At 38.0% G+C, this 72,089-nt stretch overlaps 1 protein-coding gene and 1 non-coding gene across 2 annotated transcripts; one reads left to right on the top strand and one right to left on the bottom strand.

The window, feature by feature from the left end:
- Positions 1-36,523: 36,523 nt before the first annotated feature.
- Positions 36,524-64,015, bottom strand: LOC110544456 (protein TASOR-like). Its single transcript, XM_060375462.1, has 2 exons — positions 63,713-64,015; positions 36,524-37,621 (listed from the first exon to the last, which is right to left on the bottom strand). The coding sequence occupies exons 1-2, from the start codon at positions 64,013-64,015 to the stop codon at positions 37,112-37,114; spliced, it is 813 nt and encodes a 270-aa protein (XP_060231445.1). The 3' UTR covers positions 36,524-37,111.
- On the top strand, positions 51,637-51,762 carry LOC132650277 (U6atac minor spliceosomal RNA). The gene has a single exon (XR_009588647.1). It is a non-coding gene; the product is annotated as a U6atac minor spliceosomal RNA (small nuclear RNA).
- Positions 64,016-72,089: the final 8,074 nt, after the last annotated feature.

Below are 72,089 nucleotides of genomic sequence, written 5' to 3'. Positions count from 1 at the left end.
TGATGGGAATTGCATTGAATGTGTAGCTTTTGGTAAAATGACCATTTTCACTATGTTAATCCTACTGACCCATGATCATGAGAGATCTTTCCATCTTCTGATTTCATCTTCAATTTCTCTATTTAGAGACTTGAAGATTTTTTTTTCATACAGGACTTAAAATTTCTTGGTTAGGGTCACACCAAGGTAGCTTGTGTTATTTGTGGCTATTGTGAAGGGTCTGCTTTCCCTAATGTTTTCTCAGGAGGTCCTCTGAATTTTTGAGTTAATTTTGTATCCAGCCACTTCGCTGAAGCTGCTTATCAGCTGAAGGAGTTCTCTGGTAGAAATTTGTGGTCACCATGAATATTTTCATATCATCTGCAAATATCGATACATTATCTTTTTCCTTTCCGTTTTCTATCCCCTTGATCTCCTTTAGTTGTTTTATTGCTCTAGCTAAGATTTCAAGTACTATGTTGAAGATATAGGAAGAGAGTGAGTGGCTTTGCCTTGTCCCTGATTTCAGTGGGATTGATTTAAGTTTCTCTCTATTTAGTTTGATGTTTGATAAAGGCTTGTTGTATGTTGTTTTACTATGTTTTTGTATGTGCCTTATATCCTTGATTTCTCCAAAACCTTAAATATGAATGGGTGTTATATTATTTCAAATGTTTTTTGGCATATTGGGAAATGATAATATTTTTTTTTCAGTTTGTTTGTGTGGTGGGCTACACTGATGCATTTATGTGTATTGAAACACCCTTGCATGCCTGGAATGAAGCCTATCTGGTCGTGGTGGGTGATACCCTAATTTTTTTCTTTGATTCGGTTTGAGTATTTTTGCATTTGTATTTCCATGCTTGTAAGCGAGTAAGCGAAACTGGTCTGAAGTTCTCTTCCTTTGTTGGGTCTTTGTGTGGTTTAGGTATCAGGGTGACTGTGTGTTTCATAGAATGAGGTCGGTAAGGTTCCTTCTATTTCTATTTTGTGGAATACTTTAAAGAGTATTGTTATTAGTTCTTCTTTAAGGTTTAATAGAATTCTGTGCTGAAACTGTCTGGCTCTGTACTTTTTTTTGGATAGGAGAGTTTTGATAGTATCTTCTATTTCCTTAGGGGATATAGGACTATTTACTTTATTTACCTGATCTAGATTCAGCTTTGATGAATGGAATCTATGAATAAAGTTGTCCATTTCATTAAGATTTTCAAATTTTGTTGCAGATAGGCTTTTGAAGTAGTACATAATCATTATTGGGGTTTCTTCAGTGTTTGTCGTTATTTCTCCCTTTTCATTTCAGATTTTGTTAGTTTAGATAGTGTACCTCTGTCTTTTAGTTAGTTTGGTAAAGTTTGTCTATCTTGTTGATTTTCTGAGAGAACCAGCTCTTGGTTTTGTTGATTCTTCTAATTATTCTCTTTGTTTCTAATTGATTGATATTAGCTCTGAGTGTGATTATTTCTAGCTCTCAACTCCTCATGGGTATGTCTGTTTCTTTTTCTTTCTAGTGCTTTAAGGTGTGCCATTAACTTGCTTGTATGAGGTGTCTCTATTTTTTTTAAATGATATGAATTTTCCTCTGAGAACTGTTTTCATTGTGTCCCATAAATTTTTGTAAGTTGTACCTTAATTTTCATTGAATTATAAAAGGTCTTTCATTTGTTTCTTTATTTCCTCCCTGACCCAGTTGTCACTGAATAGTGAGTTGTTCAGTTTTTGTGTGTAGGATTTTGTTATTTCTGTTATAGTTGATGTCTAGTTTAAGAGCATGGTGGTCTGATATGATACAAGGGATTATTTCAATCTTCTTGCTTCTGTTGAGGCTTGCTTTGTGTCTGACTATATGGTCAATTTTGGAGAAGGTGCCATGAGGTACAGAGAAGAACAGATACTCTCTTGTGTTTGGGTGAAATGTTCTGTGGACATCTACTAGGTCCATTCCATGTAAGACTCCTGTAAGTGTCTTTATTTCTCTGTTTAGCTTCTGTTTCAATAATCTGTTTTTTGTTGAGAGTGGAGTGTTGATGTCTCCAAATATTAAGGTGTTGGTATTAAGTTGTGACTTAAGCATTAATAATGTTTCTTTGACAAATGCATGAACCCTTGTGTTTGGTACATAGATTTTAAGGATTTTTATGTCCTCCTGTTTAATTTTTCCTTGGTATGAATGAAGTGTCCCTTTCCACCTCTTCTGATTAATTTTGGTTGAAAATATTTTTTATTAGATATTAGGATGGCTGCTCCAGCTTGCTTCCTGGGTCCTTAGCCTGACTACCATTTTTCCAGTCCTTTACTCTGAGGTAGTGTCTATCTTTGTTGCAGAGATGTGTTTCTATAAGGCAACAGATGTAGGATCCTGTTCCTACAACCATTTTGTTAGTCTGTGTCTTTTTATTGGAATTGAGTCCAATGATGTTGATAGATATTAGTTTCCAATGATTGTTAGAACCTTTATTGTGGAGTTGGTGGTGATTATGTGTTTGTGAGTTTGTTTCGTTTGCCTTTTTGTTGTGAACATGTCTTTATCCTGTGTTTTCTTGGGTGTAGTTGAGCTTGTTGAGTTGGAGTTTTTCTTCCAGTATCTTCTCTGGGCTGGGTAACTGTAAATATATACATATATATGTGTGTGTGTGTGTGTTTAATTTTTATTTTTGCATTAATGGCAGTTTATTCATTTTTAATCCCAGCTGTAGCCCCATCCCACATTCCCTTCCAACCCAACCCTCCCTCCCTCATTTCTTCCCATGCCCCTCTCCAAGTCCACTGATATGGCAGGACCTCCTCCCTTCCATCTGACCCTAGATAATCTGGTCTCCTCAGGACTGGCTGCATTGCTCCTCTATGGTCTAGCAAGATTGATCCCCCCTCAGGGGAAGGTGATAAATGAACAAGCCACTGAGTTCATGTCAGAGACAGACCCCGTTCTCCTTTCTAAGGGGGCCCATTTGGATACTGAGCTGCTATGAGCTACATCTGAGCAGAGGTTCTAGGTTATCTCCATGAATGGTTCTTGGTTGGAGTATCAGTTTCAGAAAAGACCCCTGTACCCAGAATTTTTGATCCTGTTGCTCTCCTTGTGTAGGTGCTATCCTCTCCAGGTCTTACTATCTCTCCCTTCTTTCACACTATGCCCACAGTTTGGCTATGGACCTTAGCATCTGCTTTAATACCCTGCTGGATAGAGTCTTTCAGAGGCCATCTGTGTTATGCTTCTGTCCTGTTTCTTATTTTCTCCTGTTCCAATGTCCATTACGTTTGTCTTTCTGAGTGAGGATTGATCATCTTACACAGGATCCTCCATCTTGCTTAGCTTCTTTAGGTGTACAGATTTTAGTATGTTCATCCTATATTATGTGGCTAATATCCACTTATAAGTGAATATATATCCTGTGTGTCTTTCTGCTTCTAGGATGCCTCACTCAGGATGATCTTTTCTATAGCTACACCTTTTGCCTGCAAATTTCATGATTTCCTTGTTTTTAAATATTGAGTATTCCATTGTTTAAATGCACCACAATTTCTGTACTTCTGTTGAGGGTCATATGGATTGTTTCTGGGTTCTGGCTATTATGAATATGGTTGAACAAATGTCCTTTTTGTATTGTCAAGCATATTTTACATATTTGCCTAGGAGTGGTATAACTGGATCTTGAGGATGCTCTATTCCTAATTGTCTGAGAAAGCGCCATATTTATTTCCAAATTGGTTGTACAAGTTTACATTCCCACCAGCAATGGAGGAGGGTTCTTTCTTCTCCACATCCTCTCCAGCATGCCTTTCCACTTGACTTTTTTATTTTTGCCATTGGAAAGGATGTAAGGTAGAAATCTCAGGGTCATTTTGATTTGCAATTTCCTGATGACTAAGGAGGTTGTGCAGTTCTTTACATGTTTTTCTATATTCTTCTACAGAGAATTCTCTGTTTATCACTGTATCCCATTTTTAATTGTATTACTTTATTTGTTGATTTTTAACTTATTTAGTTCTTTATATATTCTGTATATAGCTCCTCTGTCAGATATAGGGTTGGTGAAGATCATTTCCTAGTCTGTAAGGTGCCGTTTTGTTCTGATGACAGTGTCCTTTTCCATTTTCTCATATCTTCTTCAATTTCTTTCTCCAGAGACTTGAAGATTTTTTTAGAAATGTTTTTGACTTTCTAGGTTAGAGTCACACCAAGGTACTTTATATTATTAGTGGCTATTGTGAAGGTTGTTTCCCTAATTTCTTTCTTGTCCCTTTTGCCTTCGGTATAAAGGAGGGTTTCTGATTTTTTTTTTTGAGTGAATTTTGTATCCACCCAGTTTACTGAAGGTATGTATCAGCTGAAGGAGTTCTCTGGTTGAATATTTGGGGTCCCTAATGTACAGGATCATATCATCTATAAATAGTGATACTTTGACTTCTCCCTTTCTGATTTGTATCCCCTTTGATTTTCATTAGTTGTCTTATTGTTCTAGCTAGGACTTCAAGTACTATGTTGAAGATATATGGAGAGAGTGAACAGGCTTGCCTTGACCTTGATTGGGGTGGGTTTAAATTTTTTTCCATTTAGTTTGATTTTGGCTATTGACTTGTTGTATATTGTCTTTAATTTTTGTAGGAATGTGCCTTATCTCCTTGATATCTCCAAGACTGTAAACCTAAATAGGTGTTGGATTTTGTCAAATGCTTTTTGGCATCTAAGGATATGATCATTTGGTTTTTTTTTTTCTTTCAGTTTGTTTATATGGTGGATTACATTGTTGAATTTCTGTATATTGAGCCACCTTTGCATGCCTGGGATGAAGCCTACTTGGTCATGGTGGATGATATCTTTTGAGTGTTTTTGGATTTGGTTTGCCAGTATTTTATGAGTATTTTTACAGTATTTTTACATCAATGTTCATAAGAGAAGTAGGTCTGAAGTTCTCTTTTTTTCTTGGGTCATTGTGTGGTTTACATATCAAGGTGACTGTGGCTTCAAAGAGTTTGGTAATATTCCTTCTGTTTCTCTTTTATGGATTGATTAGTTTGAAAAGAATTGGAGTTAGCTCTTCTTTGAAGGTATGGTATAATTCTGTGCTGAAGCCATCTGGCCCTGGGGCTTTTTTTTTTTTTTTTTGGAAGGAAAACTACTGCTTATGTTTCTTTGTGGTATATAGGAATATTCAATCTTTCTACCTGATCTTGATTTAAGTTTGGTAAATGGAATCTACCAAGGAAAATTTCACTTTCATTTAGATTTTCAGATTTCGTGGCATATAGGCTTTTGAAGTGAGACCTAATGATTGTTTGGATATCTTTATTGTCTATTGTTATGTCCCACTTTGGTTTCTGCTATTGCTGATTGGGATAGTTTCTCTCTGCCTTTCAGTTAGTTAGGCTAAGGGTTTCTTTATCTTGTTGATTTTCTCAAAGAACCAGATCTTGGTTCCATTGATTCTCTGAATTGTTTTATTTGATTCTAACTTATTGATTTGAGCCCTGAGTTTGATTATTCCCAGCCGTCTACTTGTCTTGGGTGTGTCTGCTCCTCCCCCCCCCAAGGCTTTCAGCTGAGCTATTAAGTTGCTTCTATGAGATATTTCAAATTTCTTCTTTAAGGCACTTAGTTCTATGAACTTCCCTCTTAGCACTGCTTTCACTGTTTACCATAAGTTTGGGTCTGTTGTGACTTCATTTTTCTTGAATTCTAGGAAGTCTTCAATTTCTTTCTTTATTTCTTCATTAACCCATCTGTCACTGAGTAGTGAGTTGTTCAGTTTCCATGTGTGTGTAGGCTTTTTGCTATTTCTGTTGTTGAGTACCAGCTTTAGTCCATTGTGGTCAGATAGGCTATAAGGGATTATTTCAAACTTCTTGAATCTTTTGAGGTTTGATTTGTGACCAACTATATGGTCTGTTTTATAGAAGGTTCCATGAGGTGCTGTAAAGAAATTATAGTCTTTTGAATTTGGGTGAAAAGTTCTGTAGACATTTATTAAGTCCATTTGATTTAGCTCCTCTGCAAATGCCTTTATTTCCCTATTTTGCTTTTGTGTAGATGATCTGTTCCTTGGTGAGATGGGAGTGTTCCAGTCTACCAGTACTAAGGTGTTGTGATCGATGTGTGATTTAAGCTTTAACAATTTTTCATTTACAAATGTAGGTGTTCTTGGGTTTGGGCCATAGATGTTCAGAATTGTGATGTTCTCCTGGTGGACTTTTCCTTTGATGAGAATGAAGTGCCCCTCCTCATCATTTTTGATCAATTTTGGTTGAAAGTTTATTTTATTTTATTTTATTATTTTATTTTTCCAGCCCTTTACTCTGAGGTAGTGTTTATCTTTATTCCACAGATATATTTCTTGGATGCAGCATAATATTGGATCCTGTTTCTTCAACCATTCTGTTACTCTGTGTCTTTTTATTGGAGAATTGAGTCCATTGATGTTGATAGATAATATTGACCATTAGTTTCTTTTATTGTGGAGTTGGTGGTGTTACTGTGTTTCATTGCTTGCTTCCTTTTAATATTTTGTTGTGATGTTATCTATATCCTATGTTTTCTTGGGTGTATCTGTTTCATTGGCTTGCAGTTTTGCTTCTAATATCTTCTGTAGGGCTGGGTTGTTGTGTACATATTGTTTAAGTTTAGTTTTGTAGTCGAATATTTTGTTTTCTCCATCTATGTTGATTGAAAGCATTGCTGGCTTTAATAGTCTGGATTGGCATCTGTGGTCTCTTAGAGTCTACATCACATCTGCCCATGCCTTCATGGCTTTCACAGTTTCTGTTGAGAAGACTGGTGTGACTCTGATTACTTGGTTACTTGGTTTTTCCCCTTAATTTTTAAAATATTTTTTTTTTTGTTGTGTAGATTTAATTTTTAGACTATGATGAGACTTGAGGAGTTTCTTTTCTGGTCTAGTCTATTTGATGTTTTGGAGACTTCTTGTATGTTTATGGACTTTTCTTTCTTTAAGTTAGGAAAATTTTTTTCTATGTTTTTCTTGAAAATATTTTCTGGATCTTGGAGCCTGGAATCTTCTTTTTCATCTATTCTTGTTATTCTTAGATTTCATCTTTTCATGGCGTCCTTGATTACTTGTATGTTTGTTTGGAACTTTTCTGATTTTAATTTTTCTTTGAGAGAAATTTCAATTTCTGCAAGTGTGTCTTCAGCACCTGAGATTCTTCCATCTCTTGTATTCTGTTGATGATGTTTATGTTTGTGGTTCCTGATATTTTCTCTAAGTAATTCAGTTCCAGTTTCTCTCTCTCTCTCTCTCTCTCTCTCTCTCTCTCTCTCTCTCTGTGTGTGTGTGTGTGTGTGTGTGTTTTATGATTCTAATTCTGTTTTCATGTCTTTTACCATTTCCTTCATCTGTTTGAATGTGAATTCCTGGATTTCCTTGATGGCCTCTATTTTTTGTTTGTTTCCTTTCTTTATGCCACTACTTGTGCCTCTACTTTTGCCTTTATTTGATTGACTGTATATGCCTTTATTTCTTTGAGAGCTTTTTTCATTTCCTCTTTATTTGCCTCCACTTGTGTGGCTATTTCTTTGAGAGATTTTTTGTTTTCTCTTAATGTGCCTCTATTTTTGTGGCTATTTCTCTCAGAGATTTGTTCATTTCCCCTTCATGTGACTCTAATAACTGGATATGCATAGTTTTAAAATCATTTTCCTGTGTTTCCAGTAACTGAAATATCCATTTATTTTGGGGGTTGTTGGTGAAGCCATGATGTCCTGATTTTTGTTGGATGTGTTCTTATGCCAACCTCTGGCCATCTGCTTATCCATAACCTTCATTGTGTGTTCCTGGAGTCTGTACTTGAGACTGGGTCCATCTTTCTTTGATTTCTAAGGTATTCTTCAGGAAAATAAGAGAGGTCCACTGGTTTGAGGCTGTGTGTTGGTGCTTCAGCTGTACCTAAGGGAGGAAGATCAGCAGGTGCAGATGCCCAAGAGCTAGCATGCTTGTGTGTATGGAAATGTGCTTTAAAGGACAGGGTGCTAGAGAGTGTAGATGCTTGGAATATGGGGTGGGTGGTTGCAAGTGTAGGAGGGTGTATGGATGCTGGCACTTTTTGTAGGTGCTGTCTGAGGCATAATGAGTGTGAGCAGAATTCCTGAATACCTCAGTGTCCTACAGGCCTGTCATATTGTCCTTCTGGTATTCAGGTTGGTCTGGACTCCAGGAATTGTTTACCTGGACTCCACTGGTAGACCCACAGAACAGGGGCTTCAATGTTGAGAACTCTGTCCCTAGAATCTTTATGTTACCTACAATGGGGTTGTGCATGGTAGGGATCTGATGTCTGGCTGCTAGTGTAGAGGGATGATGGATCTGGGGTTTCTGCAGGCACTCACTTGAAAGCACACTCAGTCTCTAGAATGTCTAATCTGAAAGCACAGGGGTTCCACTGTTCTCTGCTCTCAGATTTGATCCTGCTGGGGTGAATGCAAGTGTAGACGATCCTTCAGCTCAGTGGTACTGCACCTGCAGAACTTGGAGGCTGGTGTAGTGGACCAGTGGGAGTCAAGCTACTGTGGCAGAACTGGGAGGCTGGTACAGATGCCTTCTGGAAGGCTCTGGGGAGCCGGGGACCTGGTTGTCCCAGTGGATCTGGGTGGGCCATTATACTCGGGTGGCCCATTCACCCAGCTGTCTGTCACTGAGTGACTGGGAGGCTTGCCTTCTCTATCTCAGATCCTATGCAAGGAGTTCTGTGCTAGAAGCCACCTGCATTGTGCTCTGTGCTAGGAGCTGTGGGTACTGCAGACTGCCTCTGCTGCTTCCACCAAGGAGGAAGTAGGGAGGTCCATCAAGGGGAAGTGTCAGGAGACTGAGTATTTGTCACTCTCAGTCCACGGAGGAGTCCATGGGTGCCATGAATCTAAATGGTCTGAGCTCCTGGGTTTTCTCCTCTCTCCCAGGTAGCCTCAGTGTCAATGTTCTGGGTTTAGCCTCCCCTCCATGCACTAATTTCAGAGTTTCAGATGCTCTTCCCCTCAGATATGGTGCACGCTGGTCACCACCATCTTGGTTATGTGTATTTATTTTTAAAATATAGTTGTTTCATGGAACATTTTATTTTATCTCTCTATGTTGAATGAATGTTTTGTTGGGTATGGTATTCTGGGTTGGCATATGTAGTCTCTTAATTTCTTTATGGTATCTGTCCTGGCCCTTCTGGCTTTCACAATCTCTGTTAAGAAGACTGGTGTGATTGGCCTACTCTTTGATCACCTCCCCTTGAGCGAGGGAGCAACCTGCTCAGGCCACAGAAGATGACAATGCAGCAACTCCTGATGAAACCTGATAGACTAGGATCAGAAGGAAGGGCAGGAAGACCTCCGCTATCAGTGGACTTGGGGAGGGGCATGTGTGAAGAAAGGAGAGGGAAGGTGGGATTAGGATGGGAGGTTTATGGGGGGGATACAAAGTGAATAAAGTGTAACTAATAAAAGTTAAAAAAAAAAGAAGTCTAGTGTGATTTTTGACAGGTCAGCCTTCATATATTACTTGGCCCTTTTCCTTTGTTGCATTTAATATTTTTTCTTTGTTCTGCAGATTTACTGTTTTGATTTTTTTCTATTTTTTAATTTTTTTTATTAATTACAATTCATTCACTTTGTATCCCAGCTGTAGTCCCCTTCTTCGTTCCCTCTCAATCCTGCCTTCTTTCTCTTCTCCTCCTAGAACTTTCCCCAGTCCACTAATAGGGAAGGTCCTCCTCCTCTTCCATTTCACTCTAGCCTATCAGGTCTCATTAGGACTCGTTGCATTGTCTTCCCCTGTGGCCTGGTAAGGCTCCCCCAGTCCCTGCTCAGGAGGAGGTGATCAAAGAGCCAGCCACTGAGTTCATGTCAGAGACAGCCCTTCTTCCCTTACTAAAGAGCCCATTTGGAGACTGAGCTGCCATGGGCTACATCTCTGCAGGGTTCTAGGTTATCTCCATGCATGGCCCTTGGTTGGAGTTTCATGGTGTTCTTGATTTCTTATATGTTTTATGTCTGGAGCTTTTTCAGTTTTGTTTTTTCTTTGTGATATGTATCAGTTTCTGCAATTTTATCTTCAGACCCTGAAGATACATTTTCTTGGTGATGCTTACTTTTCCAGAGTTTTCTATTTTTGTGTATCCTTTATTGATTCTAATTCTGTTTTCATGTCTTTAAAGATTTTATTCCTTCTTTCGTTTATTTGACTGTGGATTCTTGTCTTTTATATTGGCTATTTTTTATTCCCTGTTTATGTGACTGTAATAACTGCATATTTAGAGATTCAAGATAATTTTCCTGTCTTTCAAGTGCAACAGAATATCTTGATTTTTGGAGGTTCTGGTGAAGCTATGATGTCCTGGGTTGTGTTGCCTGTATTCTTAAGCAGGCCTCTTGCAGTCTGGATTTTCTGTAGCTTTGACTGATTGTTCCTAGACTATACTACAGACTTTGTCCACTTTACTCTGGAGTCTCTAGTAGTCTGCTGGATTCACTGCATCTACTGGCTCACTGTTTACAGTCCACTTATGTCAGGGAGATGGGACGCGGGTAGAAAGATCTCAAGCCCAGAGCTGCTCCAGTGCCCCCACAGGCTTCCTTAACATGGTGGATAATACTTGAGTCCTTTGCCTAGTTCAGCTCCATTGTGTTCACTGTGTTGTGCTGGCTGATTCTGACCAAAGTGAGCCGGGCAGGAGGATAGCTGGCAGAATGGAGCCAGGCCTTCCCCATTGTACCAGAAGGTATCACCTCCATAGGATGGTGAGAGTGGGCTCTAGGGTTTGGAACTAGGAGAATGTGGTATCCAAATGGTGTGGACAAGACTGTGAGAATGGGTGCACGGGTTTGGAGCCTCACCCTCAATACAGATTGTTACTCACTCTACAAGGCAGAGAGAGTGAGTACCCAAGGTCCTACTCTGAAGGGCAGGTGGCATAAGGCTGTGGGGTCAGAGACAACAGCTGCTGGTCCCAGAAGTGGGTTTTCCCTGGTGGCCCAAAGTTGCAGGTTAAGAACCCCATGCTGTTGCTGTGAGTCCCAGGAAGAGATCTATGGATGGTGGGTTTGGGTGAGTGTCCTAGCGCTGCAGGAGTGCAGGGCAAGGCAGGAGTCTGGGAATTTTTCCGAGTATTGGGGGGGGGGGTGTCCTGAAGATAGTCCTTGGAGTATCCCTGTGGATTCTCCTCTCATATGAGAAATACAGACCTCAGGGTTTTTGGTTCCACAGTAAGACCTGCTCTCACTGCTGAGCTGCTGTCAGACACCCTTTGTGGTCAACGCCGCAATTTTCTCAAGCTTGTTCTTAGAGACTTTTTTTCTTGTTGTTCTTTTTGTATTAATACAGTCTTGGATAGAAACCTGGGAAACCATGACACTCATAATATATTGTCTTTTTTTTTCTACAATCTAATTAAGATAATCAGGAAAACTCCCAAAATACATATCCACAGGCCAAGCAAATCAGCCAATTTCTTCTTGAGACTTTTCTCAGGTGATGTTAAGATTTTTGTCAAGTTGACAAAACTACCCACCATGAGGATAGATGCTTGTATAAAACATAATGTTTCTTGAGATATGTCCAATAAGTATTAGGTCAAACATGAATTAACATATGCATAAACGCATACACACATAAGTATAATAATTTTGTGTTATGTTTATTATGCAGATTAATATATGTTCAAGTGTATGTGTGCAATCACGTTTGTGATTATGTATTTGGAGGCCAGAGCACAATCTGGAGTGTCATTCCACAGGCACAGTGTGTTCTCTAAAAGGATAATGTCACAATGATTAACTTTCTATGAGTCTCTGAGATTATAACATGCTAAATCAGCTACAATAACACAACATAGGATACAGCCCAAGACTTACAATTCATTATTGATAGATTACCAGTCCTTGCAGTGATTATGTAAGGACTCCATAGCTGAATAACATCTCCATTCTTTTTTAAAATATTTTTCTTTAGACAAGATCTGAGTAAGTTGTCTAGGAATTCCCAGTTTACCCTGAATTTATTCTATTGCCCAGTAGATCTGGAATTTGTAATCTCCCTGCCTTGGCCTCCTGAGTGTGTGGGATTCAATGTAGACATCTCCATTAACTGTCCTATTTATGGACATTGGAAAAAATCTACGCAAAACATTCTAATCTTACTTTTATGGGCTCCTACACTGTGGCTTAGGCTTCAACATCTGGATCTGCTTACATCAGGCTACAGAGTACTGGAATTACAGGAATTTACTACCGCATAACATTTTCTCTGCTCTTAAGAAATTATACAGTCAGCTCTGTTGTATATAAAGTTATGTATAAATTGTAAAATTTCTTATCTTTTGCTTTAATGTTTTAATTTGAAAATGAAGTCTTGAATTGACAGTAGTAGGTTCTCCTCTAGGATTTATGATGTCTCCAACAATGAGTAGTTAGTTAAATTTACAATACCAAGCCTGGATTCCCTCTTACTGAGCAGACTTTTATTCCAATTAAACATCTTGTTTACCTCCATGACAATATTGGCACAATTGCATCATTGTATATCTTGGTAGGGAATTCATTGGTGTGGTGTATAGGCTTTACAAGTTGGTAGGACTATTTTTTTTCTCCCTTAGTAGTTTGTGTAACACATTCCAGTACTATGACAATTCATTCTCATTAAGAGGCTTCTAGGTCAATTTCATATAGACACTTACAAATCCTGTGTCGAGAGTGTGTAGTGTATTTCATAATGGGTCTTATCTTAAAGTTTTGGTAGTCTACCAAGGAAATATCAATAGCCTATATATATCTGGGATTCTCTTGAGATCCCCTGACCAAGAATTCAAAAGGAAGCTTCATATGCTATAATTATATGATTATATGTATGCATGTTCATCTATCCTACTTTATTGTTCTACACGACTGTTTTTGGCCAGTATACTATTTTTATTACTATAGCTATGTAATATAGCTTGATATCTCATAATGTAATCCTTTTCTCATTTCTATTTTTGGTCATAATTGCTTTGACTATGCAGGCATTTTTAGTGCTTCCATGTGAATTTTAGGATACATTTTTTTTTCTTTATTTTTAATTTTTTTTTCTTATCAGTTACATTTTATTAACTCTGTATCTCAGCCATGTCCCGCTCCCTCATTCCCTCCCAGTCCCTCCCTCCCTCCCTCATCTCCACCGTGCCCCTTTCCAAGTCCACTGATAGGGGGGACCTCCTCCCCATTCATCTGATCCTGTTTTATCAGGTATCTTCAGGACTGGCTGCAAAGCCCTCCTCTGTGGCCTAACAGGACTGCTCCTCCCTTCGGGGGTGGGGAGACCAAAGAGCCAGTCATTGAGTTCCTGTTAGAAATAGTCCTTGTTCCACTCACTTTGGGAAACCAATTGGTTACTGAGCTACCACAGGCTACATCTGAGTGGAGGTTCTAGGTTATATCCATACATGGTCCTTGGTTGAATGTCAGTCTCAGAAAAGACCCTGTGCCCAGATATATTTGGTCCTTGTGGAGCTCCTATCCTTTCCCCATCAGACTAACTCCCCTTCTTTCTTATGATTCTCTGTACTCTGCCAAAGGTTTGGTCATGAGTCTTTGCTTTGAAAACACTGCTAGTTAGAGTCTTTCAGATGCTCTCAGTAGACTCCTGTCATACGTTCAATGCACATCCCATCTGTCTTTCTAAACGAGGATTGCTCATCTTACCCCATGTCCGCTCTCTTGATTATCTTTTTTAGGTGTATAGATTTCATTATGTTTATCATATCTTATAGGTCTATATAAGCGAGTATATACCGTGTTTGTCTTTTTCCTTCTAGGATATTTCACTCAGAATGATCTTTTCTAGATCCCACCATTTCTATTCATGTGAATAATATAATGGGAATGTTGAATCACATGCTATTGAATCTTTAAATTGATTTTGATAAGATAAACCAAGAGTTGAATTAGTTCATGTAGTACTCTGGAGACTTCACTCAACGTTTGATCAGTGAAATGAAATTAAATCATTATTTGGGATCTTCAAGACTTAGAATCATGGGTTCTACTGAAAATTTATTAAACTGTAACTGGTATTTTAACAATACCACTTTGTAATTTTTTGTGCATTTTAAATTATAAGAAACATTGCTAGTGATGATTTTCTCAAACTGTATACCCAGGGATAAGTGGTAATTGTTCAGCATTTACAGGTACTCTGTAGTGTCAAAGTTAGTTTTACAGTCATGTCAAGGTTTTAGTTGTCTTTATTAATGTGGCAACATTATAGATAGTAGAATTGCAAAGAAAGTACTGAAAATTGTTCTACTAGTCACTATGTTCTTCACATGAAAACAGTAACAGAAAAATCAATTTAATCTGAGAATTTTTAAATAAATTACATTTTGGGGGAGTTTGAAAGATCATTTTTCACTTGAAAATATTACCAGAAAACTAGAAAATCATCTCCATCTTTGGATAAGGTGTTCCAATTTTAAAGTTAATTTTCCTAGAATAATTTTACTAGTCAAAGAATCACATAAAGACCAGAATAAATGTTCAGGCTACTTTTAATGAAACAAGAATATACAGGAAGAATAATACATTTCAGGAAATGAAAAATGTAATATTTGCTTGCTGAAATATTAGCATTTGAAAAATTTAAGTTACATGTTTGAGAATATGCCCTTCAAACATTTGATACTTTGGTATCTCAACAAAAGAACAGCAAAATTGTTCTTAGTTTTAGACATTTGTAGGCTTTTCCCCCAAATAAACTATTTGCAAGAAAAACATGGAATGTGCTTTGCCAGTGATAAAATTTGTGTTTTAATGGATGACTGAAATTTTGAAAAATGTGCATCAACTAGATGAGTGTCACAGTCTCCCAATAAGTGAACACTTTGATGAGCTTCATTGAATTGTAGAATCAAATATTTCATACCTGCAAAATTCAATGAACCAATAATATCTAAGTATCCAATGAGTGGTGTTATGAAACCTTTTACTGGTTGAAATATTCACTCAAGTACAACACAAACTAATGAATTTTAATGTGTCGATATATTAGATGTTTACTGATATGCCTTAAATGCATTTTTTAACTTACAAAACTAAAAGCAAAGCTTTTACCTTTTGCAAGGGCTTTTACCTTTTGCAAGAAGCACCATTCTTTCATTTCTAGACAACTTTCTATTTTCTCTCTTGTGATTAGCCAACACAATTTTCAACCCCCTTTATTAACTTGAACTAGAAATAATCATACCGTACTGTAATAAATTACTTAAAATGCTCCTCACTAAATCTTAATACCAACTGTACATCCTTCTACCTCAAAATTTCCTAATCTTTATAAAACTCTATTTCAATATGCTGAACTCATTCAGAATATTAGATCTAGGAAATTCTCCATATTACAAAGAATTTTAAATCAAATATTATGTAATTTCAGTTTTTGCCATTAATACAACAATTACAACCTACGTCTTGTGTAGTATTAGTACTTATCAGAGAACACTCACATTTTTTAAAAGCCTACTACACTTACTTTCTCTTTTTAAAATTTCTTATTACTTTGAACTTGGTACTTCTAGCCAAAACAACTTATCATCTGATAAACAGAATGTTAAATATATATGAAAATGCATTTGTCTTCCTCTAAGATAGAAAAATAAAGGAAATTTCAAAATGCAAAAAGTCAAGTTACTTTTCTTATAGAATAGATACTTTTAATTTCTTAATAAAATATATTGTATAATAAAATATAAAAGTATACATAAAATTTCTTGCTATTTCCAGATAAATTAATAAATTCTTGTTTTAACACATTTCTTTTTTTTATTTTATTTTTCTTTTTAGTTACATTTTGTTAACTCTGTGTCCCCGCTGTATCCTGCTTCCTCATTCCCTCCCCAACCCCACACTCCCTCCCTGGTCTCCTCCCTGCCCCTTTCCAAGTCCACTGATTGGGAAGGACTTCCCCCCCTTTCATTTGACCCTGTTTTATCAGGTATCTTCAGGGCTGGCTGTAGAGTCCTCCTCTGTGACCTAACAGGACAGCTCCTACCCTGGGGGGGGTGAGTCAAGGAGCCTGACCTTGAGATCCTGTTAGAAATAGTCTTTGTTCCCCTTACTTTGGAAAACTATTTGGTTACTGAGCTACCATAGGCCACATCCGAGCAGAAGTTCTAGGTTATATCCATAGATGGTCCTTGGTTGAGTGTCAGTCTCAGAAAAGACCCTGTGCCCAGATATATTTGGTCCTTGTAGAGCTCCTATCCTTTCCATATCTTACTAACTCCCCCTTTTTTTCATATGATTCCCTGCACTCTGCCGAGGGTTTGGCTGAGTCTTAGTATCTGCTTTGAAACACTGCTAGGTAGAGTCTTTCAAATGCCTTTTGCTGTAGATTCCTGTCATATCTTAAATGCACATCCCATTTGTCTTTCTAAATGAGGATTGATCATCTTCGACCTTGTCCACTTTCTTGATTATCTTCTTTAGGTGTGTAGATTTCATTATGTTTATCATATCTTGTAGGTCTCTATAAGCGAGTATATACCATGTTTGTCTTTCTCCTTCTGGATACTTCACTCAGAATGATCTTTTCTAGATCCCACCACTTGCCTGCAAATTTCATGATTTCCTCCTTTTTGATTGTTGAATAGTATTCCATTGTATAAAAATACCACAATTTCTGTATCCATTCCTCCGTTGATGGACAACTGGGTTGTTTCCAAGTTCTGGCTATTACAAATAAAGCTGCTACAAACATGGTTGAACAAATGTCCTTGTTGTGTACTTGAGCAAATTTTGGGTATATACCTAGCAGTGGTATAGCTGGGTCTTGAGGTAGCACTACTCCTAATTGTCTGAGAAAGTGCCAGATTGACATCCAAAGTGGTTGTACCAGTTTACATTCCCACCAGCAATGGAGGAGGGTTCTCCTTTCTCCATAACCTCTCCAGCATGTATTATCACTTGAGTTTTTGATCTTGGCCATTCTGATGCGTGTAAGGTGAAATCTCAGGGTTATTTTGATTTGCATTTCCCTAATGGCTAATGAGGTTGAGCATTTCTTTAAGTGTTTCTCAGCCATTCGATGTTCCTCTTTTGAGAATTCTCTGTTTAGCTCCGTTCCCCAATTTTTAATGGGATTACTTGGTTTGCTGCTTTTCTGCTTCTTTAGTTCTTTATATATACTGGATATGAGTCCTCTGTCAGATAAAGGGTTGGTGAAGATTCTTTCCCAATCTGTAGGCTGTCATTTTGTTTTGATGACAGTGTCTTTTGCTTTACAGAAGCTTTTCAGTTTCATGAGGTCCCATTTAATGATTGTTGCTCTTAGAGCCTGTGCTGTTGGTGTTCTGTTCAGGAAGTTGTCTCCTGTGCCAATGAGTACTAGGCTGTTCTCCACTTTTTTTCCCAACTGATTTAGAGTATCTGGTTTTATGTTGAGGTCCTTGATCCACTTTGACTTTAGTTTTGTGCAGGGTGATAAATATGGATCTATTTTCATTTTCTGCATATAGACATCCAGTCTTCCTGGCACCATTTGTTGAAGATGCTGTCTTTTTTCCATTGAAAGGATTTGGCTTCATAGGTGTGTGGGTTTATTTCTGGGTCTTCTATGCGGTTCCATTGATCCTCCTTTCTGTTTCTATGCCAATACCATGCAGTTTTTATTATTGTTGCCCTGTAGTACAGCTTGAGATCAGGGATGGAGATACCTCCAGGTGATCTGTTGTTTTACAGGATTGTTTTAGAGATTCTGGGTTTTTTGTTTCTCCATATGAAGCTGAGAATCTTTTTTTCAAGGTCTGTAAAGAATTGAGTTGGTATTTTGATGGTAATTGCATTGAATCTGTAGATTGCTTTTGGCAGGATGGCCATTTTCACAATGTTAATCCTACCAATCCATGAGCACGGGAGATCTTTCCATCTTCTGATATCTTCTTCAATTTCTTTCTTCAGAGACTTGAAGTTTTTCTCAAACAGGTCTTTCACTTGCTTGGTTAGAGTCACACCAAGGTACTTTATGTTATTAGTGGCTATTGTGAAGGGTGTTGTTTCCCTAATTTCTTTCTCAGCGTTTTTGTCTTTGGTATACAGGTGGGCTTCTGATGTTTTTTGAGTTGATTTTGTATCCTGCCGCTTTCCTGAAGGTGTTTATCAGCTGAAGAAGTTCTCTGGTTGAATTTGTGGGTCGCTCATGTATACTATCATATCATCTGCGAATAGTGACACTTTGACCTCTTTCTTTCTGATTTGTATCCCCTTGATCTCCTTTACTTGTCTTATTGCTCCGGCTAGGACTTCCAGTACTATGTTGAAGAGGTATGGAGAGAGTGGGCAGCCTTGTCTTATCCCTGATTTCAGTGGGATTGATTTAAGTTTCTCTCCATTGAGTTTGATGTTAGCTATAGCCTTGCTGTATATTGCCTTTACTATGTTTAGGTATGTGCCTTGTATCCCTGATATCTCCAAGACTTTAAACATGAATGGGTGTTAGACTTTGTCGAATGCTTTTTCTGCATCTAAGGAGATGATCATGTGATTTTTCTCCTTCAGTTTGTTTATGTGGTGGATTACATTGATGTATTTCCGTATGTTGAACCACCCTTGCATGCCTGGGATGAAGCCTACTTGGTCATGTTGGATGATATCTTTGATATGTTCTTGGATTCGGTTTGCAAGTATTTTATTGAGTATTTTTGTGTCAATGTTCATAAGAGAGATAGGTCTGAAGTTCTCTTTCTTTGTTTGGTCTTTGTGTGGTTTAGGTATCAAGGTGACTGTGGCTTCATAGAATGAGTTTGGTAGTGTTCCTTCTGTTTCTATTTTGTGGAATAGTTGGAGGAGAATTGGTGTTTGCTCTTCTTTGAAGGTCTGGTAGAATTCTGCGCTGAAGCCACCTGGTCCAGGGCTTTTTTTGGAGGGGAGACTGTTAATGAATGCTTCAATTTCCTTGGGAGATATAGGGCTATTCAGTCTTTCTACCTGATCTTGACTTAGTTTTGGTAGATGGAATCTGTCAAGAAAATTATCCATTTCATTTAGATTTTCAAATTTTGTGGCATATAGGCTTTTGTAGTATGACCTAATAATTGTTTGGATTTCCTCAGTGTCTGTGGTTATGTCTCCATTTTCATTTCTGATTTTGCTGATTTGGATAGTTTCTCTCTGCTTTTTAGTTAGTTTGGCTAAGGGTTTGTCTATCTTGTTGATTTTCTCAAAGAACCAGCTTTTTGTTTCATTGATTCTTTGGATAGTTTTATTTGTTTCTAATTGATTGATTTCAGCCCTTAGTTTGATTATTTCCAGCCATGTGCTCTTCTTGGGTGTATCTGCTTCTTTTTTTTCTAGGTTTTTCAGTTGGGCCATTAAGTTGTTTGTATGTGATGTTACGAATTTCTTCTTGCAGGCACTTTGTGCTATAAATTTTCCTCTGAGAACTGCTTTCAACGTGTCCCATAAATTTGGGTATGTCGTGCCTTCATTTTCATTGAATTCTAGGAAGTCTTTAATTTCTTTCTTTATTTCTTCCTTAACTCAGCTGTCATTGAGTAGTAAGTTGTTCAGTTTCCATGTGGGTGTTGGCTTTTTGTTGTTTCTGTTGTTGTTGAGGTCTAGCTTTAGTCCAACGGGGTCAGATAGTATACAAGGGATTATTTCAATCCTTTTGTATCGGTTGAGGCTTGCTTTGTGACCCACTATATGGTCTATTTTGGAGAAGGTTCCATGCGGTGCTGAAAAGAAGTTGTACTCTTGAGTTTGGGTGAAACGATCTCTAGACGTCTATTAGGTCCATTTGATTTAGGGATTCTGTGAGTGCTTTTATTTCCCTATTTGGTGTCTGTCTAGTTGATCTGTCCCTTGGTGAGAGTGGAGTGTTGAAGTCTCCCACTGTTAAGGTATTAGGATCAATGTATGATTTAAGCTTTAATAATGTTTCATTTACGAATGTCGGTACTCTTGTATTTGGGGCATAGATATTCAAGATTGTGATGTCCTCTTGGTGGATTTTTCCTTTGATGAGAATATAGTTGCCCTCCTTATCTTTTTTGATTAACTTGGGTTGAAAGTCTATTTTATGAGATATTAGGATGGCTACTCCAGCTTGTTTTCTGGAGCCATTTTCTTGAAAAACAGTTTTCCAGCCCTTTACTCTGAAGTAGTGTTTATCTTTGTTGCATAGGTGTGTTTCTTGGATGCAACAGAATGTTGGATCCTGTTTCCATAACCATTCTGTTAGCCTGTGTCTTTTTATTGGTGAGTTGAGTCCATTGATATTGATAGATAATAGTGACCAATGCATGTTAGTTCCTTTTGTAATGGAGTAGATGATGTAACCTGTTTCATTGCTTGTTTTCTTTTCATTTTTGTTGGGATATTATCTTATCTGTATGCCCTCTTTTCTTGGGTGAATTTGTTTTCGTTGGATTGGAGTTTTCCTTCTAGTATCTTATGTAGGGTTGGTTTGCTGTGTAGATATTGCGTAAGTTTAGTTTTGTCATGGAATATTTTGTTTTCTCCATCTATGTTGATTGAAAGCTTTGCTGGGTATAGTAGTCTGGGTTGACATTTGTGATCTCTTAGAGTCTCCATGATACTTGCCCAGGCCCTTCTGGCTTTCATAGTTTCTGATGAGAAGTCCAGTGTGATTCTGATAGGTCTACATTCATATGTTACTTGGCCTTTTTCCCTTGCTGCTTTTAATATCTTTTCTTTGTTTTGTAGATTTAGTGTTTTGACTATGATGTGATGTGATGTGTTTCTTTTCTGGTCTAGTCTATTTGGAGTTCTGTAGGCCTCTTGCATATTTATGGACATCTCTTTCTTTAAGTTGGGAAAATTTTCTTCTATGATTTTCTTGAAAATATTTTCTGGACCTTGGAGCCTGGAGTCTTCTTTTTCATCAATTCCTATTATTCTTAGATTTTGTCTTTTCATAGAATCCTTGATTTCTTGGATATTTTGTGATTGGAACTTTTCTGATTTTACTTTTTCTGTGAGAGAAGTATCCATTTCTGCAAGTGTGTCTTCAGCTCCAGAGATTCTCTCTTCCATCTCTTGTATTCTGTTGGTGATGCTTACTTTTGTGGTTCCTGATCTTTTCTCCAAGTTCTCCAGCTCAAGGGTTTTCTCATTTTGTGTTTTCTTTATTGATTCTAATTCTGTTTTCATGCCTTGCCCCATTTCTTTCATGTGTTTGAATTTGGATTCCTGTCTCTCTATGATGGCCTCTATTTCTTTGTTCATTTCCTTTTTATATGCCACTAATTTTTCCTCTACTTGTGTATCTATTTGTTTGGCTATGTTTGCCTGTGTTTCTTTAAGGATTTTGTCTATTTCTTCTTTCTTTACCTCCAATTGGCTGGTCAACTCTTTGAAAGATTTGTTCATTTCCTCCTTATGAGCCTCAAATAATTGGGCAAGCATGGCTTTAAAATAATTTTCCTGTGCTTCTGATGAATTGGAGTATCCATTGATCTTGGGATTTGCTGGTGAAGTCATGATGTCCTGATTTATATTGGGAGTGTTCTTTCGCCTACCCCTGGCCATTGGCTTATCTGAAACCTTCCCTGTTTGTTTTTGGATTCTACAGATCAGACTGGTACTGTCTCTCTCTGGTGTCTGGAGAGTTCTTCAGGAAGCTGAGAACTCTCAGCGTGTGCTGAGGACTAGCTGTACCTGTGGGAGAAAAGTACACAGGCGCAAATGGGGTAAATGCAAGCGTGCACACGCGCACGTGTGTGTGTGTGTGTGTGTGTCTGTGTGTAAGTGTCCTTGGAAGTGTGTCTCGAGGGACAGAGTGATGGCTAATGTTGAACCCTTGAGTGTGTGGGAGGGGCTCTGCACTGTATATGTCGCAGACACTAGTGATGATCGCAGCGCAATTTCTCGCATTAACTGCCTTAACTCCTCAATTAGACCCACAGAGCAGGAACTTCAATGTCCCAAGTGCCCCTCTGTTTCCCAAAGTGGGTATATGGGTGGGAGGGGGTTCGATGCCTGGCTTCTGTTTTAGAAGGACCCAGGATCTGGGGAACTGCAGATTCTCTTAAGGGTGCACTCACTTACAGGCAGGTCACTTGGCAGAGATCGGGATATCTGGGCTCTCTGCTATCTGGTTTGGCCCTGCTTCTTTGATGTGCTCTGCCATTGCCAGGTTCTGAGGTCTTGCTGCAGCTGGAGATTTCAGGGTGGTCACGTCAGTAGGGATCGAGGTAACCAGGCTCTCTGTTCTCTGGTTTGGCCCTGGTTAGTCTTAAACTGGAGGGTTGTTGTGCCCTACCAACTCAGTGCTGATCTGCAGCCAGGTTAGAAAGTCCTGCTGTAACTGAAGACTGGGTTGCTAGTCCTGATGCTTTCTGGGAAGTCCTGAGGTCTCTTCATTGTGCTCTCCAAGCTTGGGAGGCCCAAGGCCTGGTGTGTTTAGCTTGTATGACGTTTCTGCCTGGTTTTGGTGAGTATATAGCGTATTCTCTGTCACTGTGGGATTGGGCGGGCCATACCATCAGTGATCGTGATCTTGCGGAGCTTGTATGGCATCTAGCAGACTTGGGCCCTGGGATGATGGTGCAGCCGCCACGCAAATCTGGGACTTCGGGACATGTACTGCTGGCCTTTGCCTCTAAAGGGCTTGGAGCTATGCCTCAGCAGCTGTAGACCCCAGGCAGTTAGGTCTGCGCTGAGAAAGACCAGCCTGCTGTGCCGAGGAGGAGGAAGGTTTGGGGGAAGGGAATGCTGCGAGATCAAAGGATCGTTTCTCTCCTTCCCCAAACAAGTCCCTGGGTGACCCGAGACCAAAGTTTTCACTTCCTATGATGTTCCCTGTTGTTTAGAAAGCCTCACCGTTGTTTTCTTGGGTTAGAGGTCCTTCCATTCACCAACTCAGAAGTTTAGTTATTCCACCGCTCAGAAAGTGTGTGTGCTAGTCGCCATCTTGGCTCTGTCCCCCGTTTTAACACATTTCTAATGTTGATTATTTTCTGAGCATGATAAGTACTGATTGTGACCAAGATATTTGAAAATAATTTTAGTATATATTTTAGTTACTATTTAATAACTATTTTAAAACACTGCAGTAAAGTTGTTAAAGTCTGTTGCAGATTTAGCCATTATCTCTTTAATAATAGAATATGAAAAGTCCTGAGTAGTTATGAAGTAGAGTATACACAAATGAGTGAGACAGCAAAGGAGTCATTTTCTAAAGTATGATTTTATACACTAATGTATATCTATGTATTTATGATGACTATTTCATTAAAGATATAAAAAAACATCAACTATTTAATTTGGTTTGGGGCTATGCATTTAAAATGCACTTTGTGTTTGGGTGTGTGTCTGTGAGTGTATGTGTGTTATATTATATGTATATATGTATGTATGATATGTTGTTCATATATGTGTTGCGTGCATTTGTTAATGTGAGTGTACTTAGAGATATATTCATGTATACACAAATGTGTAGGAAATTCAGAAGCCATTATCATATGTATGCCTTCCTGGGTTGTTTTCTAGTTTTACTACAAGAACTAGGAGAACTCATAAAAAAGTGCAACACAGACTTGAATTATGAGTGGGCACATAAAAAAATTAGTGAGGATTTTTTAAAGTATGGAATCAAATGGAAATGGTTACCAGAACATTTGGCTTCAGAAAAATTCAGATTTGATAGGGATGATCTTAACTATAATTGACTGTATAAAAATGGGAAAAATATAAAATACCCTTCTTCAAGAAGCACCTCAAGTTCTTATAAATAATTCAAACTCTCAATACAAATTAGATGGAAAGAATTAATACAGAGCAGATAAGAAAGTAATGAAATAGAGATTAAAAGAATAAGACAATGAATGAATAAAGCAAAGTGTTTATTCTTTGAAATTATGAATAAGATTTAAGAATTGTTAGCCAAATAATTGAAAAGAAAGATAAAGAAGACCCAAATTAATGAAATTTAAAATAAAAATGATTATGTGTTTGCTAGGCTCAGTATTGCTATAATAAAACACCATGACAAAAATAAGCTGTGGAGGAAAGGACTTATTTGACTTATACTTCCACATTGTATTACCTCATTGAAGGAAGTCATGACTGGAACTCAAACAGGACAGGAACCTGGAGATGGGAGCTGATGCAGAGGTCATGGAGTGGTACTTACTGACTTGCTCCACATGGCTTGCTCAGCCTGCTTTCTTATAGAACCCAAGAAATGTTGGCACCACCCACAATAGACTGGACCCTCCCAAGGCTGTTACTAATTGAGAAAATATCCAACACATTTTCATGCATGTTGATCTTATGGAGGCATTTTCTCAACTGAGGTTTTTTTTTTTTTTTTTTTTTTTTTGTTTTTTTTGTCTCTTCAATGATTACTATAGCTTGTTTAAATTTGGCATAAAACTACTTAGCATATAGACATTATAATAGAAACTTGTGATATTCAGAAAACTATATTTCAATATATTAGAAAATGTAGAAGTAATCAGCAAATTTCTAGATAGATGTGGCCTAAATAACTTAGAGCTATAGGGAGCAAGACTGACATTCAACCAAGGACCATGTATGGATATAACCTAGAACCTCCACTCAGATGTAGCCTGTGGTAGCTCAGTAACCAATTGGTTTCCCAAAGTGAGGGGAACAAGGACTATTTCTAACAGGAACTCAATGACTGGCTCTTTGGTCTCCCCACCCTCGAAGGGAGGAGCAGTCCTGTTAGGCCACAGAGGAGGGCTTTGCAGCCAGTCCTGAAGATACCTGATAAAACAGGATCAGATGAATGGGGAGGAGGTCCCCCCTATCAGTGGACTTGGAAAGGGGCACGGTGGAGATGAGGGAGGGAGGGAGGGACTGGGAGGGAATGAGGGATCGGGACACGGCTGGGATACAGAGTTAATAAAATGTAACTGATAAAAAAATAAAAATAAATAAAAAAACAAACAAAACAAAAAACAAAAAAACCCAATATATACAATATTCCAAGATATGAGGAACAGATAGTTGTATTCTATCAGAAACTTAAAGATAAATGAACAACCAACATATGTCAAAATAGTCAATGGAAAGATATAGAATGAGTATGCAAATTTCCATAATGATCAGGCATTCAAAATTCCTCAATAAACATTTTCAAAGAGAATGAAGGAACACATTCAAAATGTATTGCTGTTGCTCTCAATTGCACCCCAGAGATGATAGGTGCCATCCTCTTCAGACACAAGGCCCAGAGCCTCTGACCTGGGACTGGCCTAAAAGCTTGTTCTCTGAGGACTAGCTTTCATAGTACCAAGTGTCATGAAAGCTTCTAAAGACGAGAGACAACCAACAATCCTACTGGCTATGGTACCTATCAGTCATAGCAACAATCAGTATAGCATTCTAAACTTAAGTGCGTTGTAGAGCACACACATCTTAGGAGTAACCAACAGCTCTCTAATTGTACTTAAGATCCACTCAATATGAAGGAAATTATATTTGATACTGGAAACTCGGACAACTATTCAGGGCTGGGAAGTAATGGATCTTAGAAGAAAATCTGTAACTACCACTATACTAAAATAGCAGAATTCTTAACTATGTTCTAAATATTTGCTCTTTACCCAGAGATAAATGTATTCCTCACTGCCCCTCAAAGAAACTTATCTTTGCACTATGTGAAATACATTATAGAAAATGGCAATCAGTAAAAATGCTGAGTTATAGAGCTCAGTCCCAAGAAACACATCTACAAAACAACCCCAACACCTAAGGCTTAAGGATCATTTGCAAGAGGTAGTGGAAAGATTATAAGAGCTAGAGGATCTTAGACAGTTCTGCTGAGTTTACCTTTCTAAGTTGGTATTTTTCTCTTTCAATTTTTTTTCTACACTCTTAACATTTTAACTATAATATAACATGGAAATGTTCTTTTTGTTCTGTTATAAACTCTAAGTTATTTCTATATTTCAGTATATATATTTATTTTAAAATTTAATTTTTATTGACATTTTCTCATTTATTTATTATTTGTTTATTATTTTTGACTGCATTTGTTCACTGTTAGTGATTCTATATCACTGCATTGTATCTATGTTCAACCTCATGTCTGGATGTTTAAATTTTGTTTATTAATTTTATTCAAAATTTAAAGTTCAGACCTTGAATGATTACTTTTTTGAATTCATTACCTAAATGCAATAACTTTGTCTTCAGTCTATATTATTCCTTCTTCTACTTGATCTAGTCTGAGATACTTTTGTCTATTTTTATTTGATTTCATTTCTAGTATTTCTGCTTCTGTTACATAGAATTTTAGTTTCCTTATGAATTTCTCCCATAAGGAATTAGTGTTGCTGAATTAGTGATGCAGGTTCTGAATTAACTTCCTCCTATATCTATCTGAGAATGTGAATATTTTTGAGGAGATTATTTCGAAAACTAGACTTTTGAATTATTTATTTGTCATTTTAACAATCTCAGTATTTTTAGATTCAACTACTGAATTATAAACTGTTTTGAGGAGTCACATTTTCTTAAATTTTCAAGTTTCTATACTTTGATTTTTCAAATTCATTGGGTTGGATACCACATTTTTAAGTGAAAATAAATTTTCTCATCAAGTATATTCTGGCTCTTTTTTTTTTTTTACCTCTCTATCTCCTTCTGTATCCTTTTTACCTTCCTACCCATCCAACTTCTCCTTCTTTCTGTTTTTCAGACACTTTTTGGGTTTTAAAATGATATCATTTTTAATATAGAACCCAAGAAATAAGGGGTCAAGATCCTCACAGCTACTAAGAGAAAGGACATCAGACAACATTAAAAATACTAAGATATGCTTAGATAAATGTAGTAAAAGAAAAATGGAAACATTGACTATTTTCTCAATAAGGTTAGATAATAAAGAATCTAGTGTACTTACAGAATTAACTTGAGGATTAAAAATATTAAAGATAACATCTTGGCAATGGGCAAAGAGATACCTTCTTGGTGGTGGTGTTATAATTAATATCAGTCGGGGGCAGTGCCTATAGCAGTCCTTTCTTCATCCTAGCCTGATGCCTGATTGTGCAGCCAAAGATGTCTTATACCTAAGACTCATAGAATCAAATCAAATCAAATCCAGGCAGTGCTGCTCAGAAGAAAGATAAGCAGAGACCTGTGTATGTCATACCACCCCACACACCTGTCCTCTGGCTCTCCACAAGGTGGCCCATAGATATCTGCTTGCAGCCACTGCTGTTAATAGCCATCCCTGCCACCTTGGGCCATGGTGACGTTTCAGCAGGAGCTGCTACTGAAGGCCATGTCTGGGTCTGTGGCTATACAGCCTAAGAGGTTGGTGTCAATGTGATTCTCACAAATAATAAATTAAAAAAAAAATTCAGTTATAAAAAGAATAATGTTGAATTAACTAAACGACACTACTTCATTTACTTAACAAACATTTGGGTATGGTGTGAGCCATACCCAATCACAATACTAAGTGTAATGTCAAACTACTGCCAGATTGGCAGTGTGCACCTTTAATCCCAACACTCAAGAAGCAGAGGTGTGAGAAAATTTGAAATTTAGGCCAGGCTGGTTTTCAGAATGAGTTCCAGGGCAACCAGCATTACAAAGAAAAACTTTGTCAAAAAGAAAGAAAGAAAGAAAGAAAGAAAGAAAGAAAGAAAGAAAGAAAGAAAGCAAAAAATATAAAGCTTTTTTATTCTAAAAAAGCAAGGTTTTAAGATGCATGTATCTGAATATTCTAATTCATTGCCCCTGGCACTTTAACAAACATGATTTTAATTTAGAAAAAAATGTCACCTGCAAACTAACCATGTGAATTATATTCTACCAAAAATATTAATGATAAATATATTATGATAATGCTAACAAAATGGATACTGAGGTAAGGGAAAAAGAAGGTAAAACACGTGATAAGAACAAAAGTAATCGTGATAAACAAAAATAAATAAACCAAAATATAGGGAAAGACAAAATAATAAAGACAAGTATCACAATCATAAATAAACAAATTCATATTTCTTCATTCTTGAGAAAAAAAGAAAATGAAGATGATACTTTTTCCCTTAGATTTGTTGTCTTGCAGTTTATTTGCCCTGGGAATTAATGGGAGTATTGAGTCACTTTTTCTATGTAAGCCAAACAGTTTAGACTAGAAAAGGCTCTTTGAAAGCTGAACTCTGTCCTGCTTTTCCTGCCAACAGGATATTGTGCCAATTTATCTGTTGAATTCTTGTCAGTGTTTTTCCACATGATGGACTGCCAATGTAGAGAGTGAAGCAACTGTCCTGAAATTGCTCCCAGCAGCTGTACAGAGGAACCTCAAGTTGGATGCCTTCTCTCAACAGAAATACTCTGCCAGTGCAGGTTTAGTGTGTAAAATTTTCAAACAGAGGCTGTGTTTTCCCTTCCCAAATCTTCCTGGCCATTTAAGAATACAGGAAACTGTCAGACAGAGGCAATCTGTACTGAATGGGACAAGGCACAGGATACTTTGTACCCTAGCCAATCAGTTTTCTGTCTTAGTATTCCTATTCATATTCACACACAGCTATCTCTTTTCTTTACAGGCATCAAACTGGATCTCTTCCCTATGTCAATTTCTATCTACACAATGACATTTAACATTCATAGAAGTAGAACCATGTTTGAAAATCCATACCAAAATCAAAACCAGATTTTTGTAAATGCACTGGTTCTCAGGATAGTTGGTCACATAGGCACTGGACAGATGGCTTTGAAATTTGATGATATAAATCTAAAGGCTGTTTTGGTCTTTGTCTAAATCCTTTCTTTGAGAGACATATCTCATGATGATTACCCACTGAAAAATTAATGTATAAGCTGAACATGTAACAAAACCCTTTTCCAAAGACTCCTCACTGTTTTAGTCTCAGATTTTATCCCTTAAATTAAAATTTGAGGCATACAAGCTTATGAATCTATAACACTTGCCAAGATACTATTTCTTTTTAGATTTGCATCTTCACTTTAATAGTCATACATGGCATGTTATCTTTAAGGGATTCGTTGTATAATTTCTCTTCATGTTTCTTGAACTTTGTGGTAATGCACCTGTGTCTACATACTGAAACAAGAAGTTCTGATAGTTTGACTTTTATAGGCATTTTAATTTCAATATGCAAACAGTCCAGAAAAGCCTTTGAAAACTGAAGTTATCACAGTGCTAAGAGACTTTCAAAATGTAACAGGTATATTCAATGTTTAAAATCATAGTGCTAAGAACACTGGACTAGAATTCTGTGTCTCCCAAGCCTGTTACAGCTCTGTGAAGTACTCAAGACAATATTCCCAATAGTCTACATGCCTCTGAGTTTGGCTTTTGCTAATATAGGCCAGAACTCTACTCCATCTCACTAGACTGTGTATGTGTTCTTACCTGGAAATGTGATATATTTGTATGTTCATTATATGCTACGTAACTGAAGACATGGGCTTATGGTTTCTGCCCAGTATTTTGTTTCACTGTGGCAGGATTAGAACAGATGTATGTGCTCTATGTTCAACTCCCAAAATACACTAGGATACCCACTATAGGTGGCAGAGTACATACAGTAATGAAACTGTCTTTTTGTCTTACGTACTTTTTCTGTTGCTGAGATAAAATACCTCCACAAAATGAACTGCAGGGAGAAAGGGTCTATTTTGATTTTTAGTGCCAAGGTATAGCTCATCATGGCATAAATGACACCGTGCCAAGAAATTGGTATGGTTGGTCACATTACATCCACAGTCAAGAATCAGACAGTGGTGAATGATGAATGTTCAGCTAATTTCCTCCTTTCGAAAAGAGAAAGAACAGAGATCATATGCTACATGCTAATGTATTTTTTCCCTAAGGTGAAGAGGGAAATAAAATAAGCAGAGAAAAGTTAGCAGTGAGGAAAGGAGATGAGAGAAGGTAGCTCTTAGGGTTAGTCCTAATGGAAAGCGTAATGAAAAAGCAAATGAAGTAAATATAGCCACCCAAATTAAAACTCACAAAACCTGGGGGGCTGAGGCAGGGACATTCATGTTTGCAAGCTAATATTTGCTTTATGTTGTCAGGGGTGGGCATAAAGCAAGATAAAGGGGGTGGACAGAATTATATATTAAGTAAATGAAGCATAGATATTAAGAAAAGAGAAGATAAGAATAAAAAAACAGTTAAAACATTTGAACTACTTTGTCTAGTTTACTCACTTTGACGCAACAGATTCATGAGAAGACCCTTGAGGATGTCTGCTCTCCAGCTATTCTGTATTTATTCCCTGGATATTTTGGTCATGGGTATGATGTGCTATCACATCTATAATCATTAAGATTGTATGATACGGAATATATTCAAGCTTTTAATGTGTGTCATATTATTCCCACCAACATGCATGAAACGAGAAGATATTATACTAAGAAAAATAACCACGTATGAGAAAGAAGAAATTACTACACAGCCTTATTTATATGTGAAATCTAAACAGATGCAATTTACAAAAACAAAAACAAAAAACAGAGACCAGAAACCATAGTTCATGTTGTTTGGATGAGTTAAGCAAATATTCATGTATTGGAATTTTTAACCCCTCTAGCAGATGTTGAGAGATGATAGAAAATTCTTGTAGTTTTTCATAATTAAATGAGGTAAAGAAATTGAGTGTACTGTTCTTATATTGGATTAATATATTCCATGTAAAAAGATCTAATTGTTTTGTACAATTCTATCATTTACAAAGCAGTGCTACTTTATGTAGAAAACTGAGTCCCTTGTTAATGTGCATCATCTATTTTATACTTCTCTGTGATATTGTGAAACAATAAAGGATGCCCTTTCCAGAGTTTGTCAAAAAGGGTTGTTCAACTTTGGCCTTTAAAAGTCTCAAAAACTTTAAACTAGGTAAATGTTTCCCATTAATATAACCATATCCAGCCATATGGTTTTGTATTATATATATCATATATATGTATGTATAATATATATGTATGCAGATACATGGATGTATTAATGTATGATATATATGTACATATATGGCAATAATAAGTGCAACTACTAATAGATTACCTAAGTTTTTTCTGTTTTGTAAAAGTCTTTATTTCTTCTTCAATTTTGAAATGTAACTGCATTGAAGTTATGTTAAATATATAACTAATTATATATATCATATATATTAAATATATAAATGTTTAGAGCTTAGTAGAAACTTTCCTCCAAGATTTTAAGTATATAATTCCATTATATTTTAGATTTTATTGTTTGGAAAGAAAAATTCCAATGTAATATATTTCCTTGTTTTGATTTCTAACAATTTCGTTTTAACCTTGAGAAAATACTGTTTTTGCTTATTCATATGTTCATGCAGCCTGGCTATATTTTCTGTTATAAATATTGTTATTTATAATAAGTATGAATTATTCAAATAATAATAACAAAATCTTTGACAGGTTGAAATTTAATTTTTACAAATTTATGTATTCTTTCTTTGGGAATTCAATACAGTATGTTTTTTTAATCATATTCTTTTCCATTTATCCAGTTCTCTGAGATGCTTACCCTTACCCAACCAATTTTATGTTCTTTCTCTTAAAAAAAAGAGAAAATTAAAAGTCACTTGTAAGAGTAATATTTGTTCTCCAGAGGTAATTGTTGTTTTGGAGACTTACTGCTGAATAAACTCACCCTTTCTAGTTCTTTCTGAACTCTTGCTGGCAAGGTGCAATTCTGCTGTTCTGACTTTTTAAAACTGGCTTCTCTCAGCTTCTGACTTATTTGCTCTGCCTGGCCTCAAACTAAATCTAACAATCAATTCTAAGTTTCTGGCTCCTTTTGATTTTCTGGCTCATTCTGTCTTTACATGTGTCTAGCTTGTTCTCTCTGCAACTTGTCTCTGCAAAACTGTCCCAGTAAAAACTGCCTCTGAACTCCAGCAGCTAAACTGCCACCAGATGAACTGCTACAAACTGAACTGTACTGTACTGCCTCTCAACTACTCCCTAATGACTGCCAACTAATTGATCTCAACTCAATTGTACTGTCTTCTCTGTTGAACTCTCTACTACATTCAATTTTACTCCTTTCTCTACTGTATTGTCTTCTCTACTCTGTCTCTCTCTACTGTATTGTTCATAAGTTGAGCATATCCTATCTCTGACTCATTCTGTCAAATCTTTCTCTGACTTGTCACTTTGTCTGCTCCTCCATTAGATGTCACTTTCAAACATCTTTGCTTACTTCTACAAATTAACCCTACCTACATAGCTTAACATTAAAGGTCTGTGCAAAGGACACGTCTGCATTCCAGCCAGGAGAATTGAAAGTGTGTTGGATTAAAATTCTTCTGAAGTGACAAAAACAACAACAACAACAACAACAAAAACTTGAAGTTTGATTTGAGTTGCCCAATTTGCAAATAGATTTGTGGCTAGGAGTGAAATTTTGTGCCTACTTTTCTTCTTGCATACTCATATTTTGTCTGGCTTGAGGTTGTGCGCAGGTGTTGTGCATGTTGTCACAGTATCTCTTACTTCCTGTGAATTAATGCATCTTCTCACTTGTGTGGGAACTTCTGTTTAATTCCACCACCACTACTGAATGTTTCAATCTTTTCTCTCTTCTTCTGCATAGATCTTTGAGTCTTGAGAACAGGTTTGTAATAAATTTATCACATTTAGGGATGAACATGCCAATGTCTTTTACTTTCTGCATATTGTACCATTGCTGGTCTCTGTGTTAATTATCATATACTGAAAGAGGAGTCTCTGCTGAGATTTGAATGATACATTGATCAATGAGTCTATGAATATGCCATTAAGAGTTTATGTTTATTATTATGTTTCCTTGGCAAAACTTTAGTCACATGACCTAGGACTCAGGTTCTTGAATACTTTATCGGTATAAGTATGAACTCCATGTCATGGAATGGACCTTAAATATTGTCAATAAGTAATTACTTACTTCCCTAACATTTATGCTACTTTTGCACTAGTAGTCATATCTTACAGGTAGCCACGGTTGTAGCTCTCAGCATCAATAGCTGGGTAAAATTAATGATCACTTTTCCTCACCAGTTGCATATATATCATCTTCTAGAACTAAGACTACTAGCCAATAGGAATGAAGTTTCCATTTGAATACCAGCTCAGTTTCTCCATGCTCTATGCCATAAAAATGTGGTGTCTTCAGCTATAGAGTCCTACCATGAAGTTGTGAGGAGTAAACAATAGTTATAGTGTTTGAGTGGTCTGAGACACCTTTGAAAATAAACTCAAAAAGATGTAATCAATTCTTTGTAATGAGGGTTTTATTTGGTAGCATATGAAATTCAGTTGGGATATTGTCTCTCCCATTACATGGTATTCCATTTATATTCCTTTTATGTGTGTATATATTTTAGGATGCTATTATAATAGCAGGTTTTCATATGGTCTTTATGAAGTTCTGTAGTGTTAGTTGGCCCTCTCATATTCACTCCTCTATCTTTCCTTTCCATCCTATATGCTCTTTAATTTTCCTGTTGTAACTTCTTTATTCCTTTATAGCTCATATTTTTATATCCTCTACATTAGAAGATTCCTTCCTTACCCATACTAGCTACCACTAACCACTATGAGTATTCTAAATGAAACATACATATCTAGTGCATAAAAGCTAAAAATCCATATTTAAGAAAAACTTTCTGCATTTGTCTTTCTGAGTCTGGGTTGCCTCATTCAGAATGATTATTTCTATTTCTATCCATTTACCTTCCAATTTCATAATTTTATTTTTTAACACTTGAATAATGATCCTTTGTATAAATTACCATTTTTCATTATCCATTCATCAGCTGATAAACATCTTGGCAAGTTCCAAATTTTGTGTATTATGAATAGAGCAGCAAGAAGACAGCTGAGCAAGTATCTCTGCAGTACAATGTATTTGGCTCTTCTTAATCATATACATTTGTTGGGGAATGCTAGATGGCGGTGACCAATGATCACTGTATTTTAGAGGCAGAGGATCTGAAACTCTGAAATTGGTGAATGGAGGGGCAGCTAAAGCCAGAAAATCAACATTGAGGCTTCCTGAAAGAGAGGGGACATCACATGAGTTGAAGCCATTTAGATTCAGGTCACCCATGGACTTCTCTGTGGATGGAGAGTAGCGAAGGTTCAAACTCCTTGCACTCCCTTTTTCAGGTCTCCCTCCTCTTTGTTGGAGCCTGCTCACAGTACCAGAGACTCTTAGCACAGAACTCACTTCCTGGGGACTGAGACAGCAGAGGTGGAGCTCCTAGCTCCTCAGCAGCAGCTGCCAGCAGTACCACCCAGCAGTACCACCCTTCTGAGTCCCAGGTCCACAGTACCATCCATCCTTCCGGGTGCTGAGTCTGTGAGTGGCTGTACAGACTCTGCAGGGCCTCCCAGCCAGTGACTGTAAGGGTCGCACAATCACTCAGTGGCAGACAGCTAGCTATACAGCCAGCAAAGTCCAGCAGATCCTCCAAACCAACCAGGTACACTAGGCTGCTGGCCCACCTAGGTCTGTGAACCACTGCTGTAGCTCCCCAGGACTTCCCAGCAGGCACCTGGACTGGCCTCCCACTTCCACAGCTGTAGCTGGACTCCCTAGTTCAGCTGCTGCAGCACCATTGAGCTGATGAAGCTCTTCTTCCCCCATTTGACCCAGGAGGAACAAACCTAGTAGTAGAGAAAAGGGGGAACTCTTGTGCTTTCCAATTTAACCTGCTAGAGATGATATGATAGTATACATGAGCAACCCCCAAAATTCAACTAGAGAACTCCTTCAGCTGATTAAACACCTTCAGCAAAGTGGATGGATACAAAATTAACTCAAAAAATAAAATAAAAAAAAACCCTGCTGTATAACCAAAGACAAAAGGGCTGAGAAAGAAATTAGAGAAACAACACCCTACACAATAGCCACTGATAACATAAAGTACCTTGGGGTCACATTAACCAAACAAGTGAAAGACCTGTTTGAGAAAAACTTCAAGTCTCTGAAGAAAGAAATCGAAGAAGATATCAAAAGATGGAAAGATCTCCCGTGCTCATGGATTGGTAGGATTAACATTGTGAAAATGGCCATCCTGCCTAAAGCAATCTACAGATTCAATGCAATTCCCATCAAAATACCAACACAATTCTTTACAGACCTTGAAAAAAAGATTCTCAGCTTCATATGGAGAAACAAAAAACCCAGAAATTCCAAAATAATCCTGTACAACAGCAGATTATCTGGAGGTATCTCCATCTTTAATCTCAAGCTGTACTACAGGGCAACAGTAATAAAAACTGCATGGTATTGGCATAGAAACAAAATGATGGATCAATGGAACCTAAGAGAAGACCCAGAAATAAACCCACACACCTATGGATACTTGATTTTTGACAAAGAAGCCAAAACCATTCAATGGAAAAAAGACAGCATCTTCAACAAATGGTGCCAAGAAGACTGGATGTCTATATGCAGAAAAATGAAAATAGATCCATATTCATCACCATGCAGAAGACTAAAGTCCAGGTGGATAGAAGACCTCAACATGAAACCAGACACACTAAATCAGTTAGAAAAAAAAGGTGGGGAAGAGCCTAGAACTCATTGCCACAGGAGATAACGTCCTGAACAGAACGGGCTCTAAGAGCAACAATCAATAAATGGGACTTCTTGAAACTAAAAAGCTTCTGTAAAGCAAAGGACACTGTCATCAGAACAAAACGGCAACCTATAGACTAGAAAAGGATCTTCACCTACCTTATATCTGACAGAAGGCTAATATCCAGAATATATAAAGAACTAAAGAAAATAAAATGCAACAAATCAAGCAATCCAATTAAAAATGGGGTACAGAGCTAAACAGAGAATTCTCTGTAGAGGAGTGTAGAATGGCAGAGAAACACTTAAAGAAATGCTCAATACCCTTAGCCATAAGGGAGATGCAAATCAAAAGGACTCTAAGATTTCAACTTATACCCATCAGAATGGCTAAGATCAAAAACTCAAGTGACAACACATACTGGAGAGCTTGTGGAGAAAGAGGAGCCCTCCTCCATTTCTAGTGGGACTGTAACCCTATACAACCACTTTTGAAATCAATCTGGCGCTTTGTCAGACACTTAGAAAGAGTGCTTCCTTAAAATCTAGCTATACCATATTAGGTGGTAAAAGTATGTTCTACTTACCATAGCAGATCTAGAGATTCCTGACCTGTCAACAGTGTTCCTTTAGACTTAACTATGTTGCTCATTTGTTCTGTGAACTTGTTTTAGGGCATTAACACACTGAAATACTCTTACTGAAACAACACAAATTCATTTTAGAATTCTGGTATACCTTTCCTACAAATTTTATTTTTATCATATTAAAATGGAGATTTCAGTTTTCACAATGTTGAAGTTAGCATTAGTAATAGGCAAGAGATATGAGTTATGAGAGGTTAAGATCTTTCTCCACCATATACTTTATATGAAGATTTAGTATAGTATTAAAGTGCCTAACTAGTTCTAATTAAGACCACCTCAACGATCTGCTCCAAATTCTCCAATACCATTGAAAACAGATGCCCAATTTTATAAAAAACAAAACAAAACAAAAAAACTAAAGGATCATACAAAACAGTATTTATCAAAGATTTCAAAAGGTTGACCAAAATTTAAGTGAAATAAATTTTTCCATAGCTAAGCCTAAAGATTAAGAAAATGCTACTTGCACTGTTAGATATAGCTTGAGGTACTGAGCCAAAATCTTATAAATATTTACACTGCTGGCATATACATACGTAAAAACACCATATAAAAGCTTTAATCAAAATAAATAGTTGACATTTCAGCAAAATTAATTATCAACTGACATTAAAGTCATTACTATTTACTGTTCTTTTAAAAACATCAAAATTTACATATAAAACACACTTTAATTTGAAGCCCAAGTACAGGTAACAAATGTGAAACTGACAGGTGCCAACATGAGATAATCTGATTACAATATGTCCAAAAATATATATTTATTTCAATTCTCAGATGCTTCAAATGTTACAGGCCATCATGATTTACATGGGAAAGGAAAAAAAAAAAAACATTTCAGAAAGGCCAAGAAACTTGTTTATAAATGATCAATTCACTTTTAAGAAACTGAAAAAAAGTCCACAACAACCTATTTTTTTGAGTTACTGTAATTTCTCTTTGAACACATCCTTAACTTAGTGGAGATTTCTCTCTCTCCAAGTTTTTGTAAGCAGATAAAAAGTAATTTTCATTTTCTTGAGACTGAGTTGGTGAAAGGGCATATGGTGTTCCCAGAAACGTCTCATGAGTGAGAACATTAAAATGACTACATTTATGGGACATTTCTGATTGATTTTGGGAAGCCTGAAAGTTGCTATACGAATCTTGTGCTGAACTGCTGTTTTCTCCTTCAGCGCATATTCTATCAATAGGAGCTTTCTCTTCACAATCAATTTGGTAAGTCTTATCTTCTAATAAACTGTTTTGCATGTCAAGAGATGACTGTAATTCAATTTGAATATTCTTTTTTTTTTGATCTGTTCCACTTGATCCTTTGGTCTCTCTCGCCAATATTTCTGAATGAAAACTGCTGAATACTTCTATATGTGAGATATCATCCCCTGAATCCAGAGACATATCCTCTTCATCCTTTTCATCGTTTTCTAAAAGAGCTACATTTAAAAAACAAAAAGCCCTCCTCTATTGAAACAATTTGTTTAGTTTTTACAATTATACACCACTCACACAATATAGTGTGTCAGGATCTGCAAAGTCCACAATCCCTTAAAGTTTGGTCTTCTGCCACAAGTTCACTTAGTCAAAACACTCACACTAGGTGTGAGTGTCCAGATAATCCGATGCTAAAAGCTTCTGCGAAATGTGTTCACGTTTAATGTTGGGAAATCCCAACTCCCAGCTCCAAAGGGGTTAATGTCAAAACAGCATCTGACTGTGACTCAAGATTCTCATTAGCACCAAGCAGCAGAAGATTTTCTTCTGTGACTGAGCTGTGATAGCCCACAAGACTTTTAAAGTTTTGCATATCTTTTTTAGGTGTATAGATTTCATTATGTTTATCATATCTTATAGGTCTATATAAGTGAGTATATCCCATGTTTGTCTTTCTCCTTCTGGGATATTTCACTCAGAATGCTCTTGCGGACATGGGGTAAGATGATCAATCCTCGTTTAGAAAGACAGATGGGATGTGCATTGAACGTATGACAGGAGTCTACTGAGCGCATCTGAAAGACTCTAACTAGCAGTGTTTTCAAAGCAAAGACTCATGACCAAACCTTTGGCAGAGTACAGGGAATCATAAGAAAGAAGGGGAGTTAGTCTGATGGGGAAAGGATAGGAGTTCCACAAGGACCAAATATATCTGGGCACAGGATCTGTTCTGAGACTGACATTCAACCAAGGACCATGTATGGATATAACCTAGAACCTCCACTCAGATGTAGCCTGTGGTAGCTCAGTAACCATTTGGTTTCCCAAAGTGAGGGGAACAAGGACTATTTCTAACAGGAACTCAATGACTGGCTCTTTGGTCTCCCCACCCCCGAAGGGAGGAGCAGTCCTGTTAGGCCACAGAGGAGGGCTTTGCAGCCAGTCCTGAAGATACCTGATAAAACAGGATCAGATGAATGGGGAGGAGGTCCCCCCTATCAGTGGACTTGGAAAGGGGCACGGTGGAGATGAGGGAGGGAGGGAGGGACTGGGAGGGAATGAGGGATCGGGACACGGCTGGGATACAGAGTTAATAAAATGTAACTGATAAAAAAAATAATAATAAAAAAAATAAAGTTTTGCATAAAGTCTTCAGCAGTTGCAACTAAAATTCCATTATCTGTATAACTGGACCTCCTGTGGAGCAGAAGGGCAAAAGCTCGCTTGATCTTGATTTTCAGTATGAATACAGACCGTGAAAGCGGGGCCTCACGATCCTTCTGACCTTTTGGGTTTTAAGCAGGAGGTGTCAGAAAAGTTACCACAGGGATAACTGGCTTGTGGCGGCCAAGCGTTCATAGCGACATCGCTTTTTGATCCTTCGATGTCGGCTCTTCCTATCATTGTGAAGCAGAATTCACCAAGCGTTGGATTGTTCACCCACTAATAGGGAACGTGAGCTGGGTTTAGACCGTCATGAGACAGGTTAGTTTTACCCTTCTGATGATGTGTTGTTGCCATGGTAATCCTGCTCAGTACAAGAGGAACCGCAGATCTGTTCTGTTCCGAACTTTAAAAACAACCAGGGACCATTCATGGAGAGAACCTAGAATCCCCGCACAGATGTAGCCCATGGTAGTTCAGTGTCCAAGTGGGTCTGGGTTCCATAGTAATGGGAACAGGGACTGTCTCTGACATGAACTGATTGGCCTGCTCTTTGACCACCTCCCCCTGAGAGGGAAGCAGCCTTACCAGGCCACAGAAGATGACGATGCAGCCACTCCTGATGAGATCTGATAGACTAGGAAGGGGAGGAGGACCTTCCCTATCAGTGGACTGGAGGAGGGGCATTGATGAAAAAGGGGGAAGGAAGGGTGAGATTGGGAGGGAGGGAGCTACAGGTGGGGTACAAAGTGAATAAACTGTAATTTAATAAAAATAAAAAATTATAAGAAAATTAAAGAATGGACCATATTGGTTAAAATTCATTAAAGCATAATTGTTTCGTTTGTTCATTTTAGCACTTTATTGTGTTTTGATGTTTAAATGTACATATTTTTAAATAAAAGTTGTCTTACTATCGGAAAAAAAAATCCAGCTATACCACTCCTAGGCATATATCCAAAATATGCTCAAGTATACAACAAGGACACTTGTTCAACCATGTTCATAGCAGCATTATTTGTAATACCCAGTACCTGGAAACAACCCAGATTAGCCTCACTTGAGGAATGTATGCAGAAATTGTGGTACATGTACACAATGGAATACTACTCAGCAATTAAAAACAATGAAATCATGAAATTTGCAGCAAATGGTGGGATCTAGAAAAGATCATTCTCAGTGAGGTATCCCAGATGCAGAAAGGCACACACAGTATATACTCACTGATAAGTTGATACTAGACCTATAAGACAGATAAACATACTAAAATCTGTACACCAAAAAAAAAAAAAAAATTAAAGAAGAAAGAGGGCCTGGGGTAAGATGATCAATCCTCACTTAAAAAGACAAATGAGATGGATATTGGAAGTGGGAGAAAACAAGAAATAGGACAGGACCCTACCGCAGAGGGCCTCTGAAAGACTCTACCTAGCAGTGTACCAAAGTAGATGCTGAGACTCATAACGAAACCTTGGATAGAATTCAGGGAATTAAATGAAATAAGGGGGAGAGGACAGGAGCTCCATAAGGTCCAAATATATCTGGGCACAGGGGTCTTTTCTGAGACTGATTCTCCAACCAAGGACCATGCATGGATATAACTTAGAATCTCTGCTCAGATGTAGCCTATGACAGCTCATCATCCAAGTGGGCACCCTAGTAGGGGGAACTGGGACTGTTTGACATAAACTCAGTGGCTGTCTCTTTTACCTCTCCACCCCTGAGGTAGGAAAAGCCTTGCTAGGCCACAGAGGAAGACATTGCAACTAGTCCTCATGAGACCTAATAAACTAAGGACAGATGGAAGAGGAGGAAGACCTCCCCTATCAGTGGACTTAGAGAGGAGCAAGGGGGAGATGAGGGAGGGTGAGATTGGGAAGGAATGGGAGAGGGTGCTACAGCTGGGATACAAAGTAAATAAACTCTAATTAATATAAAAATTAAAATTAAAAAATGCAAATGCATTTGTGACTCATACTTGTGTATTTTTTGCCCTGAAGCATTTATTGTATTTTGAGAACTGCACATTTTGTAAGAGATCAAAGGAACCAAGATAGATAGGAGTGCAGTATCAAGTAGTATATCTATCTGCCTTGAGATTTTGCTATATTTTAATTCATTTTACCTGAATATATCAGAAATTTCAATATTTTCTGCTGACAAAATTGTTTTGTGGCTCCTGTCTTAGGTTTCTTTAGAATATTATTTCAAATCTGAAAGTTGTACTTATAATGATCTAGTTGTATGAACTGAGAGAAAGGAAGTATTATATAATCCAATCTGAATCCTTCAGTCTGTGTATTTTATTTTGTGATTTTAACAAGCGCTCTTTAGTCTTCAATATTAGGTAACAGAAGTTATACAAAGTGGGAGAGTGAAGTATCACCCCCACGACTACCAGGTACAAAATAAAGTATTAGGGTCTTGTGAAATAGCTTCCCTTAGAATATCATTTGTTAGAGAGAAAAAATATTCTCTAGTTATTCTGTTGTTTTGAATGAAGAATATCCCAAGTTCAGGTATTTTGAACACTTGGGCTTGGGCTGGTAGCCTTGTTTATAGTAATTATGAAATTTTTAGAGGAGGTGTCACCTCTCTGAAGAAAGTATGTGACTGGGGACAGGCTTTGGGAGTTTGAAAGAAAATGGCTCTGTACCTCATTTTTAAATTGGATTACTTGATTTGTTGGTGGTTAACTTCTTGAGTTCTTTATATATTCTGGATATTAGCTCTTTGTCAGATACAGAGTTGGTGAAGATCTTTTCTCATTCTGTATGCTGTCATTTTGTTCTGATTACAGTGTCCTTTGCTTTACAGAAGCTTTTCAGTTTCATGAGGTCCCATTTACTGATTGTTGATCTTAGAGCCTGTGCTGTTGGTGATCTGTTCAGGAACTTGTCTCCTGTGCCAATAAGGTCAAGACTCTTCCCCAATTTTTCTTCTAACAAGTTTTGTGTGTCTGGTTTTATGTTGAGGTCTTTGATCCACTTGGACTTTAATTTTGTGCATGGTGATAAATATGGATCTATTTTCATTTTTTTGCATGTAGACATCCAGTTAGACTAATGCTATTTGTTGAAGACTCTACGCAGCAGGGTATCAAAGCAGATGCTGAGACTCATAGCCAAACTTTGGACATAGTGTAGGGAATCTTATGAAAGAAGGGGGAGAAAAAAGACCTGGAGGGTTGGGAGCGCCACAAGGAGACCAATAGAATTTAAATATCTGGGCCCAGAGGACTTTGCAGAGACTGATATTCCAATCAAGCACTATGCATGGAGATAAGCTAGAACCCCTGCCAATGGTAGCTCAGTCTGCAAGTGGGTTCCCTAGTAAGGGGGACAAGGGCTGTCTGTGGCATGAACTCAGTGACTGGCTCTTTGATCACCTCTCCCTGATGGGTGTAGTCTTGCCAGGCCACAGACAAAGATGATGCAGCCAGCCCTGATGAGACCTGATATGTGAGGGTCAGATAGATCAGGAGGAGGACCTCCCCTATCAGTGGACTAGGGGAGGGACATAGGAGGAAAAGAGGGAGGGAAAGTGAGATTGAGAGGAGATGAGGGAAGGAGCTGCAGCTGGGATAAAAAGTAAATAAATTTTAATAAATAAATTAAAAATGAATAAATAAGCATTTAAAAAAGAAAATGGCCCCCATAAGCTCACAGGAATGGCAATATTAGGAGCAATTGTAGTAGGGGTAGCCTTGTTGGAAGGAGTGTGCCAGTAGGGGCATGCTTACAGGTTTCAAATACTAAAGCCAGGCCCAGTGTCACTCTCTTTCTGATGCTTTAGATCTAGATGTAGATCTCTGCTATCCTTCTCCAGCACCATGTCTGCCTAGATACTTCAATGTTTCCTGCTATGATGATAATGGACTAAACTTCTGAATCTGCAAACCTTTCCCAATCAAATGTTTTCCTTTATAAGTGTTGTAGTGGTCATAGTATTTCTTCACAGTGATAGAAGCCTGAATTAAGATTATAGACTTGCTCCCATTCCAGTTCACTCTGTGGCTGAAGATGTCATCTTTCAATTTCCAGGTTCAATCACCTACTGCAATGACTTTCCTGTCATTATGCATTCTCCCTCTGTAATCATAACTCAAAGTAAACTTTTTTCATAAGTCAATTTTGTTTATGGCATTTTATCACAACAATGGGATATAACTAATATAGGTATACTTCAAAATTTTAGTTTTGTACCTGTACTTGGAAGCATAAGATCTTTCACTGATCATTTATATGGGAGTCTAATATAGTATTTGAAATAATAGTCATTAAAATGTAGATATCTGAGGGCAGGGGAGATAGCTTAGGATTTAAGAACAGTTGCTGTGCTTCAGAGATTCCATTTTCATTTCCAAGTACCCAAATGGCAGCTCATGACCTCTCCACTTCTATAGGATCTGATGCCCTTTCCTAAAATTCTAACTCAGGCACTGTACACATGCTACACATACATCCATACACATAAAATAAAATAAATCTAAAAAGTGTTTCTGAAAGTATGTTTCCTGCTGCTGAAAATTTTAATTTTTGAGCATATACTATTTTTCTGCAGTTTCATTTTTTTTCTTTATTAATATGATTTATTACAATTTATTCCCTTTGTATCCCAGCTGAAGCCTCCTTCCTCATCTTCTCCTTGTCCCACTCTCTGTCTCTCTCTTACCTCCTTCTATGTACCTCCCCTAGTCCACTGACAGGGGAGGTCCTCCTCCCCTAGTATGTGACCCCAGCCTATCAGGTCTCATCAGGACTGTCTGGATCCACTTTATCCATGGTCTTGTTAGGCCACCTCAACAGGGAGTGGTGATCAAAGAGCTGGTCACCGATTCCATGTCAGAGATAGCCCCTGCTCCTCTTACTAGGGAGTCCACATAGAGACTGAGCTGCCTATGGTCTACATCTGAACAGGGTATTTAGGTTCTTTCCAGGAATGGTTGCTTATTGGCACATTGGTCTCTGTAGGCCCTCTAAGATCCATATATACCCAGATATTTTGGCTATGTTGGTATCCTTGTGGAGATCTTCTCCCTTCCATGTCTTTCTCTCCACCCTTCCATAATATTCCCTGGACTCTGTCCAAAGTTTGACTATGAGTCTAAACACTTGCTTCTACATCCTGCTCCTCTTCCCTGTCTTCTCCTTCTTCTGATGTTTATACTATATGTCCTTCGAAGCAATCCAATTAAAGATGGGATACAGAGCTAAACAGAGAATTCTCAACAGAGGAATATCAAAAGGCAGAGAAACACTTAGATGCTCAAAGTCCTTAGTCATCTGGGAAATGCAAATCAAGACCATCCTCAAATTCCACCTTATAACCATCAGAATGTCTAAGATCAAAAACTCAAAGGAAGACACATGATGGAAAGGTTGTGGAGGATGAAGAACCCTCTTCCATTGCTGGTGGGATTGTAAAATTGTAATGCAGTTTGGAAATCATTCTGGCACTTTCTCAGAAGATTAGGAATACTGCAACCTCAAGATCCAGCTATACCATTCTCTAGGCATATATCTAAAAGATTCTAAACCTTACAACAAGGACATTTGCTCATATGTGTTCATAGCAGCTTCATTCATAATATCTGCAATCTGGAAACAACCTAGGTGTCCCTCCTCACCTGAAGAATGGATACAGAAATTGTGGTACACTTACACAATGGGATACTACTCAGCAATTAAAAACAAGGAAATCATGAAATTTGCAGGCAAATGGAGGGAACCAGAAAAAAAATCATCCTGAGTGAGGTAACCCAGAAGCAGAAAGACACATGGTATATACTCATTTATAAGTGGATATTAGACACATAATATAGGATAAACATACTAAAACCTATAGTCCTAAAGAAGCCAAACAATGTGTAGGACTCTAGGGAAGATGCCTTATACTATTTTTAGTTACAGGCTAATGTGTTTCACTCTGTTCCATGACTGATAAACAGATTGTTCTTTGGTTATTTCGATGGTTAGCTTTGATTATCCGCTTGTGGTGCCTGGCCAAGTTTTGTATTAGTAGCTCATTCTATTACCCCAAATATCTCATGGTTCTAAGTAGATTCCTTAATTTTTAGTTTGTACATATTGACCTTTTTTGGTGGAAATGACATAATGATTTCCAAACTCATTCCTTTTTTAATATATTTCTTAAATTTATTTATTCACTTTATATCTCAATCTTACCACCTCCCTCATCCTCTCCCAGTCCTATCCTCCTTGTTCCCTCATCCCTGTCCCTTTGTCCTCAGAAATAAGAAGCCGTTCTCCCTTAGCAAGTGACCCCAGATTTCCAAGTCTCTTCAGGACTGCTTGCATTATTTTTCTTTGTGACCTGGCAAGGCTGGCTCACCCATGGAAGGTGATTAAGGAGTAGGCAACAGACTTCATGTCAGAGACTGCCTCATTTTTTTAAAGAACTAACATGAGTTTTAATGTCATGAAGTTGTATTCTAGCACTGTTTTTACCATTCTGAAGAAAATTGACATGCCATAATTAATTTTCATTTAATACAAATTTTTAAATATCTATTGTAATTTCTTGGTCAAATTCAGCTTATTATAACGTTCAGTTAAGTTAAATATATTTAGAGCTATGCAACTATTATGAGACTATGTTTTATATAACATATGCAGTGTTACTGTTGTTTTTTCTTTTAAATAAGGAGACCATGTTTTATCTACCTTATATTCTTGCTGATATATGAACTAAGTGCTTTATGCCATATAGTTCAGTCTAGTTGAACATTCCTTATGAACTAGAAAGAAATGTGTACTTTTCTCTGTTAAAGAGGGTGTATTAAAATATCAATTAGATAAATATGATTTATATTGACATTTACAAATTACTTGCCTGCTTAAACTGTCAATTATTGACAGAGAATGTAAGCCATCAAATATATCAGCAGTTATTGAGTCTTCTGGTAGTTCTATAAGATATGTTCCATATATTTTGAACTTACTTTTGTTATGAGCATTCATGTAGACAATTGTTATGTTTTTGTTATCAGTTTTATGCCACTGTTTCTGAGTATCTATCCATTCTCTGAAGTCTGTCTGAAAAATCACTGCATCAACTTCAGCTTTCTTATTTTTATTTTCTCAGAAGAGTGCTTCTTTAAGTAATTAAATATTGAAAGTAGATACATATGCAGTGATACCATTTTTGTCAAAAATTAATGTCAAGATTCAGGTACAGAAACTAATTAGAGAATTATTCATAAGTGAAATACTGTTTCATAACTAGTTGCTTGAAATAAAACTCAATATAGTAATTAATATATAATTTTAAACATTAAAAATTTTTGCCAAGTGTGTTCAGATATACTGTACATTAAGTGTCATTTTTTTGACTGTACAAACTTGAATAGGTGTTTTATTCAAGAAAGAAATGTAAATGTAAATGCCTATAATCCCAGCAGTCAGGGAGGCAGAGGCAGGTGGATCTCTGTGAGTTCCAGGCCAGCTTGGTCTAAAAATTGAATCCATAACAGCCAAGGTTACACAGAGAAACCATACCTCAGAAAAAAAAGAAAGAGAAATAAATAAGTCTGTACATTAAATATGAAATACAGTCAGTCGCTCTTATTGGTTGAACCATAACGTAAGTATTGCATTATTCCCATTCAACATTTGTTGATGGGGAAGTAGGCAAAAGAAAATCGTAGTATACAAAGACCCAAAATCTTAGAATTCTGTCTTTTCTGCTTTTCAATTTAAATTCCTAAAAATATGATTATCTTATAATATCAATTAACTTTCTAAAAATACTAAATATTATTTCCTTTTCTTTTTAAAAATTAGAGTAGTAAGGATTTCTTTTTTTTTTTTTTCAATGCAGTTTATTCAGAAACCTTGAATAATCCTCGGACCCTGGGGAAAGCCAGCCCACAGCTTAAATAGCCTCTGGGTAGCCAACCCAGGCGTGCCACGTAGGCAATGCAGATAGGTCCACATACATGGAAGCAAGCCAGATCCTCAGCCTTAGCCAAATGTGGAATTGTTCGTGACAGAGAGCACTCACCATCGGGAAGGTGGAAGATTAGAGTCTCACAACAGTGTGATGCAGCCTTGATCATTCAGGCCTTTACAGCCATTGAAGCAGGACATTCTCCCCAAGCATGGTTGGATACCATAAAAAGCTAAAATGTTATGCTCAGGATGCGAGGCTAAGCACTGCACTCAGGGTCAGCCGCTTTGGACCCAGAGAAGAGCATGTCTGGTTGCATGCGGGTTGATGCCCCAGGTCCCGCCTCTGAGAAAAAGGTATCAGACGGGTCTGATGCTCTTTGGGTGGATGACACCTAAATGAACATCTGTACAAAGTCCCAATTTATTTCTAATATCAGAGATCAGACCTCTACTCTTGCCTGATGCATCTAAAACAAAAAGGGGGAACTGTAGAGAGCTGCAGAATGCTATGCCTTAAAGATGGAGCTGGTTTCTGCCTTCCACCAAGTGTCATTTTTATTTGAACCAGACACTGTGTTTGAGAAATGATAGTTTTACATAAAACACTAAATGACATTTGTTATCATTGCCATTTTTTTTTCTATTTTTAAAAATTTTATGACAGTATTCTATAATGTTTTGGACCTTCATTAGTTGTTGTCATAATTATTCATGAAATAATGAAAAATTTTGACTTTCTACTTAAACAAATAAAAAGTTGAATAAGGCAAATGTTATCAACAAGTTGCTTGTCCCTTTTGTAACTTCCAAGGTCTATCTTGTGGGCTCTTCTATTGTGTGAGTGTAAGCATTTGTGTGCGTGAGAGTGTTTGCCATATCTCACCTTTTAAATTACATTTTATTGTTTATATTAATTACTTTATTCACTTTGTATCCCAGCTATAGCCCCCTTCCTTATTCCCTCCCATTCCCACACTCTTTCCCTTATCTGGTCCCTGCCTCTCTCTAAGTCCACTGATAGGGGAGGACCTCTTCCCCTTCCATATGACCCTAGCTTAACAGGTCTTATCATGACTGGCTGCATTGTCCTCCTCTGTGCTCTGGGAAGGCTGCTCTCCCCTCAGGGGGAGGTGGTCAAAGAGTCAGCCATTGAGGTCATGTCAGAGACAGTCCCTGTTTCCCTTACTAGGGTACCGACTTGGAGACTGAGCTGCCATGGGCTACATCTGTGCAGGGGTTCTAGGTTATCTCCATGCACGGTCCTTGGTTGCAGTATCAGCCTCAGAAAAGACCCCTGGGTCCAGATTTCTTGGTTCTTTTGCTCTCCTTGTGGAGCTCCTGTCCTCTCCAGGTCTTACTATCTCCCCCTTCTTTCATAAGATTCCTTGCACTCTGCCCAAAGTTTGGCTGTAAGTCTTAGCATTTGCTTTGATAACTTTTAGGGTAGAGTCTTTCAGAGACCTTCTGTTGTTGGCTCCTGTCTTGTTTCCTTATCTCACTTTTAAGAAACCTATCTGTGTAAAGTGAAGTTTTCTTTTTCATGCAGAATTGAATAAGGTCTCTTAAAACTCAAGTATATGCAGCCACTCCTGATGAGACCTGATAGACTAGGATCAGAGGGAAGGGGAGGAGGACCTCCTTTATTAATGGATTGTGAGAGGGACACAGGTAGGGAAGAGGGAGGGTGGGATTGGGAGGGGAGGAAGGAGGGAGGTACAGGGGGATTCAAAGTGAATAAACTGTAATTAATAAAAACAAAAATAATTAAATAATAAAAAGCAACTGTAGCACATTTGCCTAATTCTGTTCAAATTATCCATATTTAAAGTAATTGTTTATATAGTTGTGTATCCACAATGTTTGTATAAGTTTTATTGTCCTTTAATATTTTTAAATGTTATTAAAATAGTTTTCTCATGTTATATCCTGATTATGCTTTCCTTTCTGTCTACTCTTTTCAGTTCCTCTTCTCATTTCTTCATATCTTGATCCACCCAATTTCTGTCTCTCATTAAAAAGAAAAAAAAAACAGAACAAATTTTAATAGGTTTATCCTATATTATATGTTTATATGAGTGAGTATATACCATGTGTGTCTTTCTGCTTCTGGGATAGCTCACTCAGGATGATCCTTTCCAGATCCCACCATTTACCTGCAAATTTCATGATTTCCTTGTTTTTAATTGCTGGGTAATATTCCATTGTGTAGATGTACCACAATTTCTGTATCCATTCTTCAGCTGAGGGGCATCTGGGTTGTTTCCAGCTTTTGGCTATTACAAATAGAGCTGCTACAAACATGGTTGAGCAAATGTCCTTATTGTGTACTTGAGCCACTTTTGGATATATGCCTAGGAGTGGTATAGCTGGATCTTGACAAATCACTCTTGTTGTCTGAGAAAGCACCAGATTGATTTCAGAGTGGTTGTACCAGTTTACATCCCCACCAGCAGTGGAGGAGGGTTCCCCTTTCTTCACAACCTCTCTAGCATGTGTTGTCACTTGAGGTTTTGATCTTGGCCATTCTGATGAATGTACGGTGAAATCTCAGGGTTGTTTTGATTTGCATTTCCCTGATGGCTAAGGATGTTGAGCATTTCTTTAAGTGTTTCTCTGCCATTTGATATTCTTCTATTGAGAATTCTCTGTTTGGCTCTGTTCCCCATTTTTTAATTGGATTACTTGATTTGTTGCTTTTCAACTTCTTTAGTTCTTTATATATACTGGATATTAGTCCTCTGGCAGATAAAGGGTTGGTGAAGATTCTTTCCCAATCTGTAGGCATTCGTTTGTTTTGAGGATGGTGTCCTTTGCTTTCCAGAAGCTTTTCAATTTCATGAGGTTTCATTTATTGATTGTTGCTCTTAGAGCCTGTGCAGTTGGTGTTCTGTTCAGGAAGTTGTCTCCTGTACCAATGAGTTCTAGGGTATTCCCCACTTTTTCTTCTAACTGATTTAATGTGTCTGGTTTTATGTTGAGGTCTTTGAAATACTTGGACTTTACTTTTGTGCAGGGTGATAAGTATAGATCTATTTGTATTTTTCTACATGTAGACATCCAGTTAGACCAGCACCATTTGTTGAAGATGCTATCTTTTTTCCATTGTACGGATTTGGCATCTTTTTCAACGATCAGGTGTCCATAAGTGTGTGGGTTTATTTCTGGGTCTTCTATTTGGTTCCATTCATCCATCAGTCTGTTTCTATGCTAGTACCATGCAGTTTTTATTACTATTGCTCTATAGTACAGCTTGAGATCAGGGATGGAGATACCTCCAGAAAATCTTTTATTGCAAAAGATTGTTTGAGCAGTTCTTGGTTTATTGTTATTCCATATGAAGTTGAGAATTTTTCTTTCCAGGTTTGTAAAGAATTGTGTTGGTAATTTGTTGGGAATTGCATTGAATCTGTAGATTGCTTTTGGTAAGATGGCCATTTTTACTATGTTAATCCTGCCAAGCCATGAGCATGAGAGATCTTTGCATCTTCTGGTATCTTCTTCTAATTCTTTCTTCAGAGACTTGAATTTTTTTTTTCATACAAATCTTTGACTTGCTTGGTTAGGGTTACACCAAGGTACTTTATCTCTTTTGTGGCTATTGTGAAGGGTGTTGTTTCCTCAGTTCTTTCTTAGCCTTTTTGTCTTTTGTATACAAGAGGGCTACTGGTTTTTTGAATTAATTTTGTAACCTGCCACTTTGCTGAAGGTGTTTATCAGCTCTAGGAGTTCCCTGGTAGAATTTTTGGGGTCCCTCTGGTATACTATCATATCATCTGCAAACAGTGATACTTCAATTTCTTCCTTTCCATTTTGTATCCCCTTTATCTCCTTTAATTGTCTTGTTGCTCTAGCAAGGACTTCTAGTACTATGTTGAAGAGATATGGAGAGAGTTGGCAGCCTTGCCTTGCCCCTGATTTCAGTGGGATTGATTTAAGTTTCTCTCCGTTTAGTTTGGTGTTGGCTATAGGCTTGCAGTATATTACCTTTACTATATTTAGATATGTGCCTTGTACCCCTGATCTCTCCAAGACTTTGATAACGAATGGATGTTGGATTTTGTCAAATGCTTTTTCAGCATCTAAGGAGATTATCATATGGTTTTTTTTTTTATTTCAGTTTGTTAATATGGTCAAGAGGAAGGACTCTGGCTAAAATGCTCAATCCCCACTTTGAAAGGCAAAGAGGATGGACACCAGAAGAAGAAGAAAACAGGAAACAAGTTAGGTGCCTCCCACAGAGGGCCTCTGAAAGGCTCTGCCCTGCAGACTATCAAAGCAGATGTTGAGACTTATGGCCAAACTTTGGGCAGAATTCACGGAATCTTATGAAAGGAGTGGGAAATAACAGTAAGATCTGGAGAGGACAGGAGGTTCACAAGGAGAGCAACAGAACCAAAATTTTGAGCACAGGGGTCTTTCCTGAGACTCATACTCCAATCAAGTACCATGCATGGAGATAACCTCGAATCCCTGCACAGATGTAACCCATGGTAGTTTAGTGTTCAAGTGGGTTCCATTGTAATGGGAACAGTTCTAACATGAACTGATTGGCCTGCTCTTTGATCACCTCCCCCTGAGTGGGGAGCAACCTTACCAGGCCACAGAGGAAGACAATGTAGCCACTCCTGAAGAGACCTAACAAACTAGGATCAGAAGGAGGAAAAAGAAACCCTCCCCTACCAGTGGACTTGGGGAGGAAAGTCTTTGGAGAAAGGGGAAGAAGAGAGTGATTGGGAGGGGAAGAAGGAGGGAACTAGAGCGGGGATACAAATAAACAGTGTATAATTAAAAAAAAAAACTAATAACACTGTTATTTCAGTCTAAACAAACAGGCTTCTGAGGGATAATAAAATAAAATAAAGAAAAATTAATAAATCAAGTTGGACAAAAGTAAAAAGAAAGAAAAGATTCCAAGAGAATGCACAGAAACAGAGAACCACTCAGGAATTCCATTAAAACACTAAATTGGTGTTGTATGAAAGGGGAGAATGTTAGCACTCCCCTTGACAAGGATGGAAGAGGCCCTTGGGCCTAACAACATGTATACAGTTAAGGCATTGCCACCTGTTTTGTGGCATCTAACCACTGTTTTACATATCTAAACACAGAATTCTCTGCAGATGAATATAGACCAGCAGAGAAATACCTAAAGAAATGCTCAACACCCTTAGCCATCAAGGAGATGCAAATCAAAACGACCCTGAGATTTCACCTTACACCCATCAGAATGGCTAAGATCAAAAAGTCAAGTGACAACACATGCTGGAGAGCTTGTAGAGAAAGGGAAACCCTTCTCCATTGCTGGTGGGAATCTAAACTTGTACAAACACTTTGGAAATCAATCTGGTGCTTTCTCAGACAACTAGGAATAGTGCTTCCTCAAGATCCAGCTATACCCCTCCTAGGCATATATCCAAAAGATGCTCAAATACACAAGGACATTTGTTCAAACATGTTCATAACAACATTATTTGTAATAACCAGTACCTGGAAACAACCCAGATGTCCCTCAACTGAGGAATGGATACAGAATTGTGGTATATTTACATAACAGAATACTACTCAGCAATAAAAAACAAAAACAAAAATGAAAGCAAAAAACAAAACAAAACAAAACAAAAAAACAAGGAAATCATTAAATTTGCAGGCAAATGGTGGGATTGAGAAAAGATCTTCCTGAGTGAGGTATCCCCGAAGCAGAAAGACACACACGGTATATACTCATTTATAAGTGGATACTAGACCTAAAAGATAGGATAAAAAATCTGTACACCCAAAGAACCTAAACAAGAAAGAAGATAGGGGTAAGATGATCAATCGTCACTTAGAAAGACAAATGGGATGGACATTGGAAGTGGAGAAAACAAGAAACAAAACAGGAGCCTACCACAAAGTGCTTCTGAAAGACTCTACCTAGCAGTGTATCATAGCAGATGCTGAGACTCGAAACCAAACCTTGGGTAGAGTTCAGGGAATCATATGAAAGGAGGAGTTAGTAAGACCTGGGGAGGACAGGAGCTCCAAAAGGACCAAATATATCTGGGCACAGGGGTCTTTTCTGATTCTGATTCTCCAACCAAGGACCATGTATGGATATAACCTAGAACCTCTGCTCAGATGTAGCCCATGTTAGCTCAGCATCCAAGTGGGTACCCTAGCGAAGGGAACGGAGACTGTCTCTGACATGAACTCAGTGGCTGGATCTTTGACATCCCCCTACCCCCTAGGGAGGACATTGCAGCCAGTCCTGAGGAGACCTGATAAGCTAGGGTCAGATGGAAGAGAAGGAGGACCACTCCTATCAGAGGACTTAGAGAGGGATGGAGGAGATGAAAGAGGGAGGGTGGGGATGGGAGGAAATGAGGGAGGGGGCTACACCTCGGATACAAGGTAAATAAACTGTAATTAATATACAAAAATATTTTTAAAAACCCACTAAATTGGAAGCCAGGGTAAAAAGAGAGAATAAAAGTGTATAAATAAAATGAAAAATAGTAAGATAAATTTAAAAAGAAAAAGGAAATGCAAAATATGATAGGATATTATGAAACAGGACATTATAAAACACTGTACTTCCAAAGATGCTATTGAGTTCATTTTCTCTTACCTGTTTAATGCTGGGCTTGCAGCTTACACTTAAGAGAAGTATGTTGGTAGGGGAGGTCCTCCTCCCCTTCCATCTGACCCTATTCTATCAGGTCTCCACGAGGACTGGCTTCATTGTCTTCCTCTGTGGACTGGTAAGGCTGCTTCCACCTCAAGTGGAGGCGATCAAAAACCAGCACATGATTTCATGTCAGAGACAGTCTCTGTTCCTGTTACTGGGGAACCTTCTTGGACACTGAGCTGCCATGGGCTATATCTGTGCAGGACTTCTAGGTAATCTCCATGGATGGTCCTTGCTTGGAGCATCAGCCTCAGAAAAGAACCCTGGGCCCAGGTTCTGTTGTTCTTCTTATGGAGCTCCATTCCCTTCCATGTCTTTCTATCTCTACCTTCTTTCATAAGATTCCCTGCACTCTGTCGAGTGTTTGGCTATGATTCTCTGCATATGTTTTGATATCCTACTGGGTAGAATCTTTCAGAGGCCCTCTGTGGTAGGCTCCTGTCCTGTTCCCTGTTTTCTCCCTCTTCCAATGTCCTTCCCTTTTGCCTTTCTAAATGAAGATTGAACATGATACCCAGGGTCCTCTTTCTTGTTCAGCTTCTTTAGTTGTACATATTTTAGTATGATTATCCTGTATTACATGTCTAATACAGTGTCTCTCACTCTTTGGATATTGTTTAGCTGTGGTTCTTTATATTTGTTCCTGTCTGCTACAGGAAAAAAGTTCTCTGCTGATGACGGAGCAAGGCACTGTAGTATGATTACAGCAGAATGTCACTAGGAGTCATTTCATTTCTATGGTTTGTTTGTTTGTTTTGTTTTGTGGGCAATAATATTTGGTTTTACTCTCTTTAGGCACCTAGGCTATCTAATCTTTGGTTCTTGGTCACCCAAGTATTGTTGGGTATAGCTTCCATCTCATAGAGTGGGCATTCAATTAAATCAGATACTGGTTGGTTATTCCCACACACTTTGTCACCATTGCATTAGCATCCCTTGCATGCAGAATGTAGACCAAAGCATTTATGCTGATTTTTGTATTTCTTCTTTGTGTTCCACCTTCCTGTACCAACGACACAAGTATGTAAAAGTGATGTACTATGTAGGCAACATCTCATCTCTAGTGTTTGTTGAGCTGTGTATGTAATGTTGTCAACAATGGGGCTTGACTCTCAGGTCATGAAGAGAAAACTATAGTTGCAACAGCCTGGGTTCTTTAGGGGTTCAGTTGTAACCCCTTTGATCAAAGGGTCAATTACATGTAATCCAATCCCAGGAGTTAAAGGTACACTTGGCTAGAAATATTGGCTAGTTGGGGCTCTGTTTCGTCCTTTGTTTGGTGTTTACATTTAGATCACATTATTTTTATATAGTTTTGGAAGCTTGTAGTATATTAGATTCCCATATAAAACCTCAAATGGTCTTTAAATTTAGCCATCTCTCTGTGAGTTAACTGTCTTATCCCACCTTTTTCCTAATCTTTCCACTTGATACTCCTTTTCTAGACTTCCCTCATCCTTCTATAATTACTTATTCTTTGATTCAGTTTACAAGTATTTTTTTGAGTATTTTGAATCTATATTCATAAAGGAAATCAGTGTGCAATTCAGTTTCTTTGTTTTGCCTTTATGTGGTTTAACTATCAATGTAACTATCAGTGTAACTGTGGCTCATACAAAGAAGTGGACAATCTTCTGTTTCTATTTTGTGGAACACTTTATTTAAAAGTCTGGTAGAATTCTGTACTCATATCATCTGTTCCCAGGCTTTTTCTTTATGGAGATTTTAGTTATTATATCTGCTTCACTATGGGTTATAGATTTGTTCAAATTGCTTACTAGACTTTGATTTAATTGTTGCAAGTGGTGTGTGTAGAGAAAATTATTGATTTCTTTTAGATTTGGTGAAGTACAAGATTTTAAGGTATGTTATTATGACTCAAAAGATTTCCTCAGTGTTTGTTATTTTCAGCTGTTCATTTTTAATTTTGTTAATTTGAATATTCTCCCCATATTTTTGTTTATTTAGAACAGGCTTTGTCAATTTTATTGATTATCTCAAAGAACCAACTATTTGATTCACTAATACGTTTTTTTCTATTTTATTTATTTCAGACCAGAGTAGGATTATTTCTTTCCATCTACTCATTTTGGATTTTATTGCTCCTTTTTGTGCTGAAATGTTCAGGTCTGGAAATAAGATACCAATATTATACCCTACCTTTATTTTATTTTATTTTTTTCTTACCAGTTACATTTTATTAACTCGGTATCCCAGCCGTGTCCTGATCCCTCATTCCCTCCCAGTCCCTCCCTCCCTCATCTTCACCGTGCCCCTTTCCAAGTCCACTGATGGGGGGGGGGACCTCCTTCCCATTCATCTGATCCTGTTTTATCAGGTATCTTCAGGACTGGCTGCAAAGCTCTCCTCTGTGGCCTAACAGGACTGCTTCTCCCTTAGGGGGTGGGGAGGCCAAAGAGCCAGACCTGAAATGTTCAGGTCTGGAAATAAGATACCAATATTATACCCTACCTTTTTTTTTTTTTTTAATGTTGGCACTTGGTGTTATGATCTAGACCCTTAGAAAAGACTTTCTTATATCTTATAATTTTGGGTATGTGGTGTACTAAATTTCATTCAATTACAAGGAAATTTCTTTCTGAATTTCTGATTAGGTTCATTTTACACTCAGTAGTGAGTTCTTCAGTTTCTATGAGTTCATACACTTTCTGTTATGGATATCCAGTTTTAACTTGTGGTAGTCATATAGGATTCAGGGTATTATTTTTCTTACATCTATGGAGATTTTCTTTAAGTCTAGTATGTGGTCAGTTATAGTGAAGGTTCTACAAGGTGCTGAGAAATATGTATATTCCTTCATGTTTTTTTATTTAAATTTTACTTTTTATATTAATTACAGTTTATTCATTTTGTATCCCAGCTGTAGCCACTTCTCTAATTCCCTCCCAATCTTATTCTTCCTCCTTCATCTCCTCCCTACCCCTCTCCAGGTCCGCTGATAGGGGAGGTCCTCTTTCCCTTCCATATGACCCTAGCCTATCAAGTCTCATTAGAGCTGGCTGCATTGTCCTCCTCTATGGCCTAGTAAGGCTGCTCCCCCTTCAAGGGGTAGTGATCAAAGAGCAGACCACTGAGTTCATGACAGAGACAGTCCCTGTTAATCCGCTTGAAGACTGAGCTACTATGACTACATCTGTGTAGGGGTTTTAGGTTATCTTAATGCATGGTCCTTGGTTGGAGTATCAGTCTCAGAAAAGATCCCTGTGCCCAGATATTTTGGTTCTGTTGCTCTCCTTGTGGAGCTCTTGTCCCTTCCAGTTATTTCTATCTCCCTTTTTTTTTCATAAGATTCCCTTCACTATGCCCAAAGTTTGATTATGAGCATCAGCATCTGCTTTGATACTCTGCAGCGTAGTCTTTCAGAGGCCTTGTGTGGTAGGCTCCTGTCCTATTCCCTCTTCCAATGTCCATCCCATTTGTCTTTCTTTGTAATAATTGATCATCTTACTTAGGGTCCTCCATCTTGCTTAGCTTCTTTAGGTGTACAAATTTTAATATGTTTATCCTATATTATTTGTCTAATATTCACTTGTATGTCTGTGTGTGTCTTTGGAAATATCTGATAATTACTTTAGGAGTATAATATCAGTTAACTCCTGCATTTCTCTGTTCAGTTTTTTTTTTCTTTTTTTTTTTTTTTTTGGGTGGGTGGGAGGAGGGTGGTGGTTCTGGATGACCAACGTTCATTGTTGAGTGTGGTATTGAAGTTTCCCATATCATTGTGTGACTGTCAATATGTGCTTTAAGCTATAGTAGTGTTTCTTTTATGAAGTTGGATCCCCTTTTGTTTGGCTCATAGATGCTAAGAATTATAATACCATCTTCATGGATTCTTTTATTTGATAAGTATGTATTATCCTCTAACTCTTCTCATTTGTGGTCAGGGTTCCCTAGAGTAACAGAACTTATAGAATGAATCTCTTTATTGGAATCTCTTTATTGGAATGACTGACAGGCTGCACTTCAGCTAATCCAACAATGGCTGGCTGTGAATAGCAGAGACGGTGAACACAATGGAGCTGAGCTAGACACTGGACTCAAATCCCATTGTCTGGCATATTGAGGAAGCCACTGGGGCACTGGAGTAGCTTTATGTTCAGAGAGCTTTCTGCCTATACCCCAGCCACCTGGTTCACCTGGGCCAGAAACAGTGAACCCAGGACAGAGAACCAAACAGATGACACAGGACCAAGTTCCATTTTCCTCCTTCCCAGGAGGCAGTGGTGCAACTCTAAGCTCAGAAATCTTACTGGCTGCTCCTCATAAGCCTGGCTCATATGTGTCACAAGCAAGGAACCCAGGGCATCCAGTGAACCTAGCAGAGCTGAGCCATGTGGAGGACACAAATCCCATTGTCTGCCATCCCAGAGAAGCCTGTGGGATCAGCCCTCAGCTTGTAGGTCTTTCATTCTGGAACCCAGCTGCTTGGTATACTGGGTTCAAAAACAGTGAACCAGCAGAGGCAGTGAATTCAACAGAGACTACTCCAGATTCCAGAGACAAGCAGACCCAGTCTGCAGTATAGGTACCAGGAACAATCAGTCAAGGCTACAGAAAACCAGATGGCTAGAGTCCAGCTTAAGAATACAGGCAACACAAACCAGGTCATCACGGCTTCACCAGAATCTCCAAAAATCAATGGATATTCTATTGCAGGTGAAACACAGGAAAATGATCTTAAATCTATAATTATGCAGTTATTTGTAGCACATAAGGAGAAAATGAACAAAAAATAGAGATCATCATGAAACACAAGAACCCACATTCAAACAAATGATGGTAATGGTGCAAGACATAAAAACAAAATTAGAATCAATAAATAAAAGACAAACAGAAAACCCTGGAGTTGGAGAACTTACAGAAGAGATATAGAACCACAAAGGTAAGCATCACCATAGAATACAAAAGGTGGAGGAGAGAATGTCAGTTGCTGAAGATACAATTGCAGAAATCAGTTCATCTCTCAAAGAAAACATAAAATCAGAAAAATCCCAGACACAAAACATCCAAAATCAAGGACACAATATAAAATGAAACATAAGAATAATAGGAATAGATGAAAAAAGGAGATTCCAGGCTTCAAGGCCCCAAAAAAATGTTTTTGAAAAATTGTAGAAGAAAATTTCCCCAACCTTAAGGAAGAGAGGCCCTTAAACATATTTTGCTAGGCCACAGAGGAGGACATGACAGCCAGTCCTGAAGATACCTGATAAGCTAAAGTCTGATGGAAGGAAAAGAGGACCTCCCTTAGTAGTGGACTTGGATAGGGGCAGGGAGGAGATGAGGGAGAGAGGGTAGGATTGGGAGGGAATGAGGGAAGGGGTTAAGGCTGGGATACAAAGTAAATAAACTGTGATTAATATAAAAAATAAAAAAAACATACAAAAGGTATACAGAATACCAAATAGACTAGACCAGCCAAGGAATTCCTGCTGCCACATAATAACCAAAACACTAAATCTACAGAACAAAGAAAAAAATATTGAAAGCTGCAAGAGAAAAAGGCTAAGTAACATGTAAAGACAGACCTATCAGAATCACACCAGATTTCTCAACAGAGACTAGGAAAGCCAGAAGGGCCTGGGCAGATATCATGCAGATACTAAGAGCCTACAGATACCAACCAAGACTACTATACCTAACAAAACATTCAATTAACATAGATGAAGAAAACAAAATATTTTATGGTATAACTAAATTTAACAATATATAAGCAGAAACCCAGTCCCACAGAAGATACTAGAAGGAAAACTCCAACCCAACAAGATCAACTACACCAAAGAAAAAATAGGAAAAACATACCTTCACAACAAAAAAGCAAAAGGAAACAAGCACACAAAAACAGAATCACCACCAACTCCAAAATGAAAGGAACTAATAATTATTGGTCACTAATGTATATCAACATCAATGGACTCAGCTCTCCAATAAAAAGACAGAGACTAACAGAATAGTTCCAGAAACAGGATCAAACATACTGCTGCATTTGAAAAAATACATCTCAGTAACAAAGATGTACATTACCTCAGAGTAAAGGTCTGGAAAAAGTTTTCCAAGCAAATGGACTCAAGAATCAAGCAAGAGTAGTCATCCTAATATCTAATAAAAAGACTTTCAATCAAAATTAACCAAAAGAGATGGGGAGGGAAACCTCATTCTTATCAAAGGAAAAATCCAGCAGGAGGACATCAGTATCCTGAACATCTATGCTCCATACACAAGGGCACTTGCATTCATAAAAGAAACATTATTAAAGCTTAAATCACACAGAAATTCCAACATATTAATAGTGAGAGACATCAACACCCCACTCTCACCAAAGGACAGATCATCAAGGCAGAAGCTAAATGAAATGGCACTTACAGGGGTCTTAAATCAAATAGAACTAATAGATGTTGACAAAACTTTTCATCCAAACACAAAAGAGCTTACCTTCTCAGTAACTCATGGAACCTTCTCTAAAGGTGACCATATAGTTGGGCATAAAGAAAACCTCAACATATTCAAGAATAATGAAATAATCCCTTGTATCATATCAGAACACTATGGTCTAAAACTAGACCTCAACAATAACAGAAAGAGAAAAAAGCCTACACACACGGAAACTGAATAACTCTCTACTCAATAATAACTGGGTCAGGAAACAATTTAAAAAAATAAATTGAAGACTTCTTTGAATTCATTGAAAATGAAGGTACAAATTATCCAAACTTATGGGAAACAATGAAAGCATTGCTAAGAGGAAAGTTCATAGCACTAAGTGCCTTCATAAAGAAATTTGAGACATATCCTACAAGCAACTTATCAGCACACCTGAAAGCACACACACAAAAAAGCAGACAAACTCAAGAGAGGTAATAATCAAAGCTGGAAATAATCAAATTATGGACTGAAATAAATAAATTAGAAACAAAAAGAACAATTCAAAGAATCCACAAAACCAAGAAGTGGTTCTTTGAGAAAATAAACAATCTAGATAAATCCTTAGTCAAACTAACTAAAAGGCAGAGGGACACTATCCAAATCAACAGAATCAGAAATGAAAAGGAGGAAATAAAGACACTGAGGGAACACAAAGAAGCATTACATACTACTTCAAAAGCTTATATGCAAGAAAATTTGAAAATCTTAATGAAAGAGACAATTTTCTTGATAGATTCCTTTTATCAAAGCTCAATCAATATCAGGTAAATAAATGTCTAATATCCCCTAATAAAGTAGACACTCTCATCAAAAGTCTCCCATCCAAAAGAAGCCCAGGACCAGGCAGTTTCAGCACAGAATTCTACCAGACCTTCAAAGAAGAGCTAATACCAATTCTTTTTAAACTGTTCCACAAAATAGAAACAGAAGGAACATTACCGACCTCATTCCATGAGGCCATGATCACCTTGCTACCTAAACTGCACAAAGACCCAACACAGAAACAGAACTTCAGACCAATTTTGCCTAAGAACATTGACACAAAAGTACTTAATAAAATCTTGAAAAACGAATACAAGAACACATCAAAGATAGCATCCAACATGACCAAGCATGTCTCATTCCAGGCATGTAGGGCTGTTTCAATATATGAAAATCCATCAAAGTAATTCACCATATAAACAAACAGAAAGACAAACAACCATATGACCATCTACTAACAGGCTGAAAAAGCATTTGACAAAATCCAACACCCTTTCATGTTTAAAGTACTAGAGAAATAAGGGATATAAGGCACATACCTAAACATAGTAAAAGATAAGCAGCCAGCCTATAGCCAACATCAAACTAAATGAAAAGCCGGACTAGTCCAAGGCACGGCTGCCCACTCTCTTCCTATATCTTCAACATAATAGTTGAAGTCCTAGATAGAGCAATAAGAAAACTAAAGGACATTAAGAGGATAGAAATCAGAGAGGAGGAAGTCAAAGTATCACTATTCACAGATAATATGATAATATACATGAGTAACCCCAAAAATTCTACCAGAGAACTCCTACAGCTGGTAAGCACCTTCAGAAAAGTCGCTGCATACAAAATTACTTCAAAAAAATCAGAGGACCTTCTGTAAACAAAATAATTAGAAGACTGAGAAATAATTAGGGACACCAAACCCTTCACAATAGCCACAAATACCATAAAGTACTTTGGTGTGCCTCTAACCAAGTAGGTGAAAGACCAGTATAAAAAAATACTACAAGTTTCTGAAGAAAGAAATTGATGAAATCAGAAGATGGAAAGATCTCCCATGCTCATGGATATGTAGGATTAACATAGTGGAAATGGCCATCCTACCAAAAGCATTCTACAAATTCAATGCAATTCCCATCAAAATATCAACAGAATTCTTTACAAACCTTGAAAAGAACAATTTTCAATTTCATATGGAAAAAGAAAACAAAACAGATAAAAGAATAGCTAAAACAATCATGAACCATAAACTATCTTCTGGAGGTATCTCCATCCCGGATCTCAAGCTGTACTATACAGCAACAGTAGAAAAATGGCGTGGTACTGGCAGAAAAGCAGACTGGTGGATCAATGCACTTAAATCGACGGTCTAGAAATAAACCCACACACCTATGCAAACAAAGAAGCCAAAACCATACAATCTAAAAATGGTAGCAAATTCAACAAATGGAGCAGGTCTAGCTAGATTTCTACATATAGAAAAATGCAAGTAGATCCAGACTTATCACAAAATTAAAGTCCAAGTGGATCAAAGACCTCAGCATAAAACCTGACACACTAAATCTGTTAGAATAAAAATTGTAGAAGTACTGTGAACTCATTGGCACAGGAGACAACTTCCTGAACAGAACACCTATAGCTCAAGCTCTAATATCAACAATCATTGACTCATAACAGTTAAATCAAATCACATCCAGGCTCTACAGAAAGGGGGGAGTAAGACAGACAGAGACCTGGCGACCTCCATGCCACCAACAGAACTGCCCCTAGTGCATTGCACAGGCAGGTGTTAGACACCTGCTTGCTGCCACACCATACAGCTCAGCTGGAGAATGTTGCCCAGGGACCTGCCAGCCACGTGTCCTGCCTGCAGAGGGAGCCACCACAATGTATGGGTATGTGGTAGTAAGATGGGAGAGAAAGAGAAGTTCAGCAGTTTGAGCATTACGAAAAGAGATGGAACTGGAGACTTTACTGTGGAGAGAAATAAGTTGTGAGTGGCTGGCCTTGCCACCTAGAGCCATAGCGAAGGGCCATGGTGAAGTCCCAGCCTGAGGTCTTGCCTGGGTCTATGGCTATACAGCTCCAGGGGTCAATGTCGATGTCAATTTCTCTACAATGTCTCTACCTCAAATTACCACTAGAGAACATGGGCAGTCCCTGGTAGGGGTAACCTCCCAGGACCAGCTAGATGTCCAGTGGCTGTGCATAGCTATACCAGCCCCTCACTGAATGTGGCACTTTGGAGACCTGGCCCCACCTCTCAATGCTGGCATTTGGGAGAAATCTCCTGCCTTACCAGGTGGCAAAATGGAACGGGCCCTTGTGGCAGAGTATGGGAGAGCTAGCCAGGAGAGTGTGAGTGTGGGAAAACCAATACCACCACTTGTCTGCTGTGGGGTGGTGCGACCCGGAAGTGAGTCCATTCCCATTTCCAGTCATGAGCTCAGGAAAGCTAGACCTTCCCCTCACCAGCTGTAGCACTAGGCAGAGCAGGGTCCGGCACCTTGCCTGAACAACACAGTAAAGCCCTGAAGGTGAGAGCAGAGGGAAGCTGGCCTTGTCACCAGTCTGCCATGGCTATGAGGTGGACTGGGAAGATGGTGTCCTCTGCCTCCTCTCTTCTTCTATCTGAGGCGGTTGAGAGAACTGACCCCAGGGTCATGAGAGTGGGTGACCAGGCCCTGTACCTCGCTGGCTGCAGCACTTGGGAGAGTGGGCCCTGTACCTCTCTGGGCTGCACGGTCGGGCTGATCCTGTTTGAGGGTGAGCCAGCGCTGAGAACAGAGTGAGGGAAACCTGACCCCTCCACCACAACTCATCTGGCATGAGGTGGCATGCATGTCTGAAGACCACCTTACCCCTCGCCACCTGACACAGTTGAAAGAAATGGCCCCAGCGTCATAAGAGCTGCTGAGCTGGCCTTGTCTCTTGGCTGCTGAATCACTAGGGCTAGCATATCTCATACCTAGCCTAGGCAGCACAGTAGAACTGGCCCTGGTGGAGGGTCTACAGGTGAGCTAAGTCAGCACCTAGGGTATGGTTGTGAGAGTAATGTCTTCCCTCTCAGGTCCTCCCCTCCTGCTGTAGCCAAGGAGAGCTGGTTCTGGGGTCATGAGAGCAGGAAAGCTAGCCCTGTCCTTCACTGGTTGTAACATTGAGAGAGCTCTCCCTGCACCTTACCTGAACAATACAGTGGGGCTGGCCCTTATGGTGACGGCACAGGTGAACCAGGCCAAGGGTGTGAGAGTGGGAGATCTGACCCAACCCCTCACAGGCTGCAGCACGTGGGAGAGTGGGCTCCTGCACTTTGACTGGATGGTAGAGTGAAGGTGGCTCTGGACATGTAAGTATGGCTAAGTCAGCCCTGAGGGCACGAAAGTCAGAAAATTGACCCTGCCTCATGCAGAGAGTGGCATTGGGTGGTTTAGCTGAAACAGTGATGAAGAGCTCGCCCTGGTGGTGCCGACAAGGAAGAGCTGACATGCTGAACAGCTTGGCTGCCACTGAGGCCCAGATCCAGGGCTCTGATTTGGTTCAACCCCAAATATATGGAATGGTTGGGAATATGTGATGAGGCCAATCCTGCTGTTCCAAAGCTGCATTATCTCCATGACACAATGCAGCAACAAGAAATCTGAGAAGGAGTCCTGATGAGGATACAATATTGATGGTGTCATAGAAGCCAGAGATCTAGGGACATACTGATGACTCATTGCAATGAACATTTGCAAATGAAGGTATGTGGACAGAAGGGTATACTTTGGGACACACGGACATACTCCAGCTTCTATGATGAGTTGATTTTATGCTTTGTTTGTTTGTTTGTGTGTCTGTGTGTGTATTGTATTTGGGGGAGGGTTGCAAAGGCAAAGGGCAGATTTGAAGTGTTGGGGAAATGATTGTGAAACTCACAAGGAATCAATCACTAAAAAGCAAAAAAAAAAAAAAAAAAAACAAGAGAAATTCTATTGCTTTATTATTTATTGAACAACAGTAGTGATCTAATGTACTTATTGTTTCTCTATCTACATGTTTTATACATGACCTGTATCGGTTTAACCTCTTTGAGTAGGTCTGACATGGTCAAATAATAACTTTCATAATGTGTGTCATAAGTTATGTAATACTGATGATACACTACACTGAGAATGCATCTTATGCAGAGTTGAATGATTAAGAAAACCTGCCACTGAAAAATATAGCCTATGAATTCTTGTTTATTGACATCCATCTGTCAAGCCACCATAATGGCTTGACAGAACATATTTAAAGTAAATAATTTGTAAAATGAAATATTAGAAGTTTAAAAAACTTGTAAAAACAGTAATTCCAATTAATCAGGAGATGATATTTCTAAAACTGTAACATCTACCCAAATATTTTGTCTTTTTTTTTTTTTAACAGAGTCTCATGTAGCCCAGACTCATCTTGAATTTGTTATGTAGTGGAGCCTTACCTTGAACTCCTGATCTTTCTACTTCTGGAACACTATTATGATACATGAGTAACACTACACATGGCTAATATTTTGTCTTTCTATGTTAACTGTTTCCAAAATTTCACTATTATAATGGAAAGATGACTACTAACAGAAAATCCGTATCAAATTCAGGTCACTTATTGTAGTTGTACCTGATGATGTAGAACAGCTTGTGAAATTTGTTTGTGGGAAAATATTGGAAAAACTAAGCAGAGAAAGTCTAAAATGCTTTAAAAAAAACATGTTTTGTGATGTGGTTCAGGGCTAAAAAATAGCTATAAAATATATACAGAAAATTTCATGATAAGGTTTTCAACAGAATAAGATCTTTATTGTGAAATCAAGCTAAATTCTGCTACTGTTAAATTAAAGCAAAGAATTTGGAATCTTTTAGTTTATGTTCTTGTGGCAAGTGAAGTTTAGGTTATGAACTATGTCATCCTATAGAGGAAATGTTAAATCAATAAGTTATTCAGAATTATGCAGTAATTGCTGTATACTTTCACATAAAATGTGATGATAATCAGGAGCAAAGAGAGATGATTTCACATTTTCTTTTGCCAAAGACCAAGCCCTTATAAAAATATAGTTCAGTAGATTACTATTGTCAGTATAAGTTTTCATCAGTACAAGAAGAATGGCTGTTAGACATCTCAAAATTCTGCAATGCTACCCCACCAATCAAATGTAAATGAAATACCTGCTCCAATAAAAGCCTTCTTGCTACCCTAAATTAATAATATTTATAATTACTATATAGTAATATAGATTATATTCTAATCTGGGAGAAACATATGATCAGATGACATTGTCATCATCAATAGCACAATTTCTTGTACACCCATTACTGTGGAAGCAACAAGGGTAACTTAGGAGATAAGCAAATTTCAGGTGTGTTTTCTTCACTATGATTTTGTTTTCTGAGAAAGGAACTGGTAACATTTTTTTAAATCAAGAATTAAGCAATGTTTACCATTCACAATTGGCCTTGTATACAACAATACCAATCTTTGTTGAAAGAATTTATTCTTATGACAGGGTCAACATTAAGAAAGTGACACAGAGTGAGCCCATCAGAGTGAGTGAACCCAGCAGAGGTGAGTCCAGCACAGGACCAAAGCCTCTTTATACCCCATCCAAAGGAGGACTGTGGTGCACCCTAGCATTTCCCAGCTCAGAAGATTTTTCTGCTTTTTCTGTAGATGCCTGGCTCATCTGGGTCAGAGTGAACCCAGCAGAGACAGTGAACCCAGCAGAAGTGAACTAGGTACACAACCCAAGCCCCATTGTGCCATATCCTGAGGAGACCTGGAGCGTACCTGAGAGCTCTCTGCTCAAAGATCTTTCTGTCTTCTCCCCATCTGCCTGGCCCACTAGGGTCAGAAACAGTGACCTCAGCATAGAGTGTGAACCCAGCAGAAGTGAGCTAGTCAAGCAACTCATGCCCTATTGTCTCTCATCCTGAGGAGGCCTGTGGGGCATCCTAGCAACTCTTAGCTCAGATACCTTTCTGCCTGCTCCCCATCTGCCTGGCCCACCTGGGTCAGAAACAACAAGCCCAGTAGACAGTAAATTCAGCAGAGGTGAGTTAGGCACATAGACCAAGCCCCATTGTTTCTCATCCATACTAGGCCTGTGGGAAACCAGAGCAATTCTCAGCTAGAAGGTTTTTCTGTCTGTTTTCCAGCTGCCTGGCCTATCTGGGACACAGCCAGTGAACCCAGTGGAGGGACCACCAGGCCAGCGAACACCTGAGTCAACCAGATGGCTAGAGGCCAGTGTAAGAACACAAATAACAAAACTCAGGGCCATGTGGTACCACTGGAAACCAGCAGTCCTACCACAGCAAGCCCTGGAGATATCACACCAAAAGCTCAAGAAAAATATTTTAAATCTGAGGTTATGAAAATGGTAGGCAAATTAAAGGAAGAAAATAAAGATCTCAATGTAGCACAGGAAAATAAATTCAAACAGATAAAATAATTAAACAAATCCATTCAAGAAATTAAGAAATACAGGAAACTACAAACAAACAGAAGGAAATGATTAAAACTCCACAAGACTTAAAAATGGAGCCAGAAGCAATAAAGAAAACATACTCTGAGACAATCCTGGAGATAGAAAAACCAAAGGAACAGGACAGGAACTACATCACCAAAAGAATACAAGAGATGGAAGAGAGAATCTCAGGGATAGAAGATACTGTTGAAACAAATTGATACATCAATCAAGGAAAATGTTAAACTTTAAAAATCTGGAAACAATGGAAAAAATTAAGAAAAGTAGTAATAGAAGAAGGTGAAGACTCCCAGCTCCAAAGCCAAGAAAATATTTTCAACAAAATTATAGAACAAAGCTTTCCCAACCTAAAGAAACAAAGAAACAGAGGCCAATAAACATACAAGAAGCTTACAAAACACCAAATAGATTGGACCAGAAAAGAAAGTAACCTGCCAAATAATAAACAAAACATTAAATGTGTACAACAAAGAGAGAATATTAAAAGCTGCAAGGTTCATATATGAAGGCAAAACTATCAAAATTACGTCTGAGTTCTTATCAGAAACCCTAAAAACCTGAAGGGGCTGGACAGATTACAGACACTAAGAGATCACAGACGTCAGCCCTGAATACTATACCAAGCAAAACTTTTAATCACTATAGAGGGAGAAAACAAGATATTCCGTGAGAAAACCAAATTTAAACAGTACCTATCCACAAATCCACCCATACAGAAAATACTAGAAGGAAAACTCCAACACAGAAGATAAATAAACCCACATCAGCAAAACCAAAAGAAAGGAATCACACACATTCTACCACCACTAACATCAAAATATTAGGAAGTAACAACAACTGGTCAAATTAATATCTCTCACGATCCATGATATCAACACCCTAATAAAAAGACACAGGTTAACAGAATGGATATGAAAACAGGACCCCTACAAGAAACACACCTCAACAATAAAGATAGACATTAACTCATAACAAAGGGCTAGAATAAGATTTTCCAAGCAAATGGACCCAAGAATCAAGTTGGAGTAGTCATCCTACTATCTACTAAAATAGATTTTCAACCAAAGTTAATCAAAAGACATGAGGAAGGACACTTTGTATTCATTAAAGGAAAAATCCACCAAAATGGCATTTCAATTCTGAACATCTATGCCCCAAATTCAAAGGCACCTTCATTTGTAAAAGAAACATTATTAAAGGTTAAATCACAGATAGAACCCCACACATTAATAGTGGAAGACTTTAACACCCTACTATATCCAATGGACAGATCATCAAAACAGAAACTAAATGTGGAAATAAACAAACTAACAGATGCCATGAATAAAATGGACCTAAGAGATATCTACAGAACCTTTTACCAAAACACAAGAGAATATACATTCTTCTCAGCACCTCAGGGAACCTTCTCCAAATTTGACCATGAACTCAGTCACAAAGCAAGCCAGCAGATATAAGAACACTGAAATATCCCAATGCATCTATTCAGACTACCATGGATTAGAACTGGAACTCAACAACAATTGAAATAACAGAAAGCCTACAAACTCATGGAACCTGAACAAACACTATTCAACAAACACTGGGTCAAGGAAGAAATAAAGAAAGAAATTAAAGACTTCTAGTCTGCAATGAAAATGAAGGCACAACTATACCCAAATTATGGGACACAATGAAAGCAGTGCTAAGAGGAAAGTTCATGGCACTAAGAGCCTTCATAAAGAAACTGAAGAGATTACATACTAGTAACATAGCAGCACAAATGAAAGCTAGACAGAAGGAAACAGACACACCAAAGAGGAATAGACAACAGAAAATAATCAAACACAGGGCTGAAATTAATAATTAGAAACAAAGAGAACAATATAAAAGAATCAACAAAACCAAAAGGTGGTTCTTTGAGAAAACCAACAAGATAGACAAACCCTTAGCCAAAGTAACTAAAACGTAGAGGCACACTATTCAAATCAATAAAATCAGAAATGAAAAAGGGGATATAACAATAGACACTAACACAATCCAGTACATCATTAGGTCTTTCTTCAAAAGCCTATATTCCACAAAATTGTAAAATCTAAAGAAAAGAGACAGTTTTCTGGATAGATTTCACCCCCTAAAGGTAAGTCATGATCAGGTAAACAGTTTGAACAGTCCTTCCTATAACACCTAAAGTAATAGAAGTAGTCATCAAATGTCTTCAAACCAAAGAAAAACCCAGGTCCAAATGATTTTAGCTCAGAATTCTACCAGACCTTCAAGGAAGAGCTAATACCAATACTCCTCAAACTATTCCATGAAATAGAAATTGAAGGAACATTGCCAAATTCATTTTATTAAGCCACAGTCACTGTGATAGCTAAACCACACAAAGACTGAGCAAAGAAAGAGATTTTCAAACCAATTTCATTCAAGAACAGCAATGCAAACATACTCAATAAAATACTCGCAAACTGAATCCAAGAAGGTGTCAAATACATCATCCACCATGATCAAGTTGGCTTCATCCCAGAGATGCAAGGATGATATGAAAATCCATCACCATAGTCCATCATATGGACAAACTAAAAGGAAAAAAATAATCATCTCATTATATGCAGAAAAAGTCTTTGACAAAATCCAAAACCCCTTCATGATGAAAGTGTTGGAGAGACAAGGGATATAGTGCTCCTATATAAATGTAATAAAGGCTAACTACAGAAAGCAGATTGTCAACATCATATTAAATGGAGAGAAACTAAAAACAATTCCACTAAAATCAGGGACAAGACAAGGCTGCCCACTCTCCTCCTACATCTTCAATATAGTACTTAAAGTTCTAGGTGGAACAATAATACAGCCAAAGAAGATCAAGGACAAACAAATCAGGAGTGAAGACGTCAAAACTTTGCTATTTACAGATGACATGAGAGTGTACGCAAGCAAACCCAAATTGTTCAAAATTGTTCAAAAATTCTACTAGAGAACTCCTACAGCTGATAAACATTTTCTGCAAAGTGGCTGAATACAAGTTTAAAAGAAAACAACAGTAGCCCTCCTGTTCACAAAGGACAAACAGGCTGAGAGAGAATTTAGGGAAACTACACCCCTCAAAATAGGCACATATAAAGTATCTTGGTGTTACACTAACCAAGCAAGTGAAAAACTTGTATGAAAAGAACTTCAAGTCTCTGAAGAAAGACATTGAAAAAGATATCAGAAAGTGGACAGATCTGCCATACTCATGTATTGGTAGGATTAACATAGTAAAAATGGCCAACTTACATAAGGCAATCTAAAGATTAGATGCAATCCCCATCAAAATATTAACACAGTTCTTTGTACACCTTTAAAGAACAATTCTAAACTGCATTTGGTAAAACAACAACAACAACAAAACCCAGAAAAGCTAAAACAACCCTACACAATAAAAGAAGTTCTGGAGGTATATCCATCCATGACTTCAAGCTACAGAGCAATAGTAATAAAATCTGCAAAGTACTGGCATAGAAACAGACTGATAATGAAATAGAAACAAAGACCCAGAAATAAACCCACATATCTATGGACACCTGATTTTTTCCAACATACGGTGGAAAAAAGACAGCATCTTCTACAAATGGTGCTGGCCTACCTGAATGTCGGCATGTAGAAAACTGCAAATAGATCCATATTTATCTCCCTGAACAACGCCTAAATCCAAGTGGATCAATGACCTCAATATAGTACCAGATACACTAAATCTATTAGCAGAGAAAGTGGAGAAAAGATCAGGAACCACAAAGGTAAGCATCGCCAACAGAGTACAAGAGATGGAAGAGAGAATCTCAGGTGCTGAATATACAATTGTAGAGACGGATACATCTCTCAAAGTAAAAGTTAAATCAGAAAAGTTCCAAACACAAAACATCCAAGAAATAAAGGATGCCTTGAAAAGACAAAAATCTAAAAAAATAGGAAGAGATGAAAAAGAAGATTCCAGGTTCCAAGGTCCAGAAAGTATTTTCAAGAAAAATCATAGAAGAAACTGTACCCAACCTAAAGAAAGAGATGTCCATAAACCTACAAGAGGCCTACAGAACACCAAATAGACTAGACCAGAAAAGCAACTTCTCATATCACAAAATAATCAAAACACTAAATGAACACACCAAAGAAAAAATATTAAAAGCAGCAAGGGAAAAAGGCCAAGTAATATATAAAGGTAGACCTATCAGAATCACACCAGCCTTCTCATGAACGCCAGAAGGGCCTGGGCAGATATCTTGCAGAATCTAAGAGATCACAAATCTCAACCCAGACTACGATATTCAGCAAAGCTTTGAATCAACATAGATGTAGAATGATTTATTCTAGTTTCCTCCATCTGCCTGCAGATTTCATAATGTTTTTTTAAACAGCTGAGAAATGCTCCGTTATGTAAATGTGCAACAATTTTATTCATTCTTTGATTGAGAGACACATAAGTTTTCCAATTTCTGGCTATTATGAATAAAACCATAATGAGCATAGTTGAGGAAGTGTCCTTGTGGTATGATGGAGCATCATTTGGGTAATTGCCAAGGTATAGCAGGGTCATGATATAGATCAATTCCCAGTTTTCTGAGGAACAATAGTACTGATTTTCATAACATCTGTTCAAGTTTTCACTCCCTCCAGCAACAGAGGACTGTTCCCTTTGATATACATCCTTGTCACCATGAGATGTCACTTATATTATTGGTCTTAACCTTTCTGACAGGTGTAAATTGGAATCTCAACATAGTTTTATTTGCATTTTCCTAATGGTGAAAGACTTTGAACAGTTCTTTAAGTGTTTCTTGGCAGTTTGAGATTCTTTGCTGAGAAGTCTCTGTTCAGATCTGTGCCCTATTTTTTAATTGGACTATTTAGTTTGTTGGCATCTAGTTTCTTGACTTCTTTTTATATTTTGGATATATTCTGGAGTTGGTGAAAATCTTTCCCCACATACAATAGAAAAAAGAAAGCATCTTCAACAAATGATGCTGCTGTGAGTGTTGGTATATAGAAGAATGCAAATAGATCCATATATACCACCCTGCACAGAACTCAAGTCCAAGT

The sequence above is a fragment of the Meriones unguiculatus genome, chromosome X (genome assembly GCF_030254825.1).
Source record: "Meriones unguiculatus strain TT.TT164.6M chromosome X, Bangor_MerUng_6.1, whole genome shotgun sequence".
Taxonomy (NCBI): Eukaryota; Metazoa; Chordata; class Mammalia; order Rodentia; family Muridae; genus Meriones; species Meriones unguiculatus.
The sequence above is the reverse complement of the archived record's forward strand: the minus strand, read 5'-3'. Positions and strand labels throughout refer to the sequence as shown.

What these genes read in the sequence shown, in the direction of transcription:
- LOC110544456 (XM_060375462.1), bottom strand. Translation starts at nt 64,015, where the DNA reads ATGTCAGCTCTTCCTTGTCGGCACCACCAGGGCGAGCTCTTCATCACT. An exon ending in AGCCCCACTGTATTGTTCAG is followed by an intron (nt 37,622 to 63,712) that starts GTAAGGTGCAGG and finishes TTGTTTCAATAG; the next exon opens with AGGAGGGCTTTTTGTTTTTT.